General features: G+C 52.0%; 2 protein-coding genes across 2 annotated transcripts in view; one reads left to right on the top strand and one right to left on the bottom strand.

The window, feature by feature from the left end:
- Positions 1–1,739: 1,739 nt before the first annotated feature.
- Positions 1,740–34,277, top strand: LOC144487643 (guanylate-binding protein 3-like; the record flags this gene model as incomplete). Its single annotated transcript, XM_078205720.1, has 6 exons — positions 1,740–1,927; positions 3,165–3,407; positions 5,056–5,336; positions 17,747–17,959; positions 18,731–18,833; positions 33,771–34,277. Coding segments are annotated over 6 exons (1,366 nt in total), but the record flags the coding sequence as incomplete, so codon positions are not given.
- A 15,795-nt stretch (positions 34,278–50,072) lies between these two features.
- The window catches only part of LOC144487641 (guanylate-binding protein 1-like), a 57,730-nt gene continuing 35,713 nt past the window's right edge, over positions 50,073–72,089 (bottom strand). Inside the window, exons 8-10 of the mRNA XM_078205718.1 lie at positions 69,068–69,280; positions 64,597–64,666; positions 50,073–50,876 (exon numbers count right to left, since the gene is read on the bottom strand). Coding sequence (XP_078061844.1) covers positions 50,512–50,876; positions 64,597–64,666; positions 69,068–69,280 — 648 coding nt within the window. The 3' untranslated portion in view covers positions 50,073–50,511. The remainder of the gene's footprint in view (positions 50,877–64,596; positions 64,667–69,067; positions 69,281–72,089) is intronic.

The following is a 72,089-nucleotide window of genomic DNA, read 5'->3' on the forward strand; positions in this document are numbered from 1 at the left end:
CTCTCTCTCTCTCTCTCTCAGGGTGATATCTGTACACTGTCTGGTGTCTCTCAGTCCCCTCTCTCTCTCTCTCAGGGGGATATCTGTACACTGACTGGTGTCTCTCAGTCCCCTCTCTCTCAGGGAGATATCTGTACACTGACTGGTGTCTCTCAGTCCCTCTCTCTCTCTCTCTCAGGGAGATATCTGTACACTGACTGGTGTCTCTCAGTCCTCTCTCTCTCAGGTAGATATCTGCACACTGACTGGTGTCTCTCAGTCCCCTCTCTCTCTCTCTTTCTCAGGTAGATATCTGTACACTGACTGGTGTCTCTCAGTCCTCTCTCTCTCAGGTAGATATCTGTACAATGACTGGTGTCTCTCAGTCCCTTCTCTCTCTCTCTCAGGGAGATATCTGTACACTGACTGGTGTCTCTCAGTCCTCTCTCTCTCTCAGGGAGATATCTGTACACTGACTGGTGTCTCTCAGTCCTCTCTCTCTCTCTCAGGCAGATATCTGTACACTGACTGGTGTCTCTCAGTCCCTCTCTCTCAGGGAGATATCTGTACACTGACTGGTGTCTCTCAGTCCCCTTTCTCTCTCTCAGGGAGATATCTGTACACTGACTGGTGTCTCTCAGTCCCCTCTCTCTCTCTCTCAGGGGGATATCTGTGCACTGACTGGTGTCTCTCAGTCCCCTCTCTCTCTCTCTCAGGGGGATATCTGTGCACTGACTGGTGTCTCTCAGTCCCCTCTCTCTCTCTCTCAGGGAGATATCTGTACACTGACTGGTGTCTCTCAGTCCTCTCTCTCTCTCAGGGAGATATCTGTACACTGACTGGTGTCTCTCAGTCCCCTCTCTCTCTCTCAGGGAGATATCTGTACACTGACTGGTGTCTCTCAGTCCCCTCTCTCTCAGGGAGATATCTGTACACTGACTGGTGTCTCTCAGTCCCCTCTCTCTCTCTCTCAGGGGGATATCTGTGCACTGACTGGTGTCTCTCAGTCCCCTCTCTCTCTCTCAGGGAGATATCTGTACACTGACTGGTGTCTCTCAGTCCCCTCTCTCTCTCAGGGAGATATCTGTACACTGACTGGTGTCTCTCAGTCCCCTCTCTCTCTCTCAGGGAGATATCTGTACACTGACTGGTGTCTCTAAGTCCCCTCTCCCTCTGTCAGGGAGATATCTGTACACTGACTGGTGTCTCTCAGTCCCCTCTCTCTCTCTCTCAGGGAGATATCTGTACACTGACTGGTGTCTCTCAGTCCCCTCTCTCTCTCAGGGGAGATATCTGTACACTGACTGGTGTCTCTCAGTCCCCTCTCTCTCTCTCTCAGGGAGATATCTGTACACTGACTGGTGTCTCTCAGTCCCCTCTCTCTCTCTCTCAGGGAGATATCTGTACACTGACTGGTGTCTCTCAGTCCCCTCTCTCTCTCAGGGGGATATCTGTACACTGACTGGTGTCTCTCAGTCCCCTCTCTCTCTCTCTCAGGGTGATATCTGTACACTGACTGGTGTCTCTCAGTCCTCTCTCTCTCTCAGGGAGATATCTGTACACTGGCTGGTGTCTCTCAGTCCCCTCTCTCTCTCTCAGGGTGATATCTGTACACTGACTGGTGTCTCTCAGTCCCCTCTCTCTCTCTCAGGGAGATATCTGTACACTGACTGGTGTCTCTCAGTCCCCTCTCTCTCTCAGGGGGATATCTGTACACTGATGTATGTCTCTAAGGTGAGAATCCTTGACTGATTCTCCAGCTTTGTTACAGAGCTTGCCCGGAGGATACAGGTAAATTCTCAGAGTAATGTTACGCAGGAGCGGAGCTTTGTACAGTTCTTTCCCGATTTTGTCTGGACGCTACGTGACCTGACCCTGGATTTGGAGATTGACGGAGTGCCGGTCACCCCAGACCAGTACCTGGAGAACAGCCTGAGACTGATAGCAGGTTTGCAAACCCAAATAATATCCTCGGGGAGCGAGGAGGGGGTATAGATGGAGACTGTGTGGTAGGGATAGAGAGAGAGAGACAGAGAGAGAGACAGAGAGAGACACAGAGAGAGAGACAGAGAGAGACAGAGACAGAGAGAGAGAGAACGAGAGAGAGACAGAGAGAGAGAGAGACAGAGAGAGAGAGAGACAGAGAGAGACAGACAGAGAGAGAGAGACAGAGAGAGACAGAGACAGAGAGAGACAGAGAGAGACAGAGAGAGACAGAGAGAGAGAGAGAGAGACAGAGAGAGAGAGAACGAGAGAGAGACAGAGAGAGAGAGAGACAGAGAGAGAGAGAGACAGAGAGAGAGAGAGACAGAGAGAGAGACAGAGAGAGAGAGACAGAGAGAGACAGAGACAGAGAGAGACAGACAGAGACAGAGAGACAGAGAGAGAGAGAACGAGAGAGAGAGAACGAGAGAGAGAGAGACAGAGAGAGAGAGAGACAGAGAGAGAGACAGAGAGAGAGAGAGACAGAGAGAGAGACAGAGAGAGAGACAGAGAGAGACAGAGAGAGAGAGTGAGACACAGAGAGTGAGAGAGCCAGAGTGAGAGAGACAGAGAGAGAGTTGGAGAGAGAGAGATGGAGAGAGAGAGATAGAGAGAGAGAGTGAGACACAGAGAGTGAGAGAGCCAGAGTGAGAGAGACAGAGAGAGAGATGGAGTGAGAGAGAGAGAGAGATAGAGAGACACACGGAGACAGAAAGGGAGAGAGTGAGAGACCGAGAGAGAGGGAGAGAGACAGGGAGTGAGACAGAATGACAGAGAGTGACTGAGAGAGAGACCGAGAGGGAGAGACAGAGAGAGAGAAAAAGACAGAGAGTGAGAGAGAGAGGGACAGAGGCAGAGAGAGAAAGAGAGAGAGAGAGAGAGTGAGCAGGAATGGAGGTGCGGAGTGAGAGCGTTGGTGATTGAGAGAGATGGAGTGTGTGAGAGAGGGAGGTGTGAGAAGGGGTGGCGTGAGGGGTGTGAGAGAGAGGGAGAGAGGGTGTGTGTGGGGGGGGGGGGGAGTCTCTAACCGGAGAGATCGGGAGGGACCGGGGACAGAACGAGGAGGTGGGGGCCTGACCCGAGCGGAGGAGGGGGAATTCTGGTCTGACGGGGGGGTGTGGGACAGGAGGAGAGGGGGGTGGGGTGCGGGGTTTGGTGGATTCGCTGACCCCCCTCTCTCCCTTCCCCCGGTGTCCGGACAGGCGAGAGTGATCGGAACACGGACTACAACGCCCTGCGGAGGTGTATCCGGGACTACTTCCCGTCACGTCGCTGCTTCGCTTTCGTTTGTCCCGCCGCCCGGGCGGATCTCCGAAACCTCCAGGAGCTTCCCGACGACCGGCTGGATCCCGAGTTCGTGGAGGAGTTCCGCCGCTTCTCGGAGTACATCAACGGCAACGGAAAGGTCAAGAGAGTCCCAGGCGGGTACCAGGTGACAGGGAAGAGTGAGTAGCCCCCTCCCAGAGTGGCACCGCCCACCTTCCGAGAGCGTCATGGCAACCGGACCCTCCCAAACCCCCTTCCCCTCCACTCCCACCCACCCCCGGGTCCGCCGGGATTCTGTACAGTGGGAGCGAACGGGAAGGGGATTGGGATTGTGTACAGTGGGAGTGAACGGGAAGGGGATTGGGATTGTGTACAGTGGGAGCGAACGGGAAGGGGATTGGGATTGTGTACAGTGGGAGTGAACGGGAAGGGGATTGGGATTGTGTACAGTGGGAGTGAACGGGAAGGGGATTGGGATTGTGTACAGTGGGAGTGAACGGGAAGGGGATTGGGATTGTGTACAGTGGGAGTGAACGGGAAGGGGATTGGGATTGTGTACAGTGGGAGTGAACGGGAAGGGGTTTGGGATTGTGTACAGTGGGAGTGAATGGGAAGGAGTTTGGGATTGGGATTGTGTACAGTGGGAGTGAATGGGAAGAAGATTGGGATTGGATTGTGTCCAGTGGGAATGAACGGGAAGGGGATTGGGATTGTGTACAGTGGGAGCGAATGGGAAGGGGTTGGGAATTGGGATTGTGTACAGTGGGAGTGAATGGGAAGGGGTTGGGGATTGGGATTCTGTACAGTGGGAGTGAGCGGGAAGGGGATTGGGATTGTGTACAGTGGGAGTGAACGGGAAGGGGATTGGGATTGTGTACAGTGGGAGTGAACGGGAAGGGGATTGGGATTGTGTACAGTGGGAGCGAACGGGAAGGGGATTGGGATTGTGTACAGGGAGTGAACGGGAAGGGGATTGGGATTGTGTACAGTGGGAGTGAACGGGAAGGGGATTGGGATCCATTGGGATTGTGTAGAGTGGGAGTGAACGGGAAGGGATTGGGTCCATTGGGATTGTGTACAGTGGGAGTGAACGGGAAGGGGATTGGGATTGTGTACAGTGGGAGTGAACGGGAAGGGGATTGGGATTGTGTACAGTGGGAGTGAATGGGAAGGAGTTTGGGATTGGGATTGTGTACAGTGGGAGTGAATGGGAAGAAGATTGGGATTGGATTGTGTCCAGTGGGAATGAACGGGAAGGGGATTGGGATTGTGTACAGTGGGAGTAAACGGGAAGGGGATTGGGATTGTGTACAGTGGGAGTGAACGGGAAGGGGATTGGGAGTGTGTACAGTGGGAGTGAACGGGAAGGGGTTTGGGATTGTGTACAGTGGGAGTGAACGGGAAGGGGTTTGGGATTGTGGACAGTGGGAGCGAACGGGAAGGGGATTGGGATTGTGTACAGTGGGAGTGAACGGGAAGGGGTTTGGTATTGTGTACAGTGGGAGTGAACGGGAAGGGGATTGGGATTGTGTACAGTGGGAGTGAACGGGAAGGGGATTGGGATTGTGTACAGTGGGAGTGAACGGGAAGGGGATTGGGATTGTGTACAGTGGGAGTGAACGGGAAGGGGATTGGGACTGTGTACAGTGGGAGTGAACGGGAAGGGGATTGGGATTGTGTACAGTGGGAGTGAACGGGAAGGGGATTGGGATTGTGTACAGTGGGAGTGAACGGGAAGGGGTTTGAGGTCCATTGGGATTGTGTGCAGTGGGAGCGAACGGGAAGGAGTTTGGGATATGGGATTGATGATGCAATGTTGTATCCCAGTGTTAAGCCAATTGGTAGAGAGTTACGTGGCAGCCATTGCGAGAGGAAAGTTGCCCTGCGTGGAATCGGGAGTGGCAGTAATGGTGGATAAGGAAAATCAGGATGCCATGAAGGCGGCGGTGGGATATTATGACCAGAAGCTGTCCGCTGCGTTGGAACTCCCACCACATATTGTGTACCGTCTGTCAGACCTGTTCACCTTCTACCACAATGAGGCCATTCGGATCTTCATGGACCATTCCCTGATGGACAATCATGGGAAGTACATCGGAAAATTGGCGGTGTGTATTTATCTCAACATCACATCAGAGATATCTCACTGAGAGACACCAGTCAGTGTACAGATATCTCCCTGAGAGACACCAGTCAGTGTACAGATATCTCCCTGAGAGAGAGAGAGGGGACTGAGAGACACCAGTCTGTGTACAGATATCTCCCTGAGAGAGAGGGGACTGAGAGACACCAGCCAGTGTACAGATATCCCCCTGAGAGAGAGAGAGGGGACTGAGAGACACCAGTCAGTGTACAGATATCTCCCTGAGAGAGAGAGAGAGAGGGGACTGAGAGACACCAGTCAGTGTACAGATATCTCCCTGAGAGAGAGAGGGGACTGAGAGACACCAGTCAGTGTACAGATATCTCCCTGAGAGAGAGAGAGGACTGAGAGACACCAGTCAGTGTACAGATATCTCCCTGAGAGAGACAGAGAGAGAGGGGACTGAGAGACACCAGTCAGTGTACAGATATCTCCCTGAGAGAGAGAGGGGACTGAGAGACACCAGTCAGTGTACAGATATCTCCCTGAGAGAGAGAGAGGGGACTGAGAGACACCAGTCAGTGTACAGATATCTCCCTGAGAGAGAGAGAGAGGGGACTGAGAGACACCAGTCAGTGTACAGGTATCTCCCTGAGAGAGAGAGAGAGGGGACGGAGAGACACCAGTCAGTGTACAGATATCTCCATGAGAGAGAGAGAGGGGACTGAGAGACACCAGTCAGTGTACAGATATCCCCCTGAGAGAGAGAGAGGACTGAGAGACACCAGTCAGTGTACAGATATCCCCCTGAGAGAGAGAGAGGGGACTGAGAGACACCAGTCAGTGTACAGATATCTCCCTGAGAGAGAGGGGACTGAGAGACACCAGTCAGTGTACAGATATCTCCCTGAGAGAGAGGGGACTGAGAGACAGCAGTCAGTGTACAGATATCACCCTGAGAGAGAGAGAGAGGGGACTGAGAGACACCAGTCAGTGTACAGATATCCCACTGAGAGAGAGAGAGGACTGAGAGACAGCAGTCAGTGTACAGATATCTCCCTGAGAGAGAGAGAGAGGGGACTGAGAGACACCAGTCAGTGTACAGATATCTCCCCGAGAGAGAGAGAGGGGACTGAGAGACACCAGTCAGTGTACAGATATCTCCCTGAGAGAGAGAGGGGGGGGACTGAGAGACACCAGTCAGTGTACAGATATTACCCTGAGAGAGAGAGAGAGGGGTCTGAGAGACACCAGTCAGTGTACAGATATCACCCTGATTGAGAGGGGACTGAGAGACACCACACAGTGTACAGATATCTCCCTGAGTGAGAGAGAGGGGACTGAGAGACACCAGTCAGTGTACAGATATCTCCCTGAGAGAGAGAGAGGGGACTGAGAGACACCAGTCAGTGTACAGATATCTCCCTGAGAGAGAGAGGGAACTGAGAGACACCAGTCAGTGTACAGATATCTCCCTGAGAGAGAGAGGGGACTGAGAGACACCAGTCAGTGTACAGATATCTCCCTGAGTGAGAGAGAGGGGACTGAGAGACACCAGTCAGTGTACAGATATCTCCCTGAGAGAGAGAGGGAACTGAGAGACACCAGTCAGTGTACAGATATCTCTCTGAGAGAGAGGGGGACTGAGAGACACCAGTCAGTGTTCAGATATCTCCCTGAGAGCGAGAGAGGGGACTGAGAGACACCAGTCAGTGTACAGATATCTCCCTGAGAGAGAGAGGGGGGACAGAGAGACCGCAGTCAGTGTACAGATATCTCCCTGAGAGAGAGAGAGGGGACTGAGAGACACCAGTCAGGGTACAGATATCTCCCTGAGAGAGAGAGAGAGGACTGAGAGACACCAGTCAGTGTACAGATATCTCCCTGAGAGAGAGGGGACTGAGAGACACCAGTCAGTGTACAGATATCCCCGTGAGAGAGAGAGAGAGGGGACTGAGAGACACCAGTCAGTGTACAGATATCTCCCTGAGAGAGAGAGAGGGGACTGAGAGACACCAGTCAGTGTACAGATATCCCCCTGAGAGAGAGAGAGGGGACTGAGAGACACCAGTCAGTGTACAGATATCTCCCTGAGAGAGAGAGAGAGAGAGAGGGGACTGAGAGACACCAGTCAGTGTGCAGATATCTCCCTGAGAGAGAGAGAGAGAGAGGGGACTGAGAGACACCAGTCAGTGTACAGATATCTCCCTGAGAGAGAGAGGGGACTGAGAGACACCAGTCAGTGTACAGATATCTCCCTGAGAGAGAGAGGGGACTGAGAGACACCAGTCAGTGTACAGATATCTCCCTGAGAGGGAGGACTGAGAGACACCAGTCAGTGTACAGATATCTCCCTGAGAGAGCGGGGACTGAGAGACACCAGTCAGTGTACAGATATCTCCCTGATAGAGAGAGAGAGGACTGAGAGACACCAGTCAGTGTACAGATATGTCCCTGAGAGAGAGAGAGGGGACTGAGAGACACCAGTCAGTGTACAGATATCTCCCTGAGAGAGAGAGGGGGGACTGAGAGACACCAGTCAGTGTACAGATATCTCCCTGAGAGAGAGAGAGGACTGAGAGACACCAGTCAGTGTACAGATATCTCCCTGAGAGAGAGAGGGGACTGAGAGACACCAGTCAGTGTATAGATATCTCCCTGAGAGAGAGAGAGAGGACTGAGAGACACCAGTCAGTGTACAGATATCTCCGTGAGAGAGAGGGGACTGAGAGACACCAGTCAGTGTACAGATATCTCCCTGAGAGAGAGAGAGGACTGAGAGACACCAGTCAGTGTACAGATATCACCCTGAGAGAGAGAGAGGGGACTGAGAGACACCAGTCAGTGTACAGATATCTCCCTGAGAGAGAGAGAGGGGACTGAGAGACACCAGTCAGTGTACAGATATCTCCCTGAGAGAGAGGGGACTGAGAGACACCAGTCAGTGTACAGATATCTCCCTGAGAGAGAGAGAGAGGGGACTGAGAGACACCAGTCAGTGTACAGATATCACCCTGAGAGAGAGAGGGGGCTGAGAGACACCAGTCAGTGTACAGATATCTCCCAGAGAGAGAGAGAGGGGACTGAGAGACATCAGTCAGTGTACAGATATCTCCCTGAGAGAGAGAGAGGACTGAGAGACACCAGTCAGTGTACTGATATCTCCCTGAGAGAGAGAGAGAGGGGACTGAGAGACACCAGTCAGTGTACAGATATCACCCTGAGAGAGAGAGGGGGCTGAGAGACACCAGTCAGTGTACAGATATCCCCCTGAGAGAGAGAGAGAGGACTGAGAGACACCAGTCAGTGTACAGATATCTCCCTGAGAGAGAGAGAGGACTGAGAGACACCAGTCCGTGTACAGATATCTCCCTGAGAGAGAGAGGGGACTGAGAGACACCAGTCAGTGTACAGATATCTCCCTGAGAGAGAGGACTGAGAGACACCAGTCAGTGTACAGATATCTCCCTGAGAGAGAGAGAGAGGGGGGACTGAGAGACACCAGTCAGTGTACAGATATCTCCCTGAGAGAGAGAGAGAGAGAGGGGACTGAGAGACACCAGTCAGTGTACAGATATCTCCCTGAGAGAGAGAGGGGACTGAGAGACACCAGTCAGTGTACAGATATCTCCCTGAGAGAGAGAGGGGACTGAGAGACACCAGTCAGTGTACAGATATCTCCCTGAGAGAGAGAGGGGGGACTGAGGGACACCAGTCAGTGTACAGATATCTCCCTGAGAGAGAGAGAGGGGACTGAGAGACACCAGTCAGTGTACAGATATCTCCCTGAGAGAGAGGGGACTGAGAGACACCAGTCAGTTTACAGATATCTCCCTGAGAGAGAGAGAGGGGACTGAGAGACACCAGTCAGTGTACAGATATCTCCCTGAGAGAGAGAGAGGGGACTGAGAGACACCAGTCAGTGTACAGATATCTCCCTGAGAGAGAGAGAGAGGGGACTGAGAGACACCAGTCAGTGTACAGATATCTCCCTGAGAGAGAGAGAGAGGACTGAGAGACACCAGTCAGTGTACAGATATCTCTCTGAGAGAGAGAGAGAGAGAGAGCGGGGACTGAGAGACACCACTCAGTGTACAGATATCTCCCTGAGAGAGAGAGAGGGGACTGAGAGACACCACAGTCAGTGTACAGATATCTCCCTGAGAGAGAGAGAGGGGACTGAGAGACACCAGTCAGTGTACAGATATCTCCCTGAGAGAGAGAGGGGGACTGAGAGACACCAGTCAGTGTACAGATATCTCCCTGAGAGAGAGAGAGGACTGAGAGACACCAGTCAGTGTACAGATATCTCCCTGAGAGAGAGAGAGGGACTGAGAGACACCAGTCAGTGTACAGATATCTCCCTGAGAGAGAGAGAGAGGGGACTGAGAGACACCAGTCAGTGTACAGATATCTCCCTGAGAGAGAGAGGGGACTGAGAGACACCAGTCAGTGTACAGATATCTCCCTGAGAGAGAGGGGACTGAGAGACACCAGTCAGTGTACAGATATCTCCCTGAGAGAGAGAGGGGACTGAGAGACACCAGTCAGTGTACAGATATCTCCCTGATAGAGAGAGAGAGGACTGAGAGACACCAGTCAGTGTACAGATATCTCCCTGAGAGAGAGAGAGGGGACTGAGAGACACCAGTCAGTGTACAGATATCTCCCTGAGAGAGAGAGGGGGGACTGAGAGACACCAGTCAGTGTACAGATATCTCCCTGAGAGAGAGAGAGGACTGAGAGACACCAGTCAGTGTACAGATATCTCCCTGAGAGAGAGAGGGGACTGAGAGACACCAGTCAGTGTATAGATATCTCCCTGAGAGAGAGAGAGAGGACTGAGAGACACCAGTCAGTGTACAGATATCTCCGTGAGAGAGAGGGGACTGAGAGACACCAGTCAGTGTACAGATATCTCCCTGAGAGAGAGAGAGGACTGAGAGACACCAGTCAGTGTACAGATATCACCCTGAGAGAGAGAGAGGGGACTGAGAGACACCAGTCAGTGTACAGATATCTCCCTGAGAGAGAGAGAGGGGACTGAGAGACACCAGTCAGTGTACAGATATCTCCCAGAGAGAGAGGGGACTGAGAGACACCAGTCAGTGTACAGATATCTCCCTGAGAGAGAGAGAGGACTGAGAGACACCAGTCAGTGTACTGATATCTCCCTGAGAGAGAGAGAGAGGGGACTGAGAGACACCAGTCAGTGTACAGATATCACCCTGAGAGAGAGAGGGGGCTGAGAGACACCAGTCAGTGTACAGATATCTCCCTGAGAGAGAGAGAGGGGACTGAGAGACACCAGTCAGTGTACAGATATCTCCCTGAGAGAGAGAGAGGACTGAGAGACACCAGTCCGTGTACAGATATCTCCCTGAGAGAGAGAGGGGACTGAGAGACACCAGTCAGTGTACAGATATCTCCCTGAGAGAGAGGACTGAGAGACACCAGTCAGTGTACAGATATCTCCCTGAGAGAGAGAGAGAGGGGGGACTGAGAGACACCAGTCAGTGTACAGATATCTCCCTGAGAGAGAGAGAGAGAGAGGGGACTGAGAGACACCAGTCAGTGTACAGATATCTCCCTGAGAGAGAGAGGGGACTGAGAGACACCAGTCAGTGTACAGATATCTCCCTGAGAGAGAGAGGGGACTGAGAGACACCAGTCAGTGTACAGATATCTCCCTGAGAGAGAGAGGGGGGACTGAGGGACACCAGTCAGTGTACAGATATCTCCCTGAGAGAGAGAGAGAGAGGGGACTGAGAGACACCAGTCAGTGTACAGATATCTCCCTGAGAGAGAGGGGACTGAGAGACACCAGTCAGTGTACAGATATCTCCCTGAGAGAGAGGGGACTGAGAGACACCAGTCAGTGTACAGATATCTCCCTGAGAGAGAGGGGACTGAGAGACACCAGTCAGTTTACAGATATCTCCCTGAGAGAGAGAGAGGGGACTGAGAGACACCAGTCAGTGTACAGATATCTCCCTGAGAGAGAGAGAGAGGGGACTGAGAGACACCAGTCAGTGTACAGATATCTCCCTGAGAGAGAGAGAGGGGACTGAGAGACACCAGTCAGTGTACAGATATCTCCCTGAGAGAGAGAGAGGGGACTGAGAGACACCAGTCAGTGTACAGATATCTCCCTGAGAGAGAGAGGGGGGACTGAGAGACACCAGTCAGTGTACAGATATCTCCCTGAGAGAGAGAGAGGGGACTGAGAGACACCAGTCAGTGTACAGATATCTCCCTGAGAGAGAGAGAGAGGGGACTGAGAGACACCAGTCAGTGTACAGATATCTCCCTGAGAGAGAGAGAGAGGACTGAGAGACACCAGTCAGTGTACAGATATCTCTCTGAGAGAGAGAGAGAGAGAGGGGGGACTGAGAGACACCACTCAGTGTACAGATATCTCCCTGAGAGAGAGAGAGGGGACTGAGAGACACCAGTCAGTGTACAGATATCTCCCTGAGAGAGAGAGAGGGGACTGAGAGACACCAGTCAGTGTACAGATATCTCCCTGAGAGAGAGAGGGGGGACTGAGAGACACCAGTCAGTGTACAGATATCTCCCTGAGAGAGAGAGAGGGACTGAGAGACACCAGTCAGTGTACAGATATCTCCCTGAGAGAGAGAGAGGGGACTGAGAGACACCAGTCAGTGTACAGATATCTCCCTGAGAGAGAGAGAGAGAGGGGACTGAGAGACACCAGTCAGTGTATAGATATCTCCCTGAGAGAGAGAGGGGACTGAGAGACACCAGTCAGTGTACAGATATCTCCCTGAGAGAGAGGGGACTGAGAGACACCAGTCAGTGTACAGATATCTCCCTGAGAGAGAGAGGGGACTGAGAGACACCAGTCAGTGTACAGATATCTCCCAGAGAGAGAGAGAGGGGACTGAGAGACACCAGTCAGTGTACAGATATCTCCCTGAGAGAGAGAGAGGGGACTGAGAGACACCAGTCAGTGTACAGATATCTCCCTGAGAGAGAGAGGGGGACTGAGAGACACCAGTCAGTGTACAGATATCTCCCTGAGAGAGAGAGAGGACTGAGAGACACCAGTCAGTGTACAGATATCTCCCTGAGAGAGAGAGAGGGGACTGAGAGACACCAGTCAGTGTACAGATATCTCCCTGAGAGAGAGAGAGAGAGGGGACTGAGAGACACCAGTCAGTGTATAGATATCTCCCTGAGAGAGAGAGGGGACTGAGAGACACCAGTCAGTGTACAGATATCTCCCTGAGAGAGAGGGGACTGAGAGACACCAGTCAGTGTACAGATATCTCCCTGAGAGAGAGAGGGGACTGAGAGACACCAGTCAGTGTACAGATATCTCCCTGATAGAGAGAGAGAGGACTGAGAGACACCAGTCAGTGTACAGATATCTCCCTGAGAGAGAGAGAGGGGACTGAGAGACACCAGTCAGTGTACAGATATCTCCCTGAGAGAGAGAGGGGGGACTGAGAGACACCAGTCAGTGTACAGATATCTCCCTGAGAGAGAGAGAGGACTGAGAGACACCAGTCAGTGTACAGATATCTCCCTGAGAGAGAGAGGGGACTGAGAGACACCAGTCAGTGTATAGATATCTCCCTGAGAGAGAGAGAGAGGACTGAGAGACACCAGTCAGTGTACAGATATCTCCGTGAGAGAGAGGGGACTGAGAGACACCAGTCAGTGTACAGATATCTCCCTGAGAGAGAGAGAGGACTGAGAGACACCAGTCAGTGTACAGATATCACCCTGAGAGAGAGAGAGGGGACTGAGAGACACCAGTCAGTGTACAGATATCTCCCTGAGAGAGAGAGAGGGGACTGAGAGACACCAGTCAGTGTACAGATATCTCCCAGAGAGAGAGGGGACTGAGAGACACCAGTCAGTGTACAGATATCTCCCTGAGAGAGAGAGAGGACTGAGAGACACCAGTCAGTGTACTGATATCTCCCTGAGAGAGAGAGAGAGGGGACTGAGAGACACCAGTCAGTGTACAGATATCACCCTGAGAGAGAGAGGGGGCTGAGAGACACCAGTCAGTGTACAGATATCTCCCTGAGAGAGAGAGAGGGGACTGAGAGACACCAGTCAGTGTACAGATATCTCCCTGAGAGAGAGAGAGGACTGAGAGACACCAGTCCGTGTACAGATATCTCCCTGAGAGAGAGAGGGGACTGAGAGACACCAGTCAGTGTACAGATATCTCCCTGAGAGAGAGGACTGAGAGACACCAGTCAGTGTACAGATATCTCCCTGAGAGAGAGAGAGAGGGGGGACTGAGAGACACCAGTCAGTGTACAGATATCTCCCTGAGAGAGAGAGAGAGAGAGGGGACTGAGAGACACCAGTCAGTGTACAGATATCTCCCTGAGAGAGAGAGGGGACTGAGAGACACCAGTCAGTGTACAGATATCTCCCTGAGAGAGAGAGGGGACTGAGAGACACCAGTCAGTGTACAGATATCTCCCTGAGAGAGAGAGGGGGGACTGAGGGACACCAGTCAGTGTACAGATATCTCCCTGAGAGAGAGAGAGAGAGGGGACTGAGAGACACCAGTCAGTGTACAGATATCTCCCTGAGAGAGAGGGGACTGAGAGACACCAGTCAGTGTACAGATATCTCCCTGAGAGAGAGGGGACTGAGAGACACCAGTCAGTGTACAGATATCTCCCTGAGAGAGAGGGGACTGAGAGACACCAGTCAGTTTACAGATATCTCCCTGAGAGAGAGAGAGGGGACTGAGAGACACCAGTCAGTGTACAGATATCTCCCTGAGAGAGAGAGAGAGGGGACTGAGAGACACCAGTCAGTGTACAGATATCTCCCTGAGAGAGAGAGAGGGGACTGAGAGACACCAGTCAGTGTACAGATATCTCCCTGAGAGAGAGAGAGGGACTGAGAGACACCAGTCAGTGTACAGATATCTCCCTGAGAGAGAGAGGGGGGACTGAGAGACACCAGTCAGTGTACAGATATCTCCCTGAGAGAGAGAGAGGGGACTGAGAGACACCAGTCAGTGTACAGATATCTCCCTGAGAGAGAGAGAGAGGGGACTGAGAGACACCAGTCAGTGTACAGATATCTCCCTGAGAGAGAGAGAGAGGACTGAGAGACACCAGTCAGTGTACAGATATCTCTCTGAGAGAGAGAGAGAGAGAGGGGGGACTGAGAGACACCACTCAGTGTACAGATATCTCCCTGAGAGAGAGAGAGGGGACTGAGAGACACCAGTCAGTGTACAGATATCTCCCTGAGAGAGAGAGAGGGGACTGAGAGACACCAGTCAGTGTACAGATATCTCCCTGAGAGAGAGAGGGGGGACTGAGAGACACCAGTCAGTGTACAGATATCTCCCTGAGAGAGAGAGAGGACTGAGAGACACCAGTCAGTGTACAGATATCTCCCTGAGAGAGAGAGAGGGGACTGAGAGACACCAGTCAGTGTACAGATATCTCCCTGAGAGAGAGAGAGAGAGGGGACTGAGAGACACCAGTCAGTGTACAGATATCTCCCTGAGAGAGAGAGGGGGGACTGAGAGACACCAGTCAGTGTACAGATATCTCCCTGAGAGAGAGAGAGGACTGAGAGACACCAGTCAGTGTACAGATATCTCCCTGAGAGAGAGAGAGGACTGAGAGACACCAGTCAGTGTACAGATATCTCCCTGAGAGAGAGAGAGGGGACTGAGAGACACCAGTCAGTGTACAGATATCTCCCTGAGAGAGAGAGAGAGAGGGGACTGAGAGACACCAGTCAGTGTATAGATATCTCCCTGAGAGAGAGAGGGGACTGAGAGACACCAGTCAGTGTACAGATATCTCCCTGAGAGAGAGGGGACTGAGAGACACCAGTCAGTGTACAGATATCTCCCTGAGAGAGAGAGGGGACTGAGAGACACCAGTCAGTGTACAGATATCTCCCTGATAGAGAGAGAGAGGACTGAGAGACACCAGTCAGTGTACAGATATCTCCCTGAGAGAGAGAGAGGGGACTGAGAGACACCAGTCAGTGTACAGATATCTCCCTGAGAGAGAGAGGGGGGACTGAGAGACACCAGTCAGTGTACAGATATCTCCCTGAGAGAGAGAGAGGACTGAGAGACACCAGTCAGTGTACAGATATCTCCCTGAGAGAGAGAGGGGACTGAGAGACACCAGTCAGTGTATAGATATCTCCCTGAGAGAGAGAGAGAGGACTGAGAGACACCAGTCAGTGTACAGATATCTCCGTGAGAGAGAGGGGACTGAGAGACACCAGTCAGTGTACAGATATCTCCCTGAGAGAGAGAGAGGACTGAGAGACACCAGTCAGTGTACAGATATCACCCTGAGAGAGAGAGAGGGGACTGAGAGACACCAGTCAGTGTACAGATATCTCCCTGAGAGAGAGAGAGGGGACTGAGAGACACCAGTCAGTGTACAGATATCTCCCAGAGAGAGAGGGGACTGAGAGACACCAGTCAGTGTACAGATATCTCCCTGAGAGAGAGAGAGGACTGAGAGACACCAGTCAGTGTACTGATATCTCCCTGAGAGAGAGAGAGAGGGGACTGAGAGACACCAGTCAGTGTACAGATATCACCCTGAGAGAGAGAGGGGGCTGAGAGACACCAGTCAGTGTACAGATATCTCCCTGAGAGAGAGAGAGGGGACTGAGAGACACCAGTCAGTGTACAGATATCTCCCTGAGAGAGAGAGAGGACTGAGAGACACCAGTCCGTGTACAGATATCTCCCTGAGAGAGAGAGGGGACTGAGAGACACCAGTCAGTGTACAGATATCTCCCTGAGAGAGAGGACTGAGAGACACCAGTCAGTGTACAGATATCTCCCTGAGAGAGAGAGAGAGGGGGGACTGAGAGACACCAGTCAGTGTACAGATATCTCCCTGAGAGAGAGAGAGAGAGAGGGGACTGAGAGACACCAGTCAGTGTACAGATATCTCCCTGAGAGAGAGAGGGGACTGAGAGACACCAGTCAGTGTACAGATATCTCCCTGAGAGAGAGAGGGGACTGAGAGACACCAGTCAGTGTACAGATATCTCCCTGAGAGAGAGAGGGGGGACTGAGGGACACCAGTCAGTGTACAGATATCTCCCTGAGAGAGAGAGAGAGAGGGGACTGAGAGACACCAGTCAGTGTACAGATATCTCCCTGAGAGAGAGGGGACTGAGAGACACCAGTCAGTGTACAGATATCTCCCTGAGAGAGAGGGGACTGAGAGACACCAGTCAGTGTACAGATATCTCCCTGAGAGAGAGGGGACTGAGAGACACCAGTCAGTTTACAGATATCTCCCTGAGAGAGAGAGAGGGGACTGAGAGACACCAGTCAGTGTACAGATATCTCCCTGAGAGAGAGAGAGAGGGGACTGAGAGACACCAGTCAGTGTACAGATATCTCCCTGAGAGAGAGAGAGGGGACTGAGAGACACCAGTCAGTGTACAGATATCTCCCTGAGAGAGAGAGAGGGGACTGAGAGACACCAGTCAGTGTACAGATATCTCCCTGAGAGAGAGAGGGGGGACTGAGAGACACCAGTCAGTGTACAGATATCTCCCTGAGAGAGAGAGAGGGGACTGAGAGACACCAGTCAGTGTACAGATATCTCCCTGAGAGAGAGAGAGAGGGGACTGAGAGACACCAGTCAGTGTACAGATATCTCCCTGAGAGAGAGAGAGAGGACTGAGAGACACCAGTCAGTGTACAGATATCTCTCTGAGAGAGAGAGAGAGAGAGGGGGGACTGAGAGACACCACTCAGTGTACAGATATCTCCCTGAGAGAGAGAGAGGGGACTGAGAGACACCAGTCAGTGTACAGATATCTCCCTGAGAGAGAGAGAGGGGACTGAGAGACACCAGTCAGTGTACAGATATCTCCCTGAGAGAGAGAGGGGGGACTGAGAGACACCAGTCAGTGTACAGATATCTCCCTGAGAGAGAGAGAGGACTGAGAGACACCAGTCAGTGTACAGATATCTCCCTGAGAGAGAGAGAGGGGACTGAGAGACACCAGTCAGTGTACAGATATCTCCCTGAGAGAGAGAGAGAGAGGGGACTGAGAGACACCAGTCAGTGTATAGATATCTCCCTGAGAGAGAGAGGGGACTGAGAGACACCAGTCAGTGTACAGATATCTCCCTGAGAGAGAGGGGACTGAGAGACACCAGTCAGTGTACAGATATCTCCCTGAGAGAGAGAGGGGACTGAGAGACACCAGTCAGTGTACAGATATCTCCCAGAGAGAGAGAGAGGGGACTGAGAGACACCAGTCAGTGTACAGATATCTCCCTGAGAGAGAGAGAGAGAGGGGACTGAGAGACACCAGTCAGTGTACAGATATCCCCCTGAGAGAGAGAGAGGGGACTGAGAGACACCAGTCAGTGTACAGATATCACCCGCTCTGTCTAATTCTGCCTCTCTGCCTCTTCAGGAAGACTTACAGTCCCGGTACAAGTCTGTAATTTCCGAGATTGAGAGAGTTTCCCGGAGTCATTGCAAGGAAGTTCTTGACAACCTTCAGGGACTTTTTCTGGGAAGGTTGGACACTGGGGAATATCTTAAACCTGGTGGCTCCTCGGCTCTGGACGATGACCTGGAGGAAGTGGTGGAAGATTATACTCGCCGGACATCGGAGGAAGTCAAAGTAAGCTTGCAGTTCATGTCTCTGTCCCGCCCCATTCTCTGTCCCCCATCTCTGCCCCTCCCTTCAATCCATCCGCCTCCCCTTTCCCAGAGAGTGGAGGCGGGGGGGGGGTGTGGGAGGGGGTTAGATGGGAGTGTGATGGGATCCTCTCCACTCGCCTGGGTGAGTGGCGGCTCCCGACGGCACTGGAGAAGCTCCACACCATCCAGGACAAAGCAGCCTCCCCTCCTCCCCCCGGCTCGATCGCCACGCTAACCCCCCACCTTCGACACTCACTCCCTCCACCGCAGCGGCAGCTGTGTACACCAACTACTGGATGCCCCGCAGCGACTCGCCAAGGCTCCTTCCTCAGCACCTTCCAAACCCGCCACCCAGAAGGACAAGGGGGGCAGCAGACCCATGGGGAACACCCACCGCCCGCAAGTCCCCTCCCTTCGAGCTCCCCCCCCCCCCCCCCCCCCCCCCCCCCACAGACCATCCTGACTTGGAAATACACCGTGTGGCTGTGGTCAAAATCCTGGAACTCCATCCCTAACAGCGCCGTGGTTGTGCCTACAGCTGGGGGGACTGCAGTGGGTTCAAGATGGCGGCACACCCATCCCCTTCCCGAGGGGGCAGTTAGGGAGGGCATTAAATACTGGCTCTTTGCCCCCTGCTTCCCCCCCCTCCTCTTCCTCCCCCGACCTCTCAAATCTCACCCCCCCACACTCCCAGCCACGCCCGCAGACTGACTGTGCCACCAGCCCTGATTGGTTCCCTCCCGCCCTGCAGGGGGTGGAGGTTCTGGCGCAGTTCCTGAAGACGGTGCAGCCTCGCCTGGCCAAAGTGCGGAAAGTGCACAGCGTGTCGCAGGAGAAGGTGGAGCATGAGTCCGGTGAGTGAGCGAGAGAGAGAGAGAGAGAGGGAGGGATCGGGGGTGTGTGGGGTTGTGGGTGGGGGGGGGTGGGGAAGGGGGGGGAAGAGGGGGAGATAATGGAGGCGGGCAGGATTGTGTTTGGGAGAACGGGGTGGGCTGCGGGATGAGGTGGGGAACGCGGAACAAGCTGCCACAACGTTTTTTTGCAATTTGTACATTATGAGGAGGCACCTCAAGTCAAGAGCTGCGAAGCCCACTCGTGATGATTTGACCATGCTTACACAGTTAACAAACCCTTGCAAACGTTCGCTATAAAGCATTGGATTAATTAAACTCAGGCCGAAACCTCCTTTCGGTGGCAATAGTCTTTGCAGATGTCCTCACCTGAAAGAGTTCTGGTCGGACAGCCAGACAATGCTCTACTGTTGCGACAGAAATCTCACGCATAATCCCGTCTGAGTATGACGGCAAAAGCTGTGTTTCCCTCATCTCTATCGAGGCCTCATAGCCACACATAGAAACTAGAATCAGGAGGAGGCCATTCAGCCCCTCCAGCCTGCCCCGCTCTTCATTTAGATCACGGCTGATCATCAAATTCAATATCCCGATCCCCCCTTCTCCTCCATTACCCTCTTAGCCCCTTTCGGGAAGGAAATCTGCCGTCCTTACCCCGGTCTGGCCTCCATGTGACTCCAGAGCCACAGCGATGTGGTTGACTCTCAATCGCCCCCCCAAGGGCAACTAGGGATGGGCAATAAATGGTGGCCCAGCCGGCGATGCCCAACGTCCCATACAAAGAACAAAGAACAATACAGCACAGGAACAGGGCCTTCGGCCCTCCAAGCCCGTGCCGCTCCCTGGTCCAAACTAGACCATTCTTTTGTATCCCTCCATTCCCACTCCGTTCATGTGGCTGTCTCGATAAGTCTTAAACGTTCCCAGTGTGTCCGCCTCCACCACTTTGCCTGGCAGCGCATTCCAGGCCCCCACCACCCTCTGTGTAAAATATGTCCGTCTGATATCCGTGTTAAACCCCCCCCCCTCACCTTGAACCTATGACCCCTCGTGAACGTCACCACCGACCTGGGGAAAAGCTCCCCACCGTTCACCCTATCTGTGCCTTTCATAATTTTATACACCTCTATTAAGTCTCCCCTCATCCTCCGTCTTTCCAGGGAGAACAAGCCCAGTTTACCCAATCTCTCCTCATAACTAAGCCCCTCCATACCAGGCAACATCCTGGTAAACCTCCTCTGCACTCTCTCCAAAGCCTCCACGTCCTTCTGGTAGTGCGGCGACCAGAACTGGACACAGTATTCCAAATGCGGCCGAACCAACGTTCTATACATCTGCAACATCAGACCCCAACTTTTATACTCTATGCCCCGTCCTATAAAGGCAAGCATGCCATATGCCTTCTTCACCACCTTCTCCACCTGTGACGTCACCTTCAAGGATCTGTGGACTTGCACACCCAGGTCCCTCTGCGTATCTACACCCTTTATGGTTCTGCCGTTTATCGTGTAGCTCCTCCCTACATTATTTCTACCAAAATGCATCACTTCGCATTTATCAGGATTGAACTCCATCTGCCATTTCTTTGCCCAAATTTCCAGCCTACCTATATCCTTCTGTAGCCTCTGACAATGCTCCTCACTATCTGCAAGTCCTGCCAATTCTGTGTCGTCCGCAAACTTACTGATCACCCCAGTTACACCTTCTTCCAGATCGTTTATATAAATCACAAACAGCAGAGGTCCCAATACAGAGCCCTGCGGAACACCACTAGTCACAGGCCTCCAGCCGGAAAAAGACCCTTCCACTGCCACCCTCCGTCTTCTGTGACCAAGCCTGTTCTCCACCCATCTATCCCCTTTATCCATGAATTAATACAATAAAAAGCGACACTGACAATGGAAACACGAACTAGGGGGCACAGCCTCAAAATACGGGGGAGTCAACTTAGAACAGAGTTGAGGAGGAACTTCTTCTCCCAGAGGGTAGTGAATCTTTGGAATTCTCTGCCCAATGAAGCAGTCGAGGCTTCCTCGCTAAATGTGTGCAAGTCACAGATCGATAGATTTTTAACCATTAAGGGAACTAAGGGTTATGGGGAGCGGGCGGGTAAGTGGAACTGAACCCACTATCAGATCAGCCATGATCTTATTGAATGGTGGGGCAGGCTTGGGGGGCTAGATGGCCTACTCCTGCTCCTATTTCTTATCATTTCATGACATCAAATTTCATCCTGAAACCACACAACGTTTTGTCCTCGACTACTTTCTGTGGGGGTGAATTCCACACATTCGCCACCCTCTGGGTGAAGACATTTTCCCCGCACCTCAGTCCCAAAAGGTTTCCCCCCTTATCCTCAAACCCCCCCTGGTTCTGGACTCCCCCCAACATCGGGAACATTCTTTCTGAATCCACCCTGTTAGAATTTTATAAGTTTCTATCAGATCCCCTCTCACTCTTCCAAACTCCAGTGAATAGAATCCTAACCCACTCAGTCTCTCCTCATATGACAGACCTGCCATCCCAGGAATCGGCCTGGTAAACCTTCGCTGCGCTCCCTCTATAGCAAGGACATCCTTCCTCAGATAAGGAGACCAAAACTGCCCACAATACTCCAGGTGTGGCCTCACCAACGCCCTGTACAATTGCAGCAAAACTTTCCTATCCCTAAAATCCAATCCTCTCGCTATGAAGACCAACATACCATTCGCCTTCTTACTGCCTGCTGTACCTGCACGCTTACTCTCAGCGACTGATGCACCAGGACTCCAAGGTCTCGCTGAGAATCCGCCCTCTCTCAGTTTACACCCATTCAAATCCCAATCTGTCTTCCTATTATCATTCCAATCTTGTTCCTATTCTCCTTCCACTGTCCCCATCAAACACTCCCAGGACAGGTACAGCACGGGGTTAGATACAGAGTGAAGCTCCCTCTACACTGTCCCCCATCAAACACTCCCAGGACAGGGACAGCACGGGGTTAGATACAGAGTAAAGCTCCCTCTACACTGTCCCCCATCAAACACTCCCAGGACAGGTACAGCACGGGGTTAGATACAGAGTAAAGCTCCCTCTACACTGTCCCCCATCAAACGCTCCCAGGACAGGGACAGCACGGGGTTAGATACAGAGTAAAGCTCCCTCTACACTGTCCCCCATCACACACTCCCAGGACAGGTACAGCACGGGGTTAGATACAGAGTAAAGCTCCCTCTACACTGTCCCCATCAAACACTCCCAGGACAGGGACAGCACGGGGTTAGATACAGAGTAAAGCTCCCTCTACACTGTCCCCCATCAAACACTCCCAGGACAGGTACAGCACGGGGTTAGATACAGAGTAAAGCTCCCTCTACACTGTCCCCCATCAAACACTCCCAGGACAGGTACAGCACGGGGTTAGATACAGAGTAAAGCTCCCTCGACACTGTCCCCATCAAACACTCCCAGGACAGGTACAGCATGGGGTTAGATACAGAGTAAAGCTCCCTCTACACTGTCCCCATCAAACACTCCCAGGACAGGTTCAGCACGGGGTTAGATACAGAGTAAAGCTCCCTCTACACTGTCCCCCATCAAACACTCCCAGAACAGGTACAGCACAGGGTTAGATACAGAGTAAAGCTCCCTCTACACTGTCTCCCATCAAACACTCCCAGGACAGGTACAGCACGGGGTTAGATACAGAGAAAAGCTCCCTCGACACTGTCCCCATCAAACACTCCCAGGACAGGTACAGCACGGGGTTAGGTGCAGAGTAAAGCTCCCTCGACACTGTCCCCCATCAAACACTCCCAGGACAGGTACAGCACGGGTTTAGATACAGAGTAAAGCTCTCTCCACACTGTCCCCCATCAAACACTCCCAGGACAGGTACAGCACGGGGTTAGACACAGAGTAAAGCTCCCTCGACACTGTCCCCCATCAAACACTCCCAGGACAGGTACAGCACGGGGTTAGATACAGAGTAAAGCTCTCTCCACACTGTCCCCCATCAAACACTCCCAGGACAGGTACAGCACGGGGTTAGATACAGAGTAAAGCTCCCTCTACACTGTCCCCCATCACACACTCCCAGGACAGGTACAGCACGGGGTTAGATACAGAGTAAAGCTCCCTCTACACTGTCCCCATCAATCACACCCAGGACAGCTACAGCACGGGATTAGATACAGAGTAAAGCTCCCTCTACACTGTCTCCCATCAAACACTCCCAGGACAGGTACAGCACGGGGTTAGATACAGAGTAAAGCTCCCTCTACACTGTCCCCATCAAACACTCCCAGGACAGGTACAGCACGGCGTTAGATACAGAGTAAAGCTCCCTCTACACTGTCCCCCATCAAACACTCCCAGGACAGGTACAGCACGGGTTTAGATACAGAGTAAAGCTCTCTCCACACTGTCCCCCATCAAACACTCCCAGGACAGGTACAGCACGGGGTTAGATACAGAGTAAAGCTCCCTCTACACTGTCCCCCATCAAACACTCCCAGGACAGGTACAGCACGGGGTTAGATACAGAGTAAAGCTCCCTCTACACTGTCCCCATCAAAGACTCCCAGGACAAGTACAGCACGGGGTTAGATACAGAGAAAAGCTCTCTCCACACTGTCCCCCATCAAACACTCCCAGGACAGGTACAGCACGGGGTTAGATACAGAGTAAAGCTCCCTCTACACTGTCCCCCATCAAACACTCCCAGCACAGGGACAGAACGGGGTTAGATACAGAGTAAAGCTCCCTCTACACTGTCCCCATCAAACACTCCCAGGACAGGTACAGCATGGGGTTAGATACAGAGTAAAGCTCCCTCTACACTGTCACCATCAAACACTCCCAGGACAGGGAGAGCACGGGGTTAGATACAGAGTAAAGCTCCCTCTACACTGTCCCCATCAAACACTCCCAGGACAGGTACAGCATGGGGTTAGATACAGAGTAAAGCTCCCTCTACACTGTCACCATCAAACACTCCCAGGACAGGTACAGCACGGGGTTAGATACAGAGTAAAGCTCCCTCTACACTGTCCCCCATCAAACACTCCCAGGACAGGTACAGCACGGGGTTAGATACAGAGTAAAGCTCCCTCTACACTGTCCCCCATCAAACACTCCCAGGACAGGTACAGCACAGGGTTAGATACAGAGTAAAGCTCCCTCTACACTGTCCCCATCAAACACTCCCAGGACAGGTACAGCACGGGGTTAGATACAGAGTAAAGCTCCCTCTACACTGTCCCCATCAAACACTCCCAGGACAGGTACAGCACGGGGTTAGATACAGAGTAAAGCTCCCTCTACACTGTCCCCCATCAAACACTCCCAGGACAGGTACAGCACAGGGTGAGATACAGAGTAAAGCTCCCTCTACACTGTCCCCCATCAAACACTCCCAGGACAGGTACAGCACGGGGTTAGATACAGAGTAAAGCTCCCTCTACACTGTCCCCATCAAACACTCCCAGGACAGGTACAGCACGGGGTTAGATACAGAGTAAAGCTCCCTCTACACTGTCCCCCATCAAACACTCCCAGGACAGGTACAGCACGGGTTTAGATACAGAGTAAAGCTCTCTCCACACTGTCCCCCATCAAACACTCCCAGGACAGGTACAGCACGGGGTTAGATACAGAGTAAAGCTCCCTCTACACTGTCCCCCATCAAACACTCCCAGGACAGGTACAGCACGGGGTTAGATACAGAGTAAAGCTCTCTCCACACTGTCCCCCATCAAACACTCCCAGGACAGGTACAGCACGGGGTGAGATACAGAGTAAAGCTCCCTCTACATTGTCCTCCATCAAACACTCCCAGGACAGGGACAGAACGGGGTTAGATACAGAGTAAAGCTCCCTCTACACTGTCCCCATCAAACACTCCCAGGACAGGGACAGAACTGCGTTAGATACAGAGTAAAGCTCCCTCTACACTGTCCCCCATCAAACACTCCCAGGACAGGTACAGCACGGGGTTAGATACAGAGTAAAGCTCCCTCTACACTGTCCCCATCAAACACTCCCAGGACAGGTACAGCATGGGGTTAGATACAGAGTAAAGCTCCCTCTACACTGTCCCCATCAAACACTCCCAGGACAGGTACTGCACGGGGTTAGATACAGAGTAAAGCTCCCTCTACACTGTCCCCATCAAACACTCCCAGGACAGGTACAGCACGGGGTTAGATACAGAGTAAAGCTCCCTCCACACTGTCCCCCATCAAACACTCCCAGGACAGGTACAGCACGGGGTTAGATACAGAGTAAAGCTCCCTCTACATTGTCCTCCATCAAACACTCCCAGGACAGGGACAGAACGGGGTTAGATACAGAGTAAAGCTCCCTCTACACTGTCCCCCATCAAACACTCCCAGGACAGGTACAGCACGGGGTTACATACAGAGTAAAGCTCCCTCTACACTGTCCCCCATCAAACACTCCCAGGACAGGTACAGCACGGGGTTACATACAGAGTAAAGCTCCCTCTACACTGTCCCCATCAAACACTCCCAGGACAGGTACAGCACGGGGTTAGATACAGAGTAAAGCTCCCTCTACACTGTCCCCCATCAAACACTCCCAGGACAGGTACAGCACGGGGTTAGATACAGAGTAAAGCTCCCTCTACACTGTCCCCCATCAAACACTCCCAGGACAGGTACAGCCCGGGTTAGATACAGAGTAAAGCTTCCTCTACACTGTCCCCATCAAACACTCCCAGAACAGGTACAGCACGGGGTTAGAGACAGAGTAAAGCTCTCTCCACACTGTCCCCCATCAAACACTCCCAGGACAGGTACAGCACGGGGTTAGATACAGAGTAAAGCTCCCTCGACACTGTCCCCCATCAAACACTCCCAGCACAGGGACAGAACGGGGTTAGATACAGAGTAAAGCTCCCTCTACACTGTCCCCATCAAACACTCCCAGGACAGGTACAGCATGGGGTTAGATACAGAGTAAAGCTCCCTCTACACTGTCCCCATCAAACACTCCCAGGACAGGTACAGCACGGGGTTAGATACAGAGTAAAGCTCCCTCTACACTGTCCCCCATCAAACACTCCCAGAACAGGTACAGCACAGGGTTAGATACAGAGTAAAGCTCCCTCTACACTGTCTCCCATCAAACACTCCCAGGACAGGTACAGCACGGGGTTAGATACAGAGAAAAGCTCCCTCTACACTGTCCCCATCAAACACTCCCAGGACAGGTACAGCACGGGTTTAGATACAGAGTAAAGCTCTCTCCACACTGTCCCCCATCAAACACTCCCAGGACAGGTACAGCACGGGGTTAGACACAGAGTAAAGCTCCCTCTACACTGTCCCCCATCAAACACTCCCAGGACAGGTACAGCACGGGGTTAGATACAGAGTAAAGCTCTCTCCACACTGTCCCCCATCAAACACTCCCAGGACAGGTACAGCACGGGGTTAGATACAGAGTAAAGCTCCCTCTACACTGTCCCCCATCACACACTCCCAGGACAGGTACAGCACGGGGTTAGATACAGAGTAAAGCTCCGTCTACACTGTCCCCATCAATCACACCCAGGACAGCTACAGCACGGGATTAGATACAGAGTAAAGCTCCCTCTACACTGTCCCCCATCAAACACTCCCAGGACAGGTACAGCACGGGGTTAGATACAGAGTAAAGCTCCCTCTACACTGTCCCCATCAAACACTCCCAGGACAGGTACAGCACGGCGTTAGATACAGAGTAAAGCTCCCTCTACACTGTCCCCCATCAAACACTCCCAGGACAGGTACAGCACGGGTTTAGATACAGAGTAAAGCTCTCTCCACACTGTGCCCCATCAAACACTCCCAGGACAGGTACAGCACGGGGTTAGATACAGAGTAAAGCTCCCTCTACACTGTCCCCCATCAAACACTCCCAGGACAGGTACAGCACGGGGTTAGATACAGAGTAAAGCTCCCTCGACACTGTCCCCATCAAACACTCCCAGGACAGGTACAGCACGGGGTTAGATACAGAGTAAAGCTCTCTCCACACTGTCCCCCATCAAACACTCCCAGGACAGGTACAGCACGGGGTTAGATACAGAGTAAAGCTCCCTCTACACTGTCCCCCATCAAACACTCCCAGCACAGGGACAGAACGGGGTTAGATACAGAGTAAAGCTCCCTCTACACTGTCCCCATCAAACACTCCCAGGACAGGGACAGAACGGCGTTAGATACAGAGTAAAGCTCCCTCTACACTGTCACCATCAAACACTCCCAGGACAGGTAGAGCACGGGGTTAGATACAGAGTAAAGCTCCCTCTACACTGTCCCCATCAAACACTCCCAGGACAGGTACAGCATGGGGTTAGATACAGAGTAAAGCTCCCTCTACACTGTCACCATCAAACACTCCCAGGACAGGTACAGCACGGGGTTAGATACAGAGTAAAGCTCCCTCTACACTGTCCCCCATCAAACACTCCCAGGACAGGTACAGCACGGGGTTAGATACAGAGTAAAGCTCCCTCTACACTGTCCCCATCAAACACTCCCAGGACAGGTACAGCACGGGGTTAGATACAGAGTAAAACTCCCTCTACACTGTCCCCCATCAAACACTCCCAGGACAGGTACAGCACGGGGTTATAAACAGAGTAAAGCTCCCTCTACACTGTCCCCCATCAAACACTCCCAGGACAGGTACAGCACAGGGTTAGATACAGAGTAAAGCTCCCTCTACACTGTCCCCCATCAAACACTCCCAGGACAGGTACAGCATGGGGTTAGATACAGAGTAAAGCTCCCTCTACATTGTCCCCATCAAACACTCCCAGGACAGGTACAGCACGGGGTTAGATACAGAGTAAAGCTCCCTCTACACTGTCCCCCATCAAACACTCCCAGGACAGGTACAGCACGGGTTTAGATACAGAGTAAAGCTCTCTCCACACTGTCCCCCATCAAACACTCCCAGGACAGGTACAGCACGGGGTTTGATACAGAGTAAAGCTCCCTCTACACTGTCCCCCATCAAACACTCCCAGGACAGGTACAGCACGGGGTTAGATACAGAGTAAAGCTCTCTCCACACTGTCCCCCATCAAACACTCCCAGGACAGGTACAGCACGGGGTTAGATACAGAGTAAAGCTCCCTCTACATTGTCCTCCATCAAACACTCCCAGGACAGGGACAGAACGGGGTTAGATACAGAGTAAAGCTCCCTCTACACTGTCCCCATCAAACACTCCCAGGACAGGGACAGAACGGCGTTAGATACAGAGTAAAGCTCCCTCTACACTGTCCCCCATCAAACACTCCCAGGACAGGTACAGCACGGGGTTAGATACAGAGTAAAGCTCCCTCTACACTGTCCCCATCAAACACTCCCAGGACAGGTACAGCATGGGGTTAGATACAGAGTAAAGCTCCCTCTACACTGTCCCCATCAAACACTCCCAGGACAGGTACAGCACGGGGTTAGATACAGAGTAAAGCTCCCTCTACACTGTCCCCATCAAACACTCCCAGGACAGGTACAGCACGGGGTCAGATACAGAGTAAAGCTCTCTCCACACTGTCCCCCATCAAACACTCCCAGGACAGGTACAGCACGGGGTTAGATACAGAGTAAAGCTCCCTCTACATTGTCCTCCATCAAACACTCCCAGGACAGGTACAGCACGGGGTTACATACAGAGTAAAGCTCCCTCTACACTGTCCCCATCAAACACTCCCAGGACAGGTACAGCACGGGGTTAGATACAGAGTAAAGCTCCCTCTACACTGTCCCCCATCAAACACTCCCAGGACAGGTACAGCACGGGGTTAGATACAGAGTAAAGCTCCCTCTACACTGTCCCCCATCAAACACTCCCAGGACAGGTACAGCCCGGGTTAGATACAGAGTAAAGCTCCCTCTACACTGTCCCGATCAAACACTCCCAGGACAGGTACAGCACGGGGTTAGATACAGAGTAAAGCTCTCTCCACACTGTCCCCCATCAAACACTCCCAGGACAGGTACAGCACGGGGTTAGATACAGAGTAAAGCTCCCTCGACACTGTCCCCCATCAAACACTCCCAGCACAGGGACAGAACGGGGTTGGATACAGAGTAAAGCTCCCTCTACACTGTCCCCATCAAACACTCCCAGGACAGGTACAGCATGGGGTTAGATACAGAGTAAAGCTCCCTCTACACTGTCACCATCAAACACTCCCAGGACAGGTAGAGCACGGGGTTAGATACAGAGTAAAGCTCCCTCTACACTGTCCCCATCAAACACTCCCAGGACAGGTACAGCATGGGGTTAGATACAGAGTAAAGCTCCCTCTACACTGTCCCCCATCAAACACTCCCAGGACAGGTACAGCACGGGGTTAGATACAGAGTAAAGCTCCCTCTACACTGTCCCCCATCAAACACTCCCAGGACAGGTACAGCACAGGGTTAGATACAGAGTAAAGCTCCCTCTACACTGTCCCCATCAAACACTCCCAGGACAGGTACAGCACGGGGTTAGATACAGAGTAAAGCTCCCTCTACACTGTCCCCATCAAACACTCCCAGGACAGGTACAGCACGGGGTTAGATACAGAGTAAAACTCCCTCTACACTGTCCCCCATCAAACACTCCCAGGACAGGTACAGCACGGGGTTAGATACAGAGTAAAGCTCCCTCTACACTGTCCCCCATCAAACACTCCCAGGACAGGTACAGCACAGGGTTAGATACAGAGTAAAGCTCCCTCTACATTGTCCCCCATCAAACACTCCCAGGACAGGTACAGCACGGGGTTAGATACAGAGTAAAGCTCCCTCTACACTGTCCCCATCAAACACTCCCAGGACAGGTACAGCACGGGGTTAGAGACAGAGTGAAGCTCCCTCTACACTGTCCCCCATCAAACACTCCCAGGACAGGTACAGCACGGGTTTAGATACAGAGTAAAGCTCTCTCCACACTGTCCCCCATCAAACACTCCCAGGACAGGTACAGCACGGGGTTAGATACAGAGTAAAGCTCCCTCTACACTGTCCCCCATCAAACACTCCCAGGACAGGTACAGCACGGGGTTAGATACAGAGTAAAGCTCTCTCCACACTGTCCCCCATCAAACACTCCCAGGACAGGTACAGCACGGGGTTAGATACAGAGTAAAGCTCCCTCTACATTGTCCTCCATCAAACACTCCCAGGACAGGGACAAAACGGGGTTAGATACAGAGTAAAGCTCCCTCTACACTCTCCCCATCAAACACTCCCAGGACAGGGACAGAACGGCGTTAGATACAGAGTAAAGCTCCCTCTACACTGTCCCCCATCAAACACTCCCAGGACAGGTTCAGCACGGGGTTAGATACAGAGTAAAGCTCCCTCTACACTGTCCCCATCAAACACTCCCAGGACAGGTACAGCATGGGGTTAGATACAGAGTAAAGCTCCCTCTACACTGTCCCCATCAAACACTCCCAGGACAGGTACAGCACGGGGTTAGATACAGAGTAAAGCTCCCTCTACACTGTCCCCATCAAACACTCCCAGGACAGGTACAGCACGGGGTTAGATACAGAGTAAAGCTCTCTCCACACTGTCCCCCATCAAACACTCCCAGGACAGGTACAGCACGGGGTTAGATACAGAGTAAAGCTCCCTCTACATTGTCCTCCATCAAACACTCCCAGGACAGGGACAGAACGGGGTTAGATACAGAGTAAAGCTCCCTCTACACTGTCCCCCATCAAACACTCCCAGGACAGGTACAGCACGGGGTTATATACAGAGTAAAGCTCCCTCTACACTGTCCCCATCAAACACTCCCAGGACAGGTACAGCACGGGGTTAGATACAGAGTAAAGCTCCCTCTACACTGTCCCCATCAAACACTCCCAGGACAGGTAGAGCACGGGGTTAGATACAGAGTAAAGCTCCCTCTACACTGTCCCCATCAAACACTCCCAGGACAGGTACAGCACGGGGTTAGATACAGAGTAAAGCTCCCTCTACACTGTCCCCATCAAACACTCCCAGGACAGGTACAGCACCGGGTTAGATACAGAGTAAAACTCCCTCTACACTGTCCCCCATCAAACACTCCCAGGACAGGTACAGCACGGGGTTAGATACAGAGTAAAGCTCCCTCTACACTGTCCCCCATCAAACACTCCCAGGACAGGTACAGCACGGGGTTAGATACAGAGTAAAGCTCCCTCTACACTGTCCTCCATCAAACACTCCCAGGACAGGTACAGCACAGGGTTTGATACAGAGTAAAGCTCCCTCTAAACTGTCCCCCATCAAACACTCCCAGGACAGGTACAGCACGGGGTTAGATACAGAGTAAAGCTCCCTCTACACTGTCCCCATCAAACACTCCCAGGACAGGTACAGCACGGGGTTAGATACAGAGTAAAGCTCCCTCTACACTGTCCCCCATCAAACACTCCCAGGACAGGTACAGCACGGGTTTAGATACAGAGTAAAGCTCTCTCCACACTGTCCCCCATCAAACACTCCCAGGACAGGTACAGCACGGGGTTAGATACAGAGTAAAGCTCCCTCTACACTGTCCCCCATCAAACACTCCCAGGACAGGTACAGCACGGGGTTAGATACAGAGTAAAGCTCTCTCCACACTGTCCCCCATCAAACACTCCCAGGACAGGTACAGCACGGGGTTAGATACAGAGTACAGCTCCCTCTACATTGTCCTCCATCAAACACTCCCAGGACAGGGACAGAACGGGGTTAGATACAGAGTAAAGCTCCCTCTACACTGTCCCCATCAAACACTCCCAGGACAGGGACAGCACGGGGTTAGATACAGAGTAAAGCTCCCTCTACACTGTCCCCCATCAAACACTCCCAGGACAGGTACAGCACGGGGTTAGATACAGAGTAAAGCTCCCTCTACACTGTCCCCATCAAACACTCCCAGGACAGGTACAGCATGGGGTTAGATACAGAGTAAAGCTCCCTCTACACTGTCCCCCATCAAACACTCCCAGGACAGGTACAGCACGGGGTTAGATACAGAGTAAAGCTCCCTCTACACTGTCCCCATCAAACACTCCCAGGACAGGGACAGAACGGGGTTAGATACAGAGTAAAGCTCCCTCTACACTGTCCCCCATCAAACACTCCCAGGACAGGTACAGCACGGGGTTAGATACAGAGTAAAGCTCCCTCTACACTGTCCCCATCAAACACTCCCAGGACAGGTACAGCATGGGGTTAGATACAGAGTAAAGCTCCCTCTACACTGTCCCCCATCAAACACTCCCAGGACAGGTACAGAATGGGGTTAGATACAGAGTAAAGCTCCCTCTACACTGTCCCCATCAAACACTCCCAGGACAGGTACAGCACGGGGTTAGATACAGAGTAAAGCTCCCTCTACACTGTCCCCCATCAAACACTCCCAGGACAGGTACAGCACGGGGTTAGATACAGAGTAAAGCTCCCTCTACACTGTCCCCATCAAACACTCCCAGGACAGGTACAGCACGGGGTTAGATACAGAGTAAAACTCCCTCTACACTGTCCCCATCAAACACTCCCAGGACAGGTACAGCACGGGGTTAGATACAGAGTAAAGCTCCCTCTACACTGTCCCCATCAAACACTCCCAGGACAGGTACAGCACGGGGTTAGATACAGAGTAAAGCTCCCTCTACACTGTCCCCATCAAACACTCCCAGGACAGGTACAGCACGGGGTTAGATACAGAGTAAAGCTCCCTCTGCACTGTCCCCATCAAACACTCCCAGGACAGGTACAGCACGGCATTAGATACAGAGTAAAGCTCCCTCTACACTGTCCCCATCAAACACTCCCAGGACAGGTACAGCACGGGGTTAGATACAGAGTAAAGCTCCCTCTACACTGTCCACATCAAACACTCCCAGGACAGGTACAGCACGGGGTTAGATACAGAGTAAAGCTCCCTCTACACTCTCCCCATCAAACACTCCTAGGACAGGTACAGCACGGGGTTAGATACAGAGTAAAGCTCCCTCGACACTGTCACCATCAAACACTCCCAGGACAGGTACAGCACGGGGTTAGATACAGAGTAAAGCTCCCTCTACACTGTCCCCATCAAACACTGCCAGGACAGGTACAGCACGGGGTTAGATACAGAGTGAAGCTCCCTCTACACTGTCCCCATCAAACACTCCCAGGGCAGGTACAGCACGGGGTTAGATACAGAGTAAAGCTCCCTCGACACTGTCACCATCAAACACTCCCAGGACAGGTACAGCACGGGGTTAGATACAGAGTAAAGCTCCCTCTACACTGTCCCCATCAAACACTCCCAGGACAGGTACAGCACGGGGTTAGATACAGAGTAAAGCTCCCTCTACACTGTCCCCATCAAACACTCCCAGGACAGGTACAGCACGGAGTTAGATACAGAGTAAAGCTCCCTCTACACTGTCCCCATCAAACACTCCCAGGACAGGTACAGCACGGGGTTAGATACAGAGTAAAGCTCCCTCTACACTGTCCCCATCAAACACTCCCAGGACAGGTACAGCACGGGGTTAGATACAGAGTAAAGCTCCCTCTCCACTGTCCCCATCAAACACTCCCAGGACAGGTACAGCACGGGGTTAGATACAGAGTAAAGCTCCCTCTACACTGTCCCCATCAAACACTCCCAGGACAGGTACAGCACGGGGTTAGATACAGAGTAAAGCTCCCTCTACACTGTCCCCCATCAAACACTCCCAGGACAGGTACAGCATGGGGTTAGATACAGAGTAAAGCTCCCTCTACACTGTCCCCCATCAAACACTCCCAGGACAGGTACAGCACGGGGTTAGATACAGAGTAAAGCTCCCTCTACACTGTACCCCATCAAACACTCCCAGGACAGGTACAGCATGGGGTTAGATACAGAGTAAAGCTCCCTCTACGCTCTCCGTTAACATTCTTTCCTTTTCTGTCTCTTCTCAAGTCTTGAGGAAGCAACTTGCCAAGGCGGCGGAGGAGAGGAAGGCACTTGAGGAGCGGGGGGCGGCGGATGAGAGGGTCAGAGCGGAGGAAGTGGTGAGGCTGGCGAAGAGGAGGTACGAGGAAGAGAAGGAGCGGGAGGTTGACGAACACACACGTGTCATCAACCACAAACGCGCTGAGGCGACACGTTACCGCGCTGAGGGCTCCCGGGAGGACTGGAAGAAAAACGAAGAGGATTCCAGATACTACGAGGACCAACGGGGGAAGGCGAGAAGTCGCAGCTTCTGGGTTCAATGCCAAGAATTTTTGTACAGGCTATATTCCTGGTTGTTCCAATGACCCGTGGGAATCTGTCCGCTGGCTGTGTGAGAAACCCCCTCCTCGTGTCTCCCTCGCTCCCCCACACTCTCTCTCAGACCGGACAATCCCAGATCCTAACCGCTCGCTGTGAGAGTGACGCACTCTCAATCGCTCCGGCGAGTGAGTGAACGAACGGGCTTTTATTCGCCACCCTTGTAGCTGACCCGGCCCGGACTGAGGCGAGGGGGAGGAACCGTCACCTTTATACCTCGCTCAGGTGGGAAGGGAGGAGTCTCGGGTGGAAAGGGAGGAGTCTCGGGCCAGGTGCAGCATGGGAGTGTCCAGGCATACACATGTAGTTACAGTGGGTCACCGCATTCGCCCCCTCTTTAAAAAAAAGTGTCCGGCGGGGGTGGTTGGATCAATATATACGGTGGCATGAAGATATATAGAACATAGAACATAGAAAGCCACAGCACAAACAGGCCCTTCGGCCCACAGGTTGCGCCGATCACATCCCCACCTCTAGGCCTCTCTATAGCCCTCAATCCCATTAAATCCCATGTACTCATCCAGAAGTCTCTTAAAAGACCCTAACGAGTTTGCCTCCACCACCACCGGCGTCAGCCGATTCCACTCACCCACCACCCTCTGAGTGAAAAACTTACCCCTGACATCTCCTCTGTACCTACCCCCCAGCACCTTAAACCTGTGTCCTCTCGTAGCAACCATTTCAGCCCTTGGAAATAGCCTCTGAGAGTCTACCCTATCCAGACCTCTCAACATCTTGTAAACCTCTATCAGGTCACCTCTCATCCTTCGTCTCTCCAGGGAGAAGAGACCAAGCTCCCTCAACCTATCCTCATAAGGCATGCCCCCCAATCCAGGCAACATCCTTGTAAATCTCCTCTGCACCCTTTCAATGGCTTCAACATCTTTCCTGTAATGAGGTGACCAGAACTGCGCGCAGTACTCCAAGTGGGGTCTAACCAGGGTCCTATAAAGCTGCAGCATTATCTCCCGACTCCTAAACTCAATCCCTCGATTAATGAAGGCCAGTACGCCGTACGCCTTCTTGACCGCATCCTCCACCTGCGAGGCCGATTTAAGAGTCCTATGGACCCGGACCCCAAGGTCCTTCTGATCCTCTACACTGCTAAGAATGGTACCCTTCATATTATATTGCTGCTTCATCCCATTGGATCTGCCAAAATGGATCACCACACACTTATCCGGGTTGAAGTCCATCTGCCACTTCTCCGCCCAGTCTTGCATTCTATCTATGTCTCGCTGCAACTTCTGACATCCCTCCAAACTATCCACAACACCACCTACCTTGGTGTCGTCAGCAAACTTACCAACCCATCCCTCCACTTCCTCATCCAGGTCATTTATGAAAATGACAAACAGCAAGGGTCCCAGAACAGATCCCTGGGGCACTCCACTGGTCACTGGCCGCCATGCAGAGAAAGACCCCTCCACAGCCACTCTCTGCCTTCTGCAGGCAAGCCAGTTCTGGATCCACAAGGCAACAGCCCCTTGGATCCCATGCCCTCTCACTTTCTCAAGAAGTCTTGCATGGGGGACCTTATCGAACGCCTTGCTGAAGTCCATATAGACCACATCCACCGCTCTTCCTTCGTCAATGTGTTTGGTCACATTTTCAAAGAACTCAACCAGGCTCGTAAGGCACGACCTGCCCTTGACAAAGCCGTGCTGACTACTTTTGATCATACTAAACTTCTCTAGATGATCATAAATCCTGTCTCTCAGGATCCTCTCCATCAACTTACCAACCACTGAGGTTAGACTCACCGGTCGGTAATTTCCCGGGCTGTCCCTGTTCCCTTTCTTGAATATAGGGACCACATCTGCAATCCTCCAATCCTCCGGAACCTCTCCCGTCTCCATCGACGATGCAAAGATCATCGCCAAAGGCTCCGCAATCTCCTCCCTCGCCTCCCACAGTAACCTGGGGTACATCCCATCCGGTCCCGGCGACTTACCAACCTTGATGCCATTCAATAGTTCCAACACATCCTCTTTCTTTATGTCCACATGCTCGATCCTTTCTGTCCACCGCAAACCAGCAGTACAACCACCCAGATCCCTTTCCACCGTGAATACCGAGGTAAAGTATTCATTAAGCAGCTCCGCCATTTCTAACGGTTCCGCACAAACTTTTCCCCCTTCACCTTTTAAGGGTCCTATGCCTTCACATCTCATCCTTTTACTCTTGACATATTTGTAGAAAGCCTTGGGGTTCTCCTTAATCTTACCCGCCAAGGCCTTCTCATGACCCCTTCTCGCTCTCCTAATTTCCTTCTTAAGCTCCTTCCTACATCCCGTATACTCCTCTAAATCCTTAACACCTCCTAGCTCTCTGAACCTTCTGTACGCCTCTCTTTTCTTATTCACCAGGTTCATCACAACCTTCGTGCACCACGGTTCCCGTACCCTACCAACACCCCCCTGTCTCATCGGAACGTTGTCATGCAGAGCTCCAGACAAACATTCCTTGAAAATCCTCCACTTTCCTTCGGTACTTTTCCCCAAGAATGCCTCCTTCCAATTTACCCGTCTAATTTCCTCCCTGATGACACTGTATTTCCCTTTACTCCAGAGAAACACTTTCCTAGCCTGCCTGATCCTATCTCTTTCCAATGCTATCGTGAAGGAGATAGAATTATGATCGCTATATATACAAGAGTCACGAAGCTGAGGTGAGGCGTCGTCCCCTCTGTCGGGCGGCTTCATCAGTCGCAGTGTCCGACGCAGTACCAGTTGAGGTGTTGCTTCCGATGGCAGGGTGGAATCGCTCAAGCCCGCCATCGTCCCTTCTGGTCGGGTCCTCGGTGACTCCAGGGGCTCAGGCGAGCTGCGTACAAGGGGCAAAGACGTAAGCGGACCTGGTGCTACCTGAACAGAGGGGTCTAGGGATGTGGGGTCGGGGGTCATAGTGGGCTCTGGGGCACCCGCAGGCGCCAGGTCCCGGATAGAGACCGTGTCCTCCCGCCCATCGGGGTACGCCACACAGGCATATTGGGGGGTTGGCGCGGAGGAGCTGGACCTTTTCGACCAGGGGGGGGGTCCGACTTATTGGGCCGCACATGCCTCTGGAGCAGGACGGGGCCTAGGTACGCCAGCCATGACGGTAGTGGGTGGTTTGGGGTGGCACGGTGGCACAGTGGGTTAGCACTGCTGCCTCACAGCTCCAGGGTCCCGGGTTCGATTCCCGGCCTCGGGTCACTGTCTGTGTGGAGTCTGCACATTCTCCTCGTGTCTGCGTGGGTCCCCTCCGGGTGCTCCGGTTTCCTCCCACAGTCTAAAGATGTGCGGGTTAGGTGGATTGGCCAGGTTTAAAAAAGAAAAAAATTGCCCCTTAGAATCCTAAATTGCGTAGGTTAGAGGGATTAGCGGGTAAATATGTGGGGGTAGGGCCTGGGTGGGATTGTGGTCGGTGCAGACTCGATGGGCCGAATGGCCTCCTTCTGCACTGTAGGGTTTCTATGGGAAAGCAAACTCTGCTCATGGGGAGTGTGGTGAACCATCGTTGGTTCACCACTGGGGGTTGTTACTATGTTACTGTTGGGCTAGGGTGTTGTTACTGTGGGGGTTGTACTATGTTGTTGGGTTAGGGTGTTTACCTGTTATAAGAGTTATCATGGCACATTCCAGTGGGGTCCCGCCTCCGCTGGCAGGGTATAAGACCCCCTGCTCCGGCAGGACCCCTTCAGTCTGAACTGGTGTATTCGTGTTAGTAGTTCCATTGTTACACAATAAAAGCCTTCAATATCGAAGCCTTGGTTCCACGTGCGTAATTGTCGCGCATCAGGGAGGTGGCGTTGGTAGCCGTACACAGGGAGGGACCTAATTGAGTGCAGTGCATCGGGGAGGACCTCTTGCCAGCGGGAGACTGGGAGGCCTTTAGACCGTAGCGCTGGGAAAACGGCCTCCCAGACTGTCGCGTTCTCCCTCTCTACCTGCCCGTTCCCCCTGCGGTTGTAGCTGGTGGTCCTACTTGAGGCTATGCCCTTAGAGAGCAGGTACTGACGCAGCTCATCACTCGTGAAGGGGGATCCCCGGTCGCTATGGATGTAGCTAGGGTAACCGAACAGGGTGAAGAGGCCGTGCAGGGCCCTGACAACTGTGGCTGAAGTCATATCCGAGCAGGGGATGGCGAAAGGGAATCGGGAGCACTCATCTATAACGTTGAGGAAATAGGTGTTGCCGTCAGAAGAAGGAAGGGGCCCTTTGAAATCGACGCTGAGGCGTTCAAAGGGGCGGGTGGCTTTGATGAGGTGTGCCCTGTCCGGCCGATAGAAGTGCGGCTTACACTCTGCGCAGACCGGACAGTGTCTGGTTATCGACCGGGCGTCCTCAACAGAATAGGGCAGGTTACGGGCCTTAATAAAATGGTAGAGCCTGGTGACTCCCGGGTGACAGAGGTCATTGTGGAGAGTCTGTAGTTGGTTCACCTGCGTGCTAGCACATGTTCCGCGGGATCGGGCGTCCAGAGGCTCATTGAGCTTCCCGGGTCGGTATAAGATATCATAATTGTAGGCGGAGAGTTCGATCCTCCACCTCAGTATCTTATCGTTCTTAATCTTGCCCCTCTGCGCGTTGTTGAACATAAAAGCCACCGAACGTTGGTCCGTGAGCAAGGTGAACCGTCAGCCAGCTAGGTAGTGGCGCCAGTGTCGCATCGCTTCGACGATGGCCTGAGCCTCCTTCTCGACAGAGGAGTGTCGAATTTCCGAGCCTTGGAGGGTTCGTGAGAAGAAGGCTACAGGTCTGCCCGCCTGGTTGAGGGTGGCGGCCAGGGCGAAGTCAGACGCATCGCTCTCCACCTGGAAGGGGATGGATTCGTCTACAGCGTGCATTGCGGCCTTCGCGATGTCCGCTTTGATGCGGTCGAAGGCCGAGCGGGCCTCTCCCGACAGGGGAAAAAGGGTGGATTTGATAAGCGGACGGGCCTTATCCGCATAATTGGCGCGTAGTATGAGAAGAAGCCCAGGCATCTCCTCAGTGCTTTGAGGCTGGCGGGAAGGGGAAGTTCCAGGAGGGGGCGCATGCGGTCGGGATCGGGGCCGATGACCCCGTTCTCCACTACATACCCCAGGATGGCGAGGCGGTGAGTGCGGAAGAGATACTTCTCCTTATTGTGGGTCAGATTCAGGAGAGCGGCCGTGTGAAGGAATTTGTGGAGGTTGGCGTCGTGGTCCTGCTGATCATGGCCGCAGATGGTGACGTTATCCAGGTACGGGAAGGTGGCCCGCAGCCCGTTCTGGTCTACCATTCGGTCCATCTCACGCTGGAAAACCGAGACTCCATTGGTGACGCCAAAGGGGACCCTAAGGAAGTGATAGAGGCGGCCATCTGCCTCAAAGGCAGTATATTGGCGGTCTTCCGGGCGGATAGGGAGCTGGTGGTAGGCCGATTTGAGGTCGATCGTGGAGAACACCCGGTATTGCGCGATCCGATTGACCATGTCGGATATGCGCGGAAGGGGATACGCATCCAGCTGCGTGTACCGGTTGATGGTCTGACTGTAATCGATGACCATCCGGTGTTTCTCCCCAGTTTTGTCCACTACCACCTGCGCTCTCCAGGGGCTGGTGCTAGCCTCAATGATCCCTTCCTTCAGGAGCCGCTGGACATCGGACCGAATGAAGTTCCTGTCCCCCGCGCTGTACTGTCTGCTCTTGGTGGCAATGGGCTTACACCCGGGGGTGAGGTGTTCGAATAGCGAGGGAGGGGTGACTTGGAGGGTTGAAAGGCCGCAAGTGGTGCGCGGTGGGCAGTCTAGGAACTGTGGGTTGCAGACGGAGAGCGGGGGAAGAGGCCCGTTGTACTGCAACGTGACACTCCTAAGATGGGTCAGGAAATCGAACCCTAGGAGTACGGGAGCGCAGAGGTGTGGCAGCACCAGGAGCTTAAAGTTTTCGTACTCGGTGCCCTGAACCGTAAGGGTCACCACACAGCACCCGATGACATCCACGGAGCGGGACTTTGAGGCCAAGGAAATGGTTTGTTTGACTGGCCGCACAGAAAGGGCGTAACGACGCACCGTATCGGGGTGGATGAAGCTCTCCGTACTCCCGCAGTCGAACAAACAATTTCCCACGCGGCCGTTTACCTGGATGTCCATCATGGACCTGGCGATCTGATGCGGACGAGACTGGTCCAGCTGGACCACTGCCACCGTGGATCCTGGAGAACGATCGACCGGCGTCCAAAATGGCGGCTCCCTTGTCTCGCACTCGGCCGACGGCGTCCAAAATGGCGGCTCCCTTGACTCACACGCGGCCGATGGTGTCCAAAATGGCGGCTCCCTTGACTACCACGCGGCTGATGGCGTCCAACATGGCGGCTCCCTTGACTCACACGTGGTCGATGGCGTCCAAAATGGAGGCTCCCTTGACTCACATGCGGTCGATGGCGTCCAAAATGGAGGCTCCCTTGACTCACATGTGGTCGATGGCGTCCAAAATGGCGGCTCCCTTGACTCACACGTGGTCGATGGCGTCCAACATGGCGGCTCCCTTGACTCACACGTGGTCGATGGCGTCCAAAATGGCGGCTCCCTTGACTCACATGCGGCCGATGGTGTCCAAAATGGCGGCTCCCTTGACTCCCACGCGGCCGATGGTGTCCAAAATGGCGGCTCCCTTGACTCCCACGCGGCCGACGGTGTCCAAAATGGCGGCTCCCTTGACTCACACGCGGCCGATGGCGTCCAAAATGGCGGCTCCCTTGACTCACACGCGGCCGATGGCGTCCAAAATGGCGGCTCCCTTGACTCACACGCGGCCGATGGCGTTCAAAATGGCGGCTCCCGTGACTCACACGCGGCCGATGGCGTCCAAAATGGCGGCTCCCGTGACTCACACGCGGTCGATGGTGTCCAAAATGGCGGCTCCCTTGACTCCCACGCGGCCGATGGCGTTCGAATTTTCGGTTCCCTCGGGTCGCACGCTGCGCTGTTTGGCTTCGAGGACGATTTGGCCCTGTAGACTTTAGCGGAGTGGCCTTTCTTTCCGCCCCCAGAGCAGAACACCCCCCTCGCCGGGCAGCGTTGTCGGGGGTGCTTCCCCAGACCGCAAAAATAACACTTCGGGCCTGCAACAGCCGCTGCAGTCGTGTCGTTGGTGGTGGGGGGGGCGCGGTGTGGCGTAAATCTGAGGCCCTCCTAGGTACAGGGGTGACAGCGGCCGCGATGCCTACGGTGTCACCGCCTGGTGGGGTGCGTGCGCCTCGAGGTTACGGGAGGCCACTTCTAGAGATTCAGCGAGCGTCCCAGTTTTTGGAAGGTCGAGCCCACCTCGCTCTCGCAGTCGCTGCCGAATGTAGTTGGGCGCGATGCCCGTAACGTAGGCAGATATCTCCCTGAGAGAGAGAGAGAGAGAGAGGGGACTGAGAGACACCAGTCAGTGTACAGATATCTCCCTGAGAGAGAGAGAGGACTGAGAGACACCAGTCAGTGTACAGATATCTCCCTGAGAGAGAGAGGGGGACTGAGAGACACCAGTCAGTGTACAGATATCTCCCTGAGAGAGAGAGAGAGAGAGAGGGGACTGAGAGACACCAGTCAGTGTACAGATATCTCCCTGAGAGAGAGAGAGAGAGAGAGGGGACTGAGAGACACCAGTCAGTGTACAGATATCTCCCTGAGAGAGAGAGAGGGGACTGAGAGACACCAGTCAGTGTACAGATATCTCCCTGAGAGAGAGAGGGGACTGAGAGACACCAGTCAGTGTACAGATATCACCCTGAGAGAGGGGACTGAGAGACACCAGTCAGTGTACAGATATCTCCCTGAGAGAGAGGGGACTGAGAGACACCAGTCAGTGTACAGATATCTCCCTGAGAGAGAGAGGGGGGACTGAGAGACACCAGTCAGTGTACAGATATCACCCTGAGAGAGGGGACTGAGAGACACCAGTCAGTGTACAGATATCTCCCTGAGAGAGAGGGGACTGAGAGACACCAGTCAGTGTACAGATATCTCACTGAAAGAGAGAGGGGACTGAGAGACACCAGTCAGTGTACAGATATCTCCCTGAGAGAGAGAGAGAGAGGGGACTGAGAGACACCAGTCAGTGTACAGATATCTCCCTGAGAGAGAGAGAGAGGACTGAGAGACACCAGTCAGTGTACAGATATCTCCCTGAGAGAGAGAGAGGACTGAGAGACACCAGTCAGCGTACAGATATCTCCCTGAGAGAGAGAGAGAGAGAGGACTGAGAGACACCAGTCAGTGTACAGATATCTCCCTGAGAGAGAGAGAGAGGACTGAGAGACACCAGTCAGTGTACAGATATCTCCCTGAGAGAGAGAGAGGACTGAGAGACACCAGTCAGTGTACAGATATCCCCCAGAGAGAGGGGACTGAGAGACACCAGTCAGTGTACAGATATCCCCCAGAGAGAGGGGACTGAGAGACACCAGTCAGTGTACAGATATCCCCCAGAGAGAGGGGACTGAGAGACACCAGTCAGTGTACAGATATCTCCCTGAGAGAGAGAGGGGACTGAGAGACACCAGTCAGTGTACAGATATCTCCCTGAGAGAGAGAGAGAGGACTGAGAGACACCAGTCAGTGTACAGATATCTCCCTGAGAGAGGGGACTGAGAGACTCCAGTCTGTGTACAGATATCTCCCTGAGAGAGAGAGAGGACTGAGAGACACCAGTCAGTGTACAGATATCTCCCTGAGAGAGAGAGAGAGGACTGAGAGACACCAGTCAGTGTACAGATATCTCCCTGAGAGAGGGGACTGAGAGACTCCAGTCTGTGTACAGTGTACAGAGAGCGACCATCTTAGAATCTTCGAATCCCTACAGCACAGAAAGAGGCCATTCGGCCCATCGAGTCTGCACCGACCACAATCCCACCCAGGCCCTACCCCCATATCCCGACATATTTACCCACTAATCCCTCTAACCTACACATCCCAGGACACGAAGGGGCAATTTTAGCACGGCCAATCCACCTAACCCAGCAGTGCTAACCCACTGTGCTACCGTGCCACATACCGTATATTAAATTCATCCATCTCAAGGCTCGAATTGTGACTGGAACACTGTATTCTGCACCCAATCCTTTTCCCTCATCCCTCTGTACTCTATGAACGGTCTGCTTTGTCTGTATAGCGCGCAAGAGACAATACTTTTCACTGTGTCCCAATACACGTGACAATAAATGTGAGGTGATTCATTATAAATGTGAGGTGATTCATTTTGGTAGGACTAATTTAAATGTGGTTTACAGGGTCAAAGGTAGGGTTCTGAAGACTGTGGAGGAACAGAGAGATCTTGGGGTCCATATCCACAGATCTCTAAAGGTTGCCAGTCAAGTGGATAGAGCTGTGAAGAAGGCCTATAGTGTGTTAGCTTTTATTAACAGGGGTTGGAGTTTAAGAGCCGTGGGGTTATGCTGCAACTGTACAGGACCTTGGTGAGACCACATTTGGAATATTGTGTGCAGTTCTGGTCGCCTCACTATGGGAAGGATGTGGAAGCGCTGGAGGGAGTGCAGAGGAGATTTACCAGGATGCTGCCTGGTTTGGAGGGTAGGTCATATGAGGAAAGGTTGAGGGAGCTGGGGCTGTTCTCTCTGGAGCGGAGGAGGCTGAGGGGAGACTTAATAGAGGTGTGTAAAATGATGAAGGGGATAGATAGAGTGAACGTTCAAAGACTGTTTCCTCGGGTGGATGGAGCTATTACAAGGGGGCATAACTATAGGGTTCGTGGTGGGAGATACAGGAAGGATATCAGAGGTAGGTTCTTTACGCAGAGAGTGGTTGGGGTGTGGAATGGACTGCCTGCAGTGATAGTGGAGTCAGACACTTTAGGAACATTTAAGCGGTTATTGGATAGGCACATGGAGCACACCAGGATGATAGGGAGTGGGATAGCTTGCTCTTGGTTTCAGATAAAGCTCGGCACAACATCGTGGGCCGAAGGGCCTGTTCTGTGCTGTCCTGTTCTATGTTCTATAATAAACCAACTCAAAACCTGTGATCCAGATGTGTGTTCCCTGTGGAAAGTCCAGGTGTGTCAGTCCAGACGGGGCCAGTTAAGGATACTGGAGGTCCCTCAGGGACCCCTGTGTAATGATGTCCTTGCTGTTGTCGACGAACATACTGCAGAGGAGGACGGCTAAAACCATGACGGAGTGATCATTCTGTTCAATCTCCCCGAGGGTACAAGAGACAGGAGTGACAGGGTCATGTGATCAGCTGATTCCAAGCTCTCCTCCACCCACGCCCCCGCACCCCCTTACCCCACTCCTGCAGATTCCCGTTTAATATTCATTCGTGGGACACGGGTCCCTCCCCTCCACCCCCCCACCCGGTGCCCCTCCCCCCCTCAGTTAACCCCCCTCTGAGTTGCCATGGTTACCCTCCCCTCACCCACCCAGAGTTGTCCCTATCAAGCAATTTCAGCCAAGTTCCGTACACATGAGGACGGCCGAAACCGGGATGTTGGATTTATGTCACACTATCGGTAACCCCCACAGCTTGCCCCCTGGGCTTGTAGAATCTCACTGGCTGTCCTGTCTGGAGAGAATACACATCTCTTTAACCTGTGCTTAATGCTCCCTCCACTCACATTGCCTGTATCTTTAAGATCTGGCTGGCTGTAGGGATTCGCATTCTAATCAGTATTCTGTAACTTGATTTCTGTGTCTCTGTGCACTGTTTGAGAGCAGATTTCCACTCCATCTGACGAAGGAGCTGCGCTCCGAAAGCGAATGGTATTTGCTCCCAAATAAACCTGTTGGACTTTAACCTGGTGTTGTGAGACTTCTTACTGTGTTCACCCCAGTCCAACGCCGGCATTTCCACATCAGTGTTTGATGGGGACAGTGTAGAGGGAGCTTTACTCTGTATCTAACCCCGTGCTGTACCTGTCCTGGGAGTGTTTGATGGGGGACAGTGTAGAGGGAGCTTCACTCTGTATCTAACCCCGTGCTGTACCTGTCCTGGGAGTGTTTGATGGGGGACAGTGTAGAGGGAGCTTTACTCTGTATCTAACCCCGTGCTGTACCTGTCCTGGGAGTGTTTGATGGGGGACAGTGTAGAGGGAGCTTCACTCTGTATCTAACCCCGTGCTGTACCTGTCCTGGGAGTGTTTGATGGGGGACAGTGTAGAGGGAGCTTTACTCTGTATCTAACCCCGTGCTGTACCTGTCCTGGGAGTGTTTGATGGGGACAGTGTAGAGGGAGCTTCACTCTGTATCTAACCCCGTGCTGTACCTGTCCTGGGAGTGTTTGATGGGGGACAGTGTAGAGGGAGCTTTACTCTGTATTTAACCCCGTGCTGCACCTGTCCCGGGAGTGTTTGATGGGGGACAGTGTAGAGGGAGCTTTACTGTGTATCTAACCCCGTGCTGTACCTGTCCTGGGAGTGTTTGATGGGGGACAGTGTCGAGGGAGCGTTACTCTGTATCTAACCCCGTGCTGTACCTGTCCTGGGAGTGTTTGATGGGGGACAGTGTAGAGGGAGCTTCACTCTGTATCTAACCCCGTGCTGTACCTGTCCTGGGAGTGTTTGATGGGGGACAGTGTAGAGGGAGCTTTACTCTGTATCTAACCCCGTGCTGTACCTGTCCTGGGAGTGTTTGATGGGGGACAGTGTAGAGGGAGCTTCACTCTGTATCTAACCCCGTGCTGTACCTGTCCTGGGAGTGTTTGATGGGGGACAGTGTAGAGGGAGCTTTACTCTGTATCTAACCCCGTGCTGTACCTGCCCTGGGAGTGTTTGATGGGGACAGTGTAGAGGGAGCTTCACTCTGTATCTAACCCCGTGCTGTACCTGTCCTGGGAGTGTTTGATGGGGACAGTGTAGAGGGAGCTTTACTGTGTATCTAACCCCGTGCTGTACCTGTCCTGGGAGTGTTTGATGGGGGACAGTGTCGAGGGAGCGTTACTCTGTATCTAACCCCGTGCTGTACCTGTCCTGGGAGTGTTTGATGGGGGACAGTGTAGAGGGAGCTTTACTCTGTATCTAACCCCGTGCTGTACCTGTCCTGGGAGTGTTTGATGGGGGACAGTGTAGAGGGAGCTTTACTCTGTATCTAACCCCGTGCTGTACCTGTCCTGGGAGTGTTTGATGGGGACAGTGTAGAGGGAGCTTTACTCTGTATCTAACCCCGTGCTGTACCTGTCCTGGGAGTGTTTGATGGGGGACAGTGTAGAGGGAGCTTTACTCTGTATCTAACCCCGTGCTGTACCTGTCCTGGGAGTGTTTGATGGGGACAGTGTAGAGGGAGCTTTACTCTGTATCTAACCCCGTGCTGTACCTGTCCTGGGAGTGTTTGATGGGGGACAGTGTAGAGGGAGCTTTACTCTGTATCTAACCCCGTGCTGTACCTGTCCTGGGAGTGTTTGATGGGGACAGTGTAGAGGGAGCTTTACTCTGTATCTAACCCCGTGCTGTACCTGTCCTGGGAGTGTTTGATGGGGACAGTGTAGAGGGAGCTTTACTCTGTATCTAACCCCGTGCTGTACCTGTCCTGGGAGTGTTTGATGGGGACAGTGTAGAGGGAGCTTTACTCTTTATCTAAACCGGGATGTTGGATTTATGTCACACTATCTGTAACCCCCACAGCTTGCCTCCTGGACTTGCAGAATCTCACTGGCTGTCCTGTCTGGAGACAATACACATCTCTTTAACCTGTGCTTAATGTTCCCTCCACTCACATTGTCTGTATCTTTAAGACCTGACTGGCTGTAGGATTCGCATTCTAATCAGTATTCTATAACTTGATTCTGTCTGTTTGCACTGTTTGAGAGCAGATTTCCACTCCATCTGGCGAAGGAGCAGCGCTCCGAAAGCTAATGGCATTTGCTCCCAAATAAACCTGTTGGACTTTAACCTGGTGTTGTGAGACTTCTTACGTCAATTTGCTCAGCAGCTTCATCCTCGCTCCCCGTCTCCCCCCTCCCCCCCGGCTCCCAGCGCCGCTCCTCCAAACTCCCAGACCCGGCCCAGCAGCCACCGTTTCGTCCGCCACCACCACCTCCCCTTTAAAATGGCGGCGGCTGGTCCTGGCAGAGAAAGAACACACACCGTGTGACAATTAGAGGATCCGCCATCTTTCAGACACAGGCGCGGGTCGGCCCTTCCCTCTCCTCGGGGCGGGGCGTCATCTCCACAAAGCGGAGCATGCGCGCATTGCCGAACTGCGGCGGGAGGGGATGGCGCCATGTTCGGGACGGGCGCTCGGGGCGGAGGCCGCATGCGCGCTGCTCTGTTTTTGGGGAGGGAGGGAAGACGGCCGGCGGCCATCTTTGGTACTGGCAGGATCTTGGCCGCGTTGTGAGGATTGGAGCTGCTGGAGCCGCCATGATTGATCCTCCCCAATGGCCCAGTTTGAACTGAGTTGGGTTGAATGGAATTGGAACAATCTCAATGAACTTAATTCCATTTCATTTAATAATTTAATTCACTTCAACCCAATTTAATGACATTTAATTCATTGACTATTGTCACATTTATTATTATACAGTGAAAAGTATTGTTTATCACTGCGGGAGAGAGGGATCCGGGCGTCACTGCGGGACAGAGGGATCCGGGTGTCACTGCGGGACAGAGGGATCCGGGTGGCGCTGTGGGACAGAGGGATCCAGGCGTCGCTGTGGGACAGAGGGATCCGGGCGTCGCTGTGGGACAGAGGGATCCGGGTGTCGCTGTGGGACAGAGGGATCCGGGCGTCGCTGTGGGACAGAGGGATCCGGGCATCGCTGTGGGACAGAGGGATCCGGGTGTCGCTGTGGGACAGAGGGATCCGGGCGTCACTGCGGGACAGAGGGATCCGGGCGTCGCTGCGGGACAGAGGGATCCGGGCGTCGCTGTGGGACAGAGGGATCCGGGCGTCGCTGTGGGACAGAGGGATCCGGGCGTCGCTGTGGGACAGAGGGATCCGGGCGTCGCTGTGGGACTGAGGGATCCGGGCGTCGCTGGGGGACAGAGGGATCCGGGCGTCGCTGTGGGACAGAGGGATCCGGGCGTCACTGTGGGACAGAGGGATCCGGGTGTCGCTGTGAGACAGAGGGATCCGGGCGTCACTGTGGGACAGAGGGATCCGGGCGTCGCTGTGGGACAGTGGGATCCGGGTGTCGCTGTGGGACAGAGGGATCCGGGTGTCGCTGTGAGACAGAGGGAGCCGGGCGTCGCTGTGGGACAGAGGGATCCGGGCGGGACATAGGGATCCGGGCGTCACTGCGGGACAGAGGGATCCGGGCGTCACTGCGGGACAGAGGGATCCGGGCGTCGCTGCGGGACAGAGGGAGCCGGGCGTCGCTGTGGGACAGAGGGATCCGGGCGTCACTGCGGGACAGAGGGATCCGGGCGTCGCTGTGGGACAGAGGGATCCGGGCATCGCTGCGGGACAGAGGGATCTGGGCGTCGCTGTGGGACAGAGGGATCCGGGCGTCACTGTGGGACAGAGGGACCCGGGCGTCGCTGTGGGACAGAGGGATCCGGGCGTCGCTGTGGGACAGAGGGATCCGGGCGTCGCTGTGGGACAGAGGGATCCGGGCGTCACTGTGGGACAGAGGGATCCGGGTGGCGCTGTGGGACAGAGGGATCCGGGCGTCGCTGTGGGACAGAGGGATCCGGGCGTCGCTGTGGGACAGAGGGATCCGGGCGTCGCTGTGGGACAGAGGGATCCGGGCGTCGCTGTGGGACAGAGGGATCCGGGCGTCGCTGTGGGACTGAGGGATCCGGGCGTCGCTGGGGGACAGAGGGATCCGGGCGTCGCTGGGGGACAGAGGGATCTGGGCGTCACTGCGGGACAGAGGGATCTGGGTGTCACTGTGGGACAGAGGGATCCGGGCGTCGCTGCGGGACAGAGGGATCCGGGCGTCACTGTGGGACTGAGGGATCCGGGCGTCGCTGTGGGACAGAGGGATCCGGGCGTCGCTGTGGGACAGAGGGATCCGGGCGTCACTGCGGGACAGAGGGATCCGGGCGTCACTGCGGGACAGAGGGATCCGGGCGTCGCTGCGGGACAGAGGGATCCGGGCGTCACTGTGGGACAGAGGGATCCGGGCGTCACTGTGGGACAGTGGGATCCGGGCGTCACTGTGGGACAGAGGGATCCGGGTGTCACTGTGGGACAGAGGGATCCGGGCGTCACTGTGGGACAGAGGGATCCGGGCGTCACTGCGGGACAGAGGGATCCGGGCGAAACAGTGAAAAGTATTGTTTCTTGCACACTATACTGACAAAGCATACCGTTCACAGAGAAGGAAAGGAGAGGGTGCAGAATGTAATGTTACAGTCATAGCTCGGGTGTAGAGAAAGATCGACTTAAGGCCAGGTCGGTCCATTCAAAAGTCTGACAGCAGCAGGGAAGAAGCTGTTCTTGAGTCGGTCGGTACGTGACCTCAGACTTTTGTATCTTTTCCCCGACGGAAGAAGGTGGAAGAGAGAATGTCCGGGGTGCGTGGGGGTCCTTAATTATGCCGGCTGCTTTTCCCGAGGGAAGTGTAGACGGAGTCAATGGATGGGAGGCTGGTGATGGGACTGGGCTACATTCACGACCCTTTGTAGTTCCTTGCGGTCTTGGGCAGAGCAGGAGCCCCAGACCGAGCTGTGATACAACCCAGAAAGGATGCTTTCTATGGGGCATCTGTAAAAGTTGGTGAGAGTCGGAGCTGACATGCCGAATTTCCTCAGTCTCCTGAGAAAGTAGAGACGTTGGTGGGGCTTTCTTAACTATAGTGTCGGCGTGGGGGGGACCAGCAGGTTTTGAGTTTTGCGGGACCCCTCAGTTACCCGCCCCCCCCACTCCCAAAGCCCCCATTACGTCCCCAACCTTTACACTCTTCCCCCGCTATCACCGACTCTACCCAGCCATTTAACCCCCTCCCACACCCCCACGTACACCCTCCCGGTGACGACCCTCAACTAACAAATGTCTTTGTGTGGAGAATGGCCACAGTGTTTGCTTCTGGGGGTGGGGGAATGAAACAATGCGACACAATGAGCTGGATTCAAAGCTTTATTTCTGAATTTCGGGCCACGGTGTCTTTGAGTCGACCTCATAATTTTCACAAACCCTCCACAATTCTCTGCACCCTCCCCAAAGCCCAACTCTTCGATATAATTGACATGGCAAATGGGCGGTCGGACAAACACATGAATAGGATGGGAATCGAGAGGTATGGTCTCCGGAAGGGAAAGAGGTGGGTATAAATGGTGGGTCCAGACAGGAAGCCAGACAGCCAGACAGCCAGCCAGCCGGCCAGACAGCCAGCCAGCCGGCCAGACAGCCAGCCAGCCGGCCAGACAGCCAGCCAGCCGGCCAGACAGCCAGCCAGCCAGCCAGCCAGCGACACCCATGTCCCACCAATGAATAAAAGATTTGTGGGTTTAATTGCTGGTGGGGTCTTTGACGGAGGGGAGGGTTTGACAATGAGGCATGGATCACTTCAGTTTCAGTATGACATTTCTTACAAATGGCAGAATTTCCGCAGCGAAAGTTAAGAGATTAAGAATGAGGTACTGCCAGAATGAGAGATTCTGTGTCCTCGTTTGCTCTCCAATCAATCGTCTCATGTCCACCTCCAGGCGGGAGCTCTCTTGCAGACGACCCTCCTCACGGTATTTTGTCACCTCCTCCTCTCTGTGTTCGATGGCTGCCTTTTGTTGCTCCACCCTCAATGCCCTCTCCTCCTCATATTTCCCCTTCCACTGATCGACCAACTCGGCACGTCGGGCAGACTCCGTCTCGTCTCTCCGTAACTCCTTGGCTCGGATACTCCTGATATCATTAATCTTTTCGTTCAAGTCTGAGGAAGAAAGACAAATCAAATTCAACACAGATCAACCTCAATGGTATTGTTCACCGTGCATTTAAACAGCGCTATTCTCCCGTGCTGTAGCTGTCCTGGGAGTGTTTGATGGGGGACAGTGTAGAGGGAGCTTTACTCTGTATCTAACCCCGTGCTGTACCTGTCCTGGGAGTGTTTGATGGGGACAGTGTAGAGGGAGCTTTACTCTGTATCTAACGCCGTGCTGTAGCTGTCCTGGGAGTGTTTGATGGGGGACAGTGTAGAGGGAGCTTTACTCTGTATCTAACCCCGTGCTGTACCTGTCCTGGGAGTGTTTGATGGGGACAGTGTAGAGGGAGCTTTACTCTGTATCTAACCCCGTGCTGTACCTGTCCTGGGAGTGTTTGATGGGGGACAGTGTAGAGGGAGCTTTACTCTGTATCTAACCCCGTGCTGTACCTGTCCTGGGAGTGTTTGATGGGGGACAGTGTAGAGGGAGCTTTACTCTGTATCTAACCCCGTGCTGTACCTGTCCTGGGAGTGTTTGATGGGGGACAGTGTAGAGGGAGCTTTACTCTGTATCTAACCCCGTGCTGTACCTGTCCTGGGAGTGTTTGATGGGGGACAGTGTAGAGGGAGCTTTACTCTGTATCTAACCCCGTGCTGTACCTGTCCTGGGAGTGTTTGATGGGGACAGTGTAGAGGGAGCTTTACTCTGTATCTAACCCCGTGCTGTACCTGTCCTGGGAGTGTTTGATGGGGGACAGTGTAGAGGGAGCTTTACTCTGTATCTAACCCCGTGCTGTACCTGTCCTGGGAGTGTTTGATGGGGACAGTGTAGAGGGAGCTTTACTCTGTATCTAACCCCGTGCTGTACCTGTCCTGGGAGTGTTTGATGGGGACAGTGTAGAGGGAGCTTTACTCTGTATCTAACCCCGTGCTGAACCTGTCCTGGGAGTGTTTGATGGGGACAGTGTAGAGGGAGCTTTACTCTGTATCTAACCCCGTGCTGAACCTGTCCTGGGAGTGTTTGATGGGGACAGTGTAGAGGGAGCTTTACTCTGTATCTAACCCCGTGCTGTACCTGTCCTGGGAGTGTTTGATGGGGACAGTGTAGAGGGAGCTTTACTCTGTATCTAACCACGTGCTGTACCTGTCCTGGGAGTGTTTGATGGGGGACAGTGTAGAGGGAGCTTCACTCTGTATCTAACCCCGTGCTGTACCTGTCCTGGGAGTGTTTGATGGGGACAGTGTAGAGGGAGCTTTACTCTGTATCTAACCCCGTGCTGTACCTGTCCTGGGAGTGTTTGATGGGGACAGTGTAGAGGGAGCTTCACTCTGTATCTAACGCCGTGCTGTACCTGTCCTGGGAGTGTTTGATGGGGACAGTGTAGAGGGAGCTTTACTCTGGATCTAACCCCGTGCTGTACCTGTCCTGGGAGTGTTTGATGGGGACAGTGTAGAGGGAGCTTCACTCTGTATCTAACGCCGTGCTGTACCTGTCCTGGGAGTGTTTGATGGGGACAGTGTAGAGGGAGCTTCACTCTGTATCTAACCCCGTGCTGTACCTGTCCTGGGAGTGTTTGATGGGGACAGTGTAGAGGGAGCTTTACTCTGTATCTAACCCCGTGCTGTACCTGTCCTGGGAGAGTTTGATGGGGACAGTGTAGAGGGAGCTTCACTCTGTATCTAACGCCGTGCTGTACCTGTCCTGGGAGTGTTTGATGGGGACAGTGTAGAGGGAGCTTTACTCTGTATCTAACCCCGTGCTGTACCTGTCCTGGGAGTGTTTGATGGGGACAGTGTAGAGGGAGCTTTACTCTGTATCTAACCCCGTGCTGTACCTGTCCTGGGAGTGTTTGATGGGGACAGTGTAGAGGGAGCTTTACTCTGTATCTAACCCCGTGCTGAACCTGTCCTGGGAGTGTTTGATGGGGACAGTGTAGAGGGAGCTTTACTCTGTATCTAACCACGTGCTGTACCTGTCCTGGGAGTGTTTGATGGGGGACAGTGTAGAGGGAGCTTCACTCTGTATCTAACCCCGTGCTGTACCTGTCCTGGGAGTGTTTGATGGGGACAGTGTAGAGGGAGCTTTACTCTGTATCTAACCCCGTGCTGTACCTGTCCTGGGAGTGTTTGATGGGGACAGTGTAGAGGGAGCTGCACTCTGTATCTAACGCCGTGCTGTACCTGTCCTGGGAGTGTTTGATGGGGGACAGTGTAGAGGGAGCTTTACTCTGTATCTAACCCCGTGCTGTACCTGTCCTGGGAGTGTTTGATGGGGACAGTGTAGAGGGAGCTTTACTCTGTATCTAAACCCGTGCTGTACCTGTCCTGGGAGTGTTTGATGGGGACAGTGTAGAGGGAGCTTCACTCTGTATCTAACCCCGTGCTATACCTGTCCTGGGAGTGTTTGATGGGGACAGTGTGGAGGGAGCTTTACTCTGTATCTAACCCCGTGCTGTACCTGTCCTGGGAGTGTTTGATGGGGACAGTGTAGAGGGAGCTTTACTCTGTATCTAACCCCGTGCTGTACCTGTCCTGGGAGTGTTTGATGGGGGACAGTGTAGAGAGAGCTTTACTCTGTATCTAACCCCGTGCTGTACCTGTCCTGGGAGTGTTTGATGGGACAGTGTAGAGGGAGCTTTACTCTGTATCTAACCCCATGCTGTACCTGTCCTGGGAGTGTTTGATGGGGGACAGTGTAGAGGGAGCTTTACTCTGTATCTAACCCCGTGCTGTACCTGTCCTGGGAGTGTTTGATGGGGACAGTGTAGTGGGAGCTTTACTCTGTATCTAACCCCGTGCTGTACCTGTCCTGGGAGTGTTTGATGGGGGACAGTGTAGAGGGAGGTTTACTCTGCATCTAACCCCGTGCTGTACCTGTCCTGGGAGTGTTTGATGGGGGACAGTGCAGAGGGAGCTTTACTCTGTATCTAACCCCGTGCTGTAGCTGTCCTGGGAGTGTTTGATGGGGGACAGTGTAGAGGGAGCTTTACTCTGTATCTAACCCCGTGCTGTACCTGTCCTGGGAGTGTTTGATGGGGGACAGTGTAGAGGGAGGTTTACTCTGTACCTAACCCCGTGCTGTACCTGTCCTGGGAGTGTTTGATGGGGGACAGTGTAGAGGGAGCTTTACTCTGTATCTAACCCCGTGCTGGACCTGTCCTGGGAGTGTTTGATGGGGGACAGTGTAGAGGGAGCTTTACTCTGTATCTAACCCCGTGCGGTACCTGTCCTGGGAGTGTTTGATGGGGACAGTGTAGAGGGAGCTTTACTCTGTATCTAACCCCGTGCTGGACCTGTCCTGGGAGTATTTGATGGGGGACAGTGTAGAGGGAGCTTCACTCTGTATCTAACGCCGTGCTGTACCTGTCCTGGGAGTGTTTGATGGGGACAGTGTAGAGGGAGATTTACTCTGTATCTAACCCCGTGCTGTACCTGTCCTGGGAGTGTTTGTTGGGGACAGTGTAGAGGGAGCTTCACTCTGTATCTAACCCCGTGCTGTACCTGTCCTGGGAGTGTTTGATGGGGACAGTGTAGAGGGAGCTTCACTCTGTATCTAACCCCGTGCTGTACCTGTCCTGGGAGTGTTTGATGGGGACAGTGTAGAGGGAGCTTTACTCTGTATCTAACCCCGTGCTGTACCTGTCCTGGGAGTGTTTGATGGGGGACAGTGTAGAGAGAGCTTTACTCTGTATCTAACCCCGTGCTGTACCTGTCCTGGGAGTGTTTGATGGGACAGTGTAGAGGGAGCTTTACTCTGTATCTAACCCCGTGCTGTACCTGTCCTGGGAGTGTTTGATGGGGGACAGTGTAGAGGGAGCTTTACTCTGTATCTAACCCCGTGCTGTACCTGTCCTGGGAGTGTTTGATGGGGGACAGTGTAGAGGGAGCTTTACTCTGTATCTAACCCCGTGCTGTACCTGGCCTGGGAGTGTTTGATGGGGGACAGTGTAGAGGGAGGTTTACTCTGTACCTAACCCCGTGCTGTACCTGTCCTGGGAGTGTTTGATGGGGGACAGTGTAGAGGGAGCTTTACTCTGTATCTAACCCCGTGCTGTACCTGTCCTGGGAGTGTTTGATGGGGGACAGTGTAGAGGGAGCTTTACTCTGTATCTAACCCCGTGCTGTACCTGTCCTGGGAGTGTTTGATGGGGGACAGTGTAGAGGGAGCTTTACACTGTATCTAACCCCGTGCTGTACCTGTCCTGGGAGTGTTTGATGGGGGACAGTGTAGAGGGAGCTTTACTCTGTATCTAACCCCGTGCTGTACCTGTCCTGGGAGTGTTTGATGGGGGACAGTGTAGAGGGAGGTTTACTCTGTATCTAACCCCGTGCTGTACCTGTCCTGGGAGTGTTTGATGGGGGACAGTGTAGAGGGAGCTTTACTCTGTATCTAACCCGTGCTGTAGCTGTCCTGGGAGTGTTTGATGGGGACAGTGTCGGAGGAGCTTTACTCTGTATCTAACCCCGTGCTGTCCCTGTCCTGGGAGTGTTTGATGGGGACAGTGTAGAGGGAGCTTTACTCTGTATCTAACCCCGTGCTGTACCTGTCCTGGGAGTGTTTGATGGGGGACAGTGTAGAGGGAGTTATACTCTGTATCTAACCCCGTGCTGTACCTGTCCTGGGAGTGTTTGATGGGGGACAGTGTAGAGGGAGCTTTACTCTGTATCTAACCCCGTGCTGTACCTGTCCTGGGAGTGTTTGATGGGGACAGTGTAGAGGGAGCTTTACTCTGTATCTAACCCCGTGCTGTACCTGTCCTGGGAGTGTTTGATGGGGACAGTGTAGAGGGAGCTTTACTCTGTATCTAACCCCGTGCTGTACCTGTCCTGGGAGTGTTTGATGGGGACAGTGTAGAGGGAGCTTTACTCTGTATCTAACCCCGTGCTGTACCTGTCCTGGGAGTGTTTGATGGGGACAGTGTAGAGGGAGCTTTACTCTGTATCTAACCCCGTGCTGAACCTGTCCTGGGAGTGTTTGATGGGGACAGTGTAGAGGGAGCTTTACTCTGTATCTAACCACGTGCTGTACCTGTCCTGGGAGTGTTTGATGGGGGACAGTGTAGAGGGAGCTTCACTCTGTATCTAACCCCGTGCTGTACCTGTCCTGGGAGTGTTTGATGGGGACAGTGTAGAGGGAGCTTTACTCTGTATCTAACCCCGTGCTGTACCTGTCCTGGGAGTGTTTGATGGGGACAGTGTAGAGGGAGCTTCACTCTGTATCTAACGCCGTGCTGTACCTGTCCTGGGAGTGTTTGATGGGGACAGTGTAGAGGGAGCTTTACTCTGTATCTAACCCCGTGCTGTACCTGTCCTGGGAGTGTTTGATGGGGACAGTGTAGAGGGAGCTTCACTCTGTATCTAACCCCGTGCTGTACCTGTCCTGGGAGTGTTTGATGGGGACAGTGTAGAGGGAGCTTCACTCTGTATCTAACCCCGTGCTGTACCTGTCCTGGGAGTGTTTGATGGGGACAGTGTAGAGGGAGCTTTACTCTGTATCTAACCCCGTGCTGTACCTGTCCTGGGAGTGTTTGATGGGGACAGTGTAGAGGGAGCTTCACTCTGTATCTAACGCCGTGCTGTACCTGTCCTGGGAGTGTTTGATGGGGACAGTGTAGAGGGAGCTTTACTCTGTATCTAACCCCGTGCTGTACCTGTCCTGGGAGTGTTTGATGGGGACAGTGTAGAGGGAGCTTCACTCTGTATCTAACGCCGTGCTGTACCTGTCCTGGGAGTGTTTGATGGGGACAGTGTAGAGGGAGCTTCACTCTGTATCTAACCCCGTGCTATACCTGTCCTGGGAGTGTTTGATGGGGACAGTGTGGAGGGAGCTTCACTCTGTATCTAACCCCGTGCTGTACCTGTCCTGGGAGTGTTTGATGGGGACAGTGTAGAGGGAGCTTTACTCTGTATCTAACCCCGTGCTGTACCTGTCCTGGGAGTGTTTGATGGGGGACAGTGTAGAGGGATCTTTACTCTGTATCTAACCCCGTGCTGTACCTGTCCTGGGAGTGTTTGATGGGGACAGTGTAGAGGGAGCTTTACTCTGTATCTAACCCCGTGCTGTACCTGTCCTGGGAGTGTTTGATGGGGACAGTGTAGAGGGAGCTTTACTCTGTATCTAACCCCGTGCTGTACCTGTCCTGGGAGTGTTTGATGGGGACAGTGTAGAGGGAGCTTTACTCTGTATCTAACCCCGTGCTGAACCTGTCCTGGGAGTGTTTGATGGGGACAGTGTAGAGGGAGCTTTACTCTGTATCTAACCACGTGCTGTACCTGTCCTGGGAGTGTTTGATGGGGGACAGTGTAGAGGGAGCTTCACTCTGTATCTAACCCCGTGCTGTACCTGTCCTGGGAGTGTTTGATGGGGACAGTGTAGAGGGAGCTTTACTCTGTATCTAACCCCGTGCTGTACCTGTCCTGGGAGTGTTTGATGGGGACAGTGTAGAGGGAGCTTCACTCTGTATCTAACGCCGTGCTGTACCTGTCCTGGGAGTGTTTGATGGGGACAGTGTAGAGGGAGCTTCACTCTGTATCTAACCCCGTGCTATACCTGTCCTGGGAGTGTTTGATGGGGACAGTGTGGAGGGAGCTTCACTCTGTATCTAACCCCGTGCTGTACCTGTCCTGGGAGTGTTTGATGGGGACAGTGTAGAGGGAGCTTTACTCTGTATCTAACCCCGTGCTGTACCTGTCCTGGGAGTGTTTGATGGGGGACAGTGTAGAGAGAGCTTTACTCTGTATCTAACCCCGTGCTGTACCTGTCCTGGGAGTGTTTGATGGGACAGTGTAGAGGGAGCTTTACTCTGTATCTAACCCCATGCTGTACCTGTCCTGGGAGTGTTTGATGGGGGACAGTGTAGAGGGAGCTTTACTCTGTATCTAACCCCGTGCTGTACCTGTCCTGGGAGTGTTTGATGGGGACAGTGTAGAGGGAGGTTTACTCTGCATCTAACCCCGTGCTGTACCTGTCCTGGGAGTGTTTGATGGGGGACAGTGCAGAGGGAGCTTTACTCTGTATCTAACCCCGTGCTGTACCTGTCCTGGGAGTGTTTGATGGGGGACAGTGTAGAGGGAGCTTTACTCTGTATCTAACCCCGTGCTGTACCTGTCCTGGGAGTGTTTGATGGGGGACAGTGTAGAGGGAGGTTTACTCTGTACCTAACCCCGTGCTGTACCTGTCCTGGGAGTGTTTGATGGGGGACAGTGTAGAGGGAGCTTTACTCTGTATCTAACCCCGTGCTGGACCTGTCCTGGGAGTGTTTGATGGGGGACAATGTAGAGGGAGCTTTACTCTGTATCTAACCCCGTGCGGTACCTGTCCTGGGAGTGTTTGATGGGGACAGTGTAGAGGGAGCTTTACTCTGTATCTAACCCCGTGCTGGACCTGTCCTGGGAGTATTTGATGGGGGACAGTGTAGAGGGAGCTTCACTCTGTATCTAACCCCGTGCTGTACCTGTCCGGGGAGTGTTTGATGGGGACAGTGTAGAGGGAGATTTACTCTGTATCTAACCCCGTGCTGTACCTGTCCTGGGAGTGTTTGTTGGGGACAGTGTAGAGGGAGCTTCACTCTGTATCTAACCCCGTGCTGTACCTGTCCTGGGAGTGTTTGATGGGGACAGTGTAGAGGGAGCTTTACTCTGTATCTAACCCCGTGCTGTACCTGTCCTGGGAGTGTTTGATGGGGACAGTGTAGAGGGAGCTTCACTCTGTATCTAACCCCGTGCTGTACCTGTCCTGGGAGTGTTTGATGGGGACAGTGTAGAGGGAGCTTTACTCTGTATCTAACCCCGTGCTGTACCTGTCCTGGGAGTGTTTGATGGGGGACAGTGTAGAGAGAGCTTTACTCTGTATCTAACCCCGTGCTGTACCTGTCCTGGGAGTGTTTGATGGGACAGTGTAGAGGGAGGTTTACTCTGTACCTAACCCCGTGCTGTACCTGTCCTGGGAGTGTTTGATGGGGGACAGTGTAGAGGGAGCTTTACTCTGTATCTAACCCCGTGCTGTACCTGTCCTGGGAGTGTTTGATGGGGGACAGTGTAGAGGGAGCTTTACTCTGTATCTAACCCCGTGCTGTACCTGTCCTGGGAGTGTTTGATGGGGGACAGTGTAGAGGGAGCTGTACTCTGTATCTAACCCCGTGCTGTACCTCTCCTGGGAGTGTTTGATGGGGGACAGTGTAGAGGGAGCTTTACACTGTATCTAACCCCGTGCTGTACCTGTCCTGGGAGTGTTTGATGGGGGACAGTGTAGAGGGAGCTTTACTCTGTATCTAACCCCGTGCTGTACCTGTCCTGGGAGTGTTTGATGGGGGACAGTGTAGAGGGAGGTTTACTCTGTATCTAACCCCGTGCTGTACCTGTCCTGGGAGTGTTTGATGGGGGACATTGTAGAGGGAGCTTTACTCTGTATCTAACCCGTGCTGTAGCTGTCCTGGGAGTGTTTGATGGGGACAGTGTCGGAGGAGCTTTACTCTGTATCTAACCCCGTGCTGTCCCTGTCCTGGGAGTGTTTGATGGGGACAGTGTAGAGGGAGCTTAACTCTATATCTAACCCCGTGCTGTCCCTGTCCTGGGAGTGTTTGATGGGGGACAGTGTAGAGGGAGTTCTACTCTGTATCTAACCCCGTGCTGTACCTGTCCTGGGAGTGTTTGATGGGGGACAGTGTAGAGGGAGCTTTACTCTGTATCTAACCCCGTGCTGTACCTGTCCTGGGAGTGTTTGATGGGGACAGTGTAGAGGGAGCTTTACTCTGTATCTAACCCCGTGCTGTACCTGTCCTGGGAGTGTTTGATGGGGACAGTGTACAGGGAGCTTTACTCTGTATCTAACCCCGTGCTGTACCTGTCCTGGGAGTGTTTGATGGGGGACAGTGTAGAGGGAGCTTTACTCTGTATCTAACCCCGTGCTGTAGCTGTCCTGGGAGTGTTTGATGGGGACAGTGTAGAGGGAGCTTTACTCTGTATCTAACCCCGTGCTGTCCCTGTCCTGGGAGTGTTTGATGGGGGACAGTGTAGAGGGAGCTTCACTCTGTATCTAACCCCGTGCTGTACCTGTCCTGGGCGTGTTTGATGGGGGACAGTGTAGAGGGAGCTTTACTCTGTATCTAACCCCGTGCTGTACCTGTCCTGGGAGTGTTTGATGGGGACAGTGTAGAGGGAGCTTTACTCTGTATCTAACCCCGTGCTGTCCCTGTCCTGGGAGTGTTTGATGGGGACAGTGTAGAGGGAGCTTTACTCTGTATCTAACCCCGTGTTGTACCTGTCCTGGGAGTGTTTGATGGGGGACAGTGTAGAGGGAGCTTTACTCTGTATCTAACTCCGTGCTGTACCTGTCCTGGGAGTGTTTGATGGGGGACAGTGTAGAGGGAGCTTTACTCTGTATCTAACCCCGTGCTGTACCTGTCCTGGGAGTGTTTGATGGGGGACAGTGTAGAGGGAGCTTTACTCTGTATCTAACCCCGTGCTGTACCTGTCCTGGGAGTGTTTGATGGGGGACAGTGTAGAGGGAGCTTTACTCTGTATCTAACCCCGTGCTGTACCTGTCCTGGGAGTGTTTGATGGGGGACAGTGTAGAGGGAGGTTTACTCTGCATCTAACCCCGTGCTGTACCTGTCCTGGGAGTGTTTGATGGGGGACAGTGCAGAGGGAGCTTTACTCTGTATCTAACCCCGTGCTGTACCTGTCCTGGGAGTGTTTGATGGGGGACAGTGTAGAGGGAGCTTTACTCTGTATCTAACCCCGTGCTGTACCTGTCCTGGGAGTGTTTGATGGGGGACAGTGTAGAGGGAGCTTTACTCTGTATCTAACCCCGTGCTGTACCTGTCCTGGGAGTGTTTGATGGGGGACAGTGTAGAGGGAGCTTTACTCTGTATCTAACCCCGTGCTGTACCTGTCCTGGGAGTGTTTGATGGGGGACAGTGTAGAGGGAGCTTTACTCTGTACCTAACCCCGTGCTGTACCTGTCCTGGGACTGTTTGATGGGGACAGTGTAGAGGGAGCTTTACTCTGTATCTAACCCCGTGCTGTACCTGTCCTGGGAGTATTTGATGGGGGACAGTGTAGAGGGAGTTTCACTCTGTATCTAACCCCGTGCTGTACCTGTCCTGGGAGTGTTTGATGGGGACAGTGTAGAGGGAGCTTTACTCTGTATCTAACCCCGTGCTGTACCTGTCCTGGGAGTGTTTGTTGGGGACAGTGTAGAGGGAGCTTCACTCTGTATCTAACCCCGTGCTGTACCTGTCCTGGGAGTGTTTGATGGGGGACAGTGTAGAGGGAGCTTTACTCTGTATCTAACCCCGCGCTGTATCTGTCCTGGGAGTGTTTGATGGGGGACAGTGTAGAGGGAGCTTCACTCTGTATCTAACCCCGTGCTGTACCTGTCCTGGGAGTGTTTGATGGGGTACAGTGTAGAGGGAGCTTTACTCTGTATCTAACCCCGTGCTGTCCCTGTCCTGGGAGTGTTTGATGGGGACAGTGTAGAGGGAGCTTTACTCTGTATCTAACCCCGTGTTGTACCTGTCCTGGGAGTGTTTGATGGGGGACAGTGTAGAGGGAGCTTTACTCTGTATCTAACCCCGTGCTGTACCTGTCCTGGGAGTGTTTGATGGGGGACAGTGTAGAGGGAGCTTCACTCTGTATCTAACCACGTGCTGTACCTGTCCTGGGAGTGTTTGATGGGGACAGTGTAGAGGGAGCTTTACTCTGTATCTAACCCCGTGCTGTACCTGTCCTGGGAGTGTTTGATGGGGACAGTGTAGAGGGAGCTTCACTCTGTATCTAACCCCGTGCTGTACCTGTCCTGGGAGTGTTTGATGGGGACAGTGTAGAGGGAGCTTCACTCTGTATCTAACCCCGTGCTGTACCTGTCCTGGGAGTGTTTGATGGGGACAGTGTAGAGGGAGCTTTACTCTGTATCTAACCCCGTGCTGTACCTGTCCTGGGAGTGTTTGATGGGGGACAGTGTAGAGAGAGCTTTACTCTGTATCTAACCCCGTGCTGTACCTGTCCTGGGAGTGTTTGATGGGACAGTGTAGAGGGAGCTTTACTCTGTATCTAACCCCGTGCTGTACCTGTCCTGGGAGTGTTTGATGGGGGACAGTGTAGAGGGAGCTTTACTCTGTATCTAACCCCGTGCTGTACCTGTCCTGGGAGTGTTTGATGGGGGACAGTGTAGAGGGAGCTTTACTCTGTATCTAACCCCGTGCTGTACCTGTCCTGGGAGTGTTTGATGGGGGACAGTGTAGAGGGAGCTTTACTCTGTATCTAACCCCGTGCTGTACCTGTCCTGGGAGTGTTTGATGGGGGACAGTGTAGAGGGAGGTTTACTCTGCATCGAACCCCGTGCTGTACCTGTCCTGGGAGTGTTTGATGGGGGACAGTGCAGAGGGATCTTTACTCTGTATCTAACCCCGTGCTGTACCTGTCCTGGGAGTGTTTGATGGGGGACAGTGTAGAGGGAGCTTTACTCTGTATCTAACCCCGTGCTGTACCTGTCCTGGGAGTGTTTGATGGGGGACAGTGTAGAGGGAGCTTTACTCTGTATCTCACCCCGTGCTGTACCTGTCCTGGGAGTGTTTGATGGGGGACAGTGTAGAGGGAGGTTTACTCTGTACCTAACCCCGTGCTGTACCTGTCCTGGGAGTGTTTGATGGGGGACAGTGTAGAGGGAGCTTTACTCTGTATCTAACCCCGTGCTGTACCTGTCCTGGGAGTATTTGATGGGGGACAGTGTAGAGGGAGCTTCACTCTGTATCTAACCCCGTGCTGTACCTGTCCTGGGAGTGTTTGATGGGGACAGTGTAGAGGGAGCTTTACTCTGTATCTAACCCCGTGCTGTACCTGTCCTGGGAGTATTTGATGGGGGACAGTGTAGAGGGAGCTTCACTCTGTATCTAACCCCGTGCTGTACCTGTCCTGGGAGTGTTTGATGGGGACAGTGTAGAGGGAGCTTTACTCTGTATCTAACCCCGTGCTGTACCTGTCCTGGGAGTGTTTGTTGGGGACAGTGTAGAGGGAGCTTCACTCTGTATCTAACCCCGTGCTGTACCTGTCCTGGGAGTGTTTGATGGGGACAGTGTAGAGGGAGCTTCACTCTGTATCTAACCCCGTGCTGTACCTGTCCTGGGAGTGTTTGATGGGGACAGTGTAGAGGGAGCTTTACTCTGTATCTAACCCCGTGCTGTACCTGTCCTGGGAGTGTTTGATGGGGGACAGTGGAGAGAGAGCTTTACTCTGTATCTAACCCCGTGCTGTACCTGTCCTGGGAGTGTTTGATGGGACAGTGTAGAGGGAGCTTTACTCTGTATCTAACCCCGTGCTGTACCTGTCCTGGGAGTGTTTGATGGGGGACAGTGTAGAGGGAGCTTTACTTTGTATCTAACCCCGTGCTGTACCTGTCCTGGGAGTGTTTGATGGGGGACAGTGTAGAGGGAGGTTTACTCTGCATCTAACCCCGTGCTGTACCTGTCCTGGGAGTGTTTGATGGGGGACAGTGCAGAGGGAGCTTTACTCTGTATCTAACCCCGTGCTGTACCTGTCCTGGGAGTGTTTGATGGGGGACAGTGTAGAGGGAGCTTTACTCTGTATCTAACCCCGTGCTGTACCTGTCCTGGGAGTGTTTGATGGGGACAGTGTAGAGGGAGCTTTACTCTGTATCTAACCCCGTGCTGTACCTGTCCTGGGAGTGTTTGATGGGGGACAGTGCAGAGGGAGCTTTACTCTGTATCTAACCCCGTGCTGTACCTGTCCTGGGAGTGTTTGATGGGGGACAGTGTAGAGGGAGCTTTACTCTGTATCTAACCCCGTGCTGTACCTGGCCTGGGAGTGTTTGATGGGGGACAGTGTAGAGGGAGGTTTACTCTGTACCTAACCCCGTGCTGTACCTGTCCTGGGAGTGTTTGATGGGGGACAGTGTAGAGGGAGCTTTACTCTGTATCTAACCCCGTGTTGTACCTGTCCTGGGAGTGTTTGATGGGGGACAGTGTAGAGGGAGCTTTACTCTGTATCTAACCCCGTGCTGTACCTGTCCTGGGAGTGTTTGATGGGGGACAGTGTAGAGGGAGCTTCACTCTGTATCTAACCCCGTGCTGTACCTGTCCTGGGAGTGTTTGATGGGGTACAGTGTAGAGGGAGCTTTACTCTGTATCTAACCCCGTGCTGTACCTGTCCTGGGAGTGTTTGATGGGGACAGTGTAGAGGGAGCTTTACTCTGTATCTAACCCCGTGCTGTACCTGTCCTGGGAGTGTTTGATGGGGACAGTGTAGAGGGAGCTTCACTCTGTATCTAACCCCGTGCTGTACCTGTCCTGGGAGTGTTTGATGGGGACAGTGTAGAGGGAGCTTTACTCTGTATCTAACCCTGTGCTGTACCTGTCCTGGGAGTGTTTGATGGGGGACAGTGTAGAGGGAGCTTTACTCTGTATCTAACCCTGTGCTGTACCTGTCCTGGGAGTGTTTGATGGGGGACAGTGTAGAGGGAGCTTTACTCTGTATCTAACCCTGTGCTGTACCTGTCCTGGGAGTGTCTGATGGGGGACAGTGTAGAGGGAGCTTTACTCTGTATCTAACCCCGTGCTGTACCTGTCCTGGGAGTGTTTGATGGGGGACAGTGTAGAGGGAGCTTTACTCTGTATCTAACCCCGTGCTGTACCTGTCCTGGGAGTGTTTGATGGGTCAGTGTACATCGCCCAGCACTAACACATTACCAGTGTCCATGACAACTTGCTCTCACCAGCCAACTGGGCCTCTTTGTCATCGACGAAGCTTTCCATGTTCTGCAAGGCGGTGAGGACTTGTTCAGGCTGTGGGTAGAAAAGATTCAATGAGGACTTGTTGAAATTGCAAAGAGACAGGAACCCAAAAAATTAGCAGCTCTTCACTGGTTCCATCTCCGTTCTCATGCTCTCCCACACCCTCACGTACGCCCTCTCAAAGAACAACAAAAATTACAGCACAGAAACAGGCCCTTCGGCCCTCCAAGCCTGTACTGACCATGCTGCCCGACTGAACTAAAACCCCCTACCCTTCCGGGGACCGTATCCCTCTATTCCCATCCTATTCATGGATTTGTCCAGACGCCCCTTAAACCTCACTATCGTATCCGCTTCCTCTCCCTCCCCCGGCAGCGAGTTCCAGGCACCCACCACCCTCTGTGTAAAAAACCTGCCTCGTAAATCTCCGTTAAACCTTGCCCCTTAAACCTGTGCCCCCCTAGTAATTGACTCTTCCACCCTGGGGGAAAAAGCTTCTGACTATCCACTCTGCCCCTCATAATCTTGTAGACTTCTATCAGGTCTCCCCTCAACCTCCAGTGAGAACAAACCAAGTTTCTCCAACCTCTCCTCATAGCTAATGCCCTCCATCCCAGGGCAACATCCTGGTAAATCTTTTCCGTAACCCTCTCCAAAGCCTCCACATCTTTCTCACCCCCATTTGATGGCGTGGACAAAATTAGACCAATCCTATCATTGGAAAATTAATAGGTCATCACAGATTTAAAAGAGAGGGTGCAAGGGGGTAAAACTGGAGTTTTGTTGTAACTGCCACCTCTGAAGGCTCGAGAGGGGGGGAAGAGTAAATGCCAGTTGCCAAGAGCTGTGTGTTCTCAGCTCACAAACCTGCCAGCTTCACATATCTCTGAAGAGGAGGCCCCATCTCACCAGCGAAAGGTACCAAATCCAAAATAACTTGACAGGGAAATCAACTGAAAAACTCCAGAAGGTTCTGAAAGCTTTTGGTTGTATTTTTTTTGAAATTCACTAAATTCTATTATTACCTCGTTTGTGAATGAAAGATCCTTGTAGTTATTTAAACAGTATTCCAGTAGAATCTTATTTTATTCGATGTGTTACTTGTACTTATTTGAACAGCATTCCAGTAGAATCTTATTTTATTCGATGTGTTACTTGTATTTATTTGAACAGCATTCCAGTAGAATCTTATTTTATTCGATGTGTTACTTGTACTTATTTGAACAGCATTCCAGTAGAATCTTATTTTATTTGATGTGTTACTTGTACTTATTTGAACTGCATTCCAGTCGAATCTTATTTTATTCGATGTGTTACTTGTACTTATTTGAACTGCATTCCAGTAGAATCTTATTTTATTCGATGTGTCACTTGTATTTATTTGAACAGTATTCCAGTAGAATGTTATTTTATTCGATGTGTTACTTGTACTTATTTGAACAGCATTCCAGTAGAATCTTATTTTATTCGATGTGTTACTTGTACTTATTTGAACAGCATTCCAGTAGAATCTTATTTTATTCGATGTGTTACTTGTACTTATTTGAACAGCATTCCAGTAGAATCTTATTTTATTCGATGTGTTACTTGTACTTATTTGAACAGCATTCCAGTAGAATCTTATTTTATTCGATGTGTTACTTGTACTTATTTGAACAGCATTCCAGTAGAATCTTATTTTATTCGATGTGTTACTTGTACTTATTTGAACAGCATTCCAGTAGAATCTTATTTTATTCGATGTGTTACTTGTACTTATTTGGACAGCATTCCAGTAGAATCTTATTTTATTCGATGTGTTACTTGTACTTATTTGAACAGCATTCCAGTAGAATCTTATTTTATTCGATGTGTTACTTGTACTTATTTGAACTGCATTCCAGTAGAATCTTATTTTATTCGATGTGTCACTTGTATTTATTTGAACAGTATTCCAGTAGAATGTTATTTTATTCGATGTGTTACTTGTACTTATTTGAACAGCATTCCAGTAGAATCTTATTTTATTCGATGTGTTACTTGTACTTATTTGAACAGCATTCCAGTAGAATCTTATTTTATTCGATGTGTTACTTGTACTTATTTGAACAGCATTCCAGTAGAATCTTATTTTATTCGATGTGTTACTTGTACTTATTTGAACAGCATTCCAGTAGAATCTTATTTTATTCGATGTGTTACTTGTACTTATTTGAACAGCATTCCAGTAGAATCTTATTTTATTCGATGTGTTACTTGTACTTATTTGAACAGCATTCCAGTAGAATCTTATTTTATTCGATGTGTTACTTGTACTTATTTGGACAGCATTCCAGTAGAATCTTATTTTATTCGATGTGTTACTTGTACTTATTTGAACAGCATTCCAGTAGAATCTTATTTTATTCGATGTGTTACTTGTATTTATTTGAACAGCATTCCAGTAGAATGTTATTTTATTCGATGTGTTACTTGTACTTATTTGAACAGCATTCCAGTAGAATCTTATTTTATTCGATGTGTTACTTGTACTTATTTGAACAGCATTCCAGTAGAATCTTATTTTATTCGATGTGTTACTTGTACTTATTTGAACTGCATTCCAGTAGAATCTTATTTTATTCGATGTGTTACTTGTACTTATTTGAACTGCATTCCAGTAGAATCTTATTTTATTCGATGTGTTACTTGTATTTATTTGAACAGTATTCCAGTAGAATCTTATTTTATTCGATGTGTTACTTGTACTTATTTGAACAGCATTCCAGTAGAATCTTATTTTATTCGATGTGTTACTTGTACTTATTTGGACAGCATTCCAGTAGAATCTTATTTTATTCGATGTGTTACTTGTACTTATTTGAACAGCATTCCAGTAGAATCTTATTTTATTCGATGTGTTACTTGTACTTATTTGAACAGCATTCCAGTAGAATCTTATTTTATTCGAAGTGTTACTTGTACTTATTTGAGCTGCATTCCAGTAGAATCTTATTTTATTCGATGTGTTACTTGTATTTATTTGAACAGTATTCCAGTAGAATCTTATTTTATTCGATGTGTTACTTGTACTTATTTGAACAGCATTCCAGTAGAATCTTATTTTATTCGATGTGTTACTTGTACTTATTTGAACAGCATTCCAGTAGAATCTTATTTTATTCGATGTGTTACTTGTACTTATTTGAACAGCATTCCAGTAGAATCTTATTTTATTCGATGTGTTACTTGTATTTATTTGAACAGCATTCCAGTAGAATCTTATTTTATTCGATGTGTTACTTGTACTTATTTGGACAGCATTCCAGTAGAATCTTATTTTATTCGATGTGTTACTTGTACTTATTTGAACTGCATTCCAGTAGAATCTTATTTTATTCGATGTGTTACTTGTACTTATTTGAACTGCATTCCAGTAGAATCTTATTTTATTCGATGTGTTACTTGTATTTATTTGAACAGTATTCCAGTAGAATCTTATTTTATTCGATGTGTTACTTGTACTTATTTGAACAGCATTCCAGTAGAATCTTATTTTATTCGATGTGTTACTTGTACTTATTTGAACAGCATTCCAGTAGAATCTTATTTTATTCGATGTGTTACTTGTACTTATTTGAACAGCATTCCAGTAGAATCTTATTTTATTCGATGTGTTACTTGTACTTATTTGAACAGCATTCCAGTAGCATCTTATTTTATTCGATGTGTTACTTGTACTTATTTGAACAGCATTCCAGTAGAATCTTATTTTATTCGATGTGTTACTTGTACTTATTTGAACTGCATTCCAGTAGAATCTTATTTTATTCGATGTGTTACTTGTATTTATTTGAACAGTATTCCAGTAGAATCTTATTTTATTCGATGTGTTACTTGTACTTATTTGAACAGCATTCCAGTAGAATCTTATTTTATTCGATGTGTTACTTGTACTTATTTGAACAGCATTCCAGTAGAATCTTATTTTATTCGATGTGTTACTTGTAGTTATTTGAACAGAATTCCAGTGGAATCTTATTTTATTCGATGTGTTACTTGTAGTTATTTGAACAGCATTCCAGTAGAATCTTATTTTATTCGATGTGTTACTTGTACTTATTTGAACAGCATTCCAGTAGAATCTTATTTTATTCGATGTGTTACTTGTAGTTATTTGAACAGAATTCCAGTGGAATCTTATTTTATTCGATGTGTTACTTGTTTAGTTAAAGCTCCCGGTTCGGTAGATAAATAAATTGTGAAAGTGTTCATTGCAAAGTGAGGGTCGGATATTTTGGTTAGTTACCCACTAAACATTTCCGAAGGACACTTTACACCTTCCCAAACACTTTTCAACAGCTGACGAGGTGAGGTGGTCCTCTTGGGGGATGCGGTGTTGCGTCTCGAAGGGGCGGGTCAGACTCCGCGTGATAACAATAAGCAGGTGTAAATGACTGAAGCAAGACAGAAACGGGGAGCTGGCGCACCAACCTTGAATTCTCCATCGCTCCTGGCGTTGTATTGTTCGATGCACATCTTCAGATCCTGTTGGAATTGCTGACAGCCCCCAGTTTTCACATAATGCTGAGAGCTCAGCTTCTCCTGAAGTGAACCCATGGTTTCAGAAATTAAGGCCTGACATCGGGTTTCCGAGTCACGTTCGATCTTGGAAATTTGCTCTTGATAGCGTGAACTCAACGCACTCTGGAAAAAGGCATAACAGAGATATCTGTACACTGACTGGAGTCTCTCAGTCCCCTCTCTCTCTCTCAGGGAGATATCTGTACACTGACTGGTGTCTCTCAGTCCTCTCTCTCTCTCTCAGGGAGATATCTGTACACTGACTGGTGTCTCTCAGTCCCCTCTCTCTCTCTCTCAGGGAGATATCTGTACACTGACTGGTGTCTCTCAGTCCCCTCTCTCTCTCAGGGAGATATCTGTACCCTGACTGGTGTCTCTCAGTCCTCTCTCTCTCTCAGGGAGATATCTGTACACTGACTGGTGTCTCTCAGTCCTCTCTCTCTCTCTCAGGGAGATATCTGTACACTGACTGGTGTCTTTCAGTCCCCTCTCTCTCTCTCAGGGAGATATCTGTACACTGACTGGTGTCTCTCAGTCCCCTCTCTCACTCTCAGGGAGATATCTGTACACTGACTGGTGTCTCTCAGTCCCCTCTTTCTCTCAGGGAGATATCTGTACACTGACTGGTGTCTCTCAGTCCCCTCTCTCTCTCTCTCTCAGGGAGATATCTGTACACTGACTGGTGTCTCTCAGTCCTCTCTCTCTCTCTCAGGGAGATATCTGTACACTGACTGGTGTCTCTCAGTCCCCTCTCTCTCAGGGAGATATCTGTACACTGACTGGTGTCTCTCAGTCCCCTCTCTCTCTCTCTCAGGGGGATATCTGTACACTGACTGGTGTCCCTCAGTCCCCTCTCTCTCTCAGGGAGATATCTGTACACTGACTGGTGTCTCTCAGTCCCCTCTCTCTCTCAGGGGGATATCTGTACACTGACTGGTGTCCCTCAGTCCTCTCTCTCTCTCTCTCTCTCTCAGAGATATCTGTACACTGACTGGTGTCTCTCAGTCCCCTCTCTCTCTCTCAGGGAGATATCTGTACACTGACTGGTGTCTCTCAGTCCCCTCTCTCTCACAGGGGGATATCTGTACACTGACTGGTGTCTCTCAGTCCCCTCTCTCTCTCTCAGGGAGATATCTGTACACTGACTGGTGTCTCTCAGTCCCCCCTCTCTCTCTCTCTCAGGGAGATATCTGTACACTGACTGGTGTCTCTCAGTCCCCTCTCTCTCTCTCAGGGGGAAATCTGTTGATGCGCGTCAATGAGCACCCGGAATCAAGGCTTTAGTATTGAAGGCTTTAATACAGTAACAATGAAACTATTCCCCCAGTCACAAATCCACTACTCCTCATTACTTCCCCAGACGTGGCGCGGTCAGCACCGGGACCAGTGCATAACACTTATGACAGGTAAACACCCTAACCCAACAACATAGTACAACCCCCACAGCAACAACACCCTAGCCCAACAGTAACACAATAACAACCCCCAGTGGTGAACCAACGATGGTTCACCACATCTGTACACAGACTGGTGTCTCTCAGTCCCCTCTCTCTCTCACTCAGGGAGATATCTGTACACTGACAGCTGTCTCTCAGTCCCCTCTCTCTCTCTCTCGAGGGATATCTGTACACTGACTGGTGTCTCTCAGTCCCCTCTCTCTCTCTCTCTCTCAGGGAGATATCTGTACACTGACTGGTGTCTCTCAGTCCCCTCTCTCTCTCTCTCAGGGGGATATCTGTACACTGACTGGTGTCTCTCAGTCCCCTCTCTCTCTCTCAGGGGGATATCTGTACACTGACTGGTGTCTCTCAGTCCCCTCTCTCTCTCTCAGGGGGATATCTGTACACTGACTGGTGTCTCTCAGTCCCCTCTCTCCCTCCCTCTCGGAGATATCTGTACACTGACTGCTGTCTCTCAGTCCTCACTCTCTCAGGGGGATATCTGTACACTGACTGGTGTCTCTCAGTCCCCTCTCTCTCTCTCTCAGGGAGATATCTGTACACTGACTGGTGTCTCTCAGTCCCCTCTCTCTCTCAGGGAGATATCTGTACGCTGACTGGTGTCTCTCAGTCCTCTCTCTCTCTCAGGGAGATATCTGTACACTGGCTGGTGTCTCTCAGTCCCCTCTCTCTCTCTCAGGGTGATATCTGTACACTGTCTGGTGTCTCTCAGACCCCTCTCTCTCTCTCTCTCTCTCTCAGGGAGATATCTGTACACTGACTGGTGTCTCTCAGTCCCCTCTCTCTCAGGGAGATATCTGTACACTGACTGGTGTCTCTCAGTCCCCTCTCTCTCACTAAGGGAGATATCTGTACACTGACTGGTGTCTCTCAGTCCCCTCCCTCTCTCTCAGGGAGATATCTGGACACTGACTGGTGTCTCTCAGTCCCCTCTCTCTCTCTCAGGGAGATATCTGTGCACTGACTGGTGTCTCTCAGTCCCCTCTCTCTCTCCCATGGAGATATCTGTACACTGACTGGTGTCTCTCAGTCCTCTCTCTCTCTCTCAGAGTGATATCTGTACACTGACTGGTGTCTCTCAGTCCCCTCTCTCAGGGAGATATCTGTACACTGACTGGTGTCTCTCAGTCCCCTCTCTCTCTCAGGGAGATATCTGTACACTGACTGGTGTCTCTCAGTCCTCTCTCTCTCTCAGGGAGATATCTGTACACTGACTGGTGTCTCTCAGTCCCCTCTCTCTCTCTCAGGGAGATATCTGTACACTGACTGGTGTCTCTCAGTCCCCTCTCTCTCACTCAGGGAGATATCTGTACACTGACTGGTGTCTCTCAGTCCTCTCTCTCTCTCTCTCTCGGAGATATCTGTACACTGACTGGTGTCTCTCAGTCCTCTCTCTCTCAGGGAGATATCTGTACACTGACTGGTGTCTCTCAGTCCCCTCTTTCTCTCACTCAGGGAGATATCTGTACACT

This window comes from Mustelus asterias, unplaced genomic scaffold, assembly GCF_964213995.1.
Source record: "Mustelus asterias unplaced genomic scaffold, sMusAst1.hap1.1 HAP1_SCAFFOLD_945, whole genome shotgun sequence".
NCBI lineage: Eukaryota > Metazoa > Chordata > Chondrichthyes > Carcharhiniformes > Triakidae > Mustelus > Mustelus asterias.